General features: G+C 36.6%; 4 protein-coding genes across 6 annotated transcripts in view; 3 read left to right on the plus strand and 1 right to left on the minus strand.

Moving 5' to 3' along the window:
* Positions 1-10164: 10164 nt before the first annotated feature.
* Positions 10165-13581, minus strand: Spx (spliceosomal protein on the X). The gene is made up of 6 exons (XM_028321799.1): positions 13470-13581; positions 13153-13236; positions 12881-12978; positions 11699-11875; positions 11055-11239; positions 10165-10657 (listed from the first exon to the last, which is right to left on the minus strand). Exons 1-6 carry the CDS (start codon positions 13501-13503, stop codon positions 10207-10209), a joined length of 1029 nt encoding a protein of 342 aa, XP_028177600.1. The 5' UTR covers positions 13504-13581; the 3' UTR covers positions 10165-10206.
* A 1687-nt stretch (positions 13582-15268) lies between these two features.
* Positions 15269-34373, plus strand: Fbxl4 (F box and leucine-rich-repeat gene 4). 3 transcript variants are annotated; one of them, XM_028321805.1, is made up of 14 exons: positions 15269-15590; positions 15988-16081; positions 17915-18107; positions 22296-22456; positions 24248-24369; positions 27012-27164; positions 29010-29107; positions 30120-30229; positions 31416-31571; positions 31986-32151; positions 32521-32706; positions 33719-33788; positions 33900-34049; positions 34261-34373. In XM_028321805.1, the coding sequence occupies exons 1-13, from the start codon at positions 15369-15371 to the stop codon at positions 34008-34010; spliced, it is 1842 nt and encodes a 613-aa protein (XP_028177606.1). In that variant the 5' UTR covers positions 15269-15368; the 3' UTR covers positions 34011-34049; positions 34261-34373. The 3 variants fall into 3 exon arrangements, with proteins under 3 accessions (XP_028177606.1, XP_028177604.1, XP_028177607.1); XM_028321803.1 differs by lacking the exon at positions 34261-34373 and having other exon boundaries at positions 33900-34109; XM_028321806.1 differs by lacking the exon at positions 34261-34373 and having other exon boundaries at positions 17918-18107; positions 33900-34109.
* Positions 34374-43162: 8789 nt separating this feature from the next.
* On the plus strand, positions 43163-69696 carry LOC114365289 (alpha-amylase). Its single transcript, XM_028321802.1, has 10 exons — positions 43163-43354; positions 43967-44124; positions 47171-47342; positions 48418-48533; positions 49230-49419; positions 58445-58618; positions 58889-59020; positions 59397-59597; positions 67738-67899; positions 69608-69696. The coding sequence occupies exons 1-10, from the start codon at positions 43175-43177 to the stop codon at positions 69626-69628; spliced, it is 1506 nt and encodes a 501-aa protein (XP_028177603.1). The 5' UTR covers positions 43163-43174; the 3' UTR covers positions 69629-69696.
* Positions 69697-70143: 447 nt separating this feature from the next.
* The window catches only part of Amy (alpha-amylase), an 8740-nt gene continuing 6794 nt past the window's right edge, over positions 70144-72089 (plus strand). The window contains exons 1-3 of the mRNA XM_028321798.1: positions 70144-70249; positions 70754-70925; positions 71529-71680. Of these exons, the coding sequence (XP_028177599.1) occupies positions 70755-70925; positions 71529-71680 (323 nt within the window). The 5' untranslated portion in view covers positions 70144-70249; position 70754. The remainder of the gene's footprint in view (positions 70250-70753; positions 70926-71528; positions 71681-72089) is intronic.

The raw sequence follows: 72089 nt of genomic DNA on the forward strand, positions 1-72089 counted from the left end.
GTTGCAAAGTAAAGTTTGAGAGTGAACTATAATGTTTATTACAAAAAAGTACCAAATACCTAGGTAGGTACTTATCTCCTCAAGCCACTAACATAAAATAAAAGTGATCTATTTGTAGAACCACCCTTACTCCAAACGAAGACGTTATTTTCAATGCGACGACCCGAGAGGTAATTGACCCCTGAATGACCACCGTTATGGCGTGTACAACCTTCCTATATCTTTCTGGAGCGACCCCACTCGGAGGAAACGGGGAACTAATTTTACGAGAAACGGATATATTTGATACTTGGGGAGGTACTTAGATACTATGAATGGCTAAGAATAGTCTTGATATCAGAATATAGAAATACACGCCGAAGGTATATGCTGAAAAGGACCTCTAGGACAGATTTTTTAAACAGAAGTGTGTGTAAACTAAATTCTCAATTATTTTTATTCCTTCCATAATAGTTACAATATGTTACAGTTACAATACAGATCATTATGGACCCTGTTGGGCGCTGCAAATTAAAATATTTAAGAGAGGAGGCTTCTTTTCAGTCGGAAATATTTTTTAGTCCGAGATTGATCGAAAATTCTAAATATAAATTTATGCTTAGGTCTGAATCTAATTTTAAAGGTCGTTTCAGGTTGAAACACGCAAACAAAAAAGTGTTATTTCAGTAATAATAAAACGTTATTGGCAATAAATCATCCAAATTACTTTAGTTACTATCTTAAATTTCCAATAACCTGAATTTGATACAAATATTTATTTAGTTACGAGAATTCAGGTAACTTAACAAAGTTATTTTCATCGTCTCTAACTTAAACATGAAACTAAAGTCGTCTAGTCGCCGTAATAAATACCAGACTACGTCTTAAGACAGCCGTAACGGCCAGATTATACCATAACTTGTTAATTTAAAATCTACTTAAAATCTAAGTGGGGTATTAAACAAGATACGATCGTATCCGAGCGTCCCAAGAAGTAGTATTTCACTAAAATCTGATCCTTGGAGAAATTAGAAGTTACGATGACCTAACTCCCGCTCTGATGTCTCAATGAATAAAATAATAGTATGTCCTGGTTTAGCTAAATTCTTTGGCGATGGTTAACGTCTGAAGAACCACGGCTTACTTAGAATTGTACGAAGATTTTAGCCGACAGCAAAAAGGAGAGCAAATTTTTTTCGACTAAAACTGCCATTAATTTTTCAACTTGAGAATCGACTGATTTAGGTAAGATCGACCCCACAACTAACCTTTCACTGCCGGGTGACTGCTTCAACTACTGAGCTACATAAACTTACATAAGTAGGTACCTCATCCAAATGAAGTGATTTTTACGCTTTGCCGCAGCAGTGCAGCCTTTCAAACAAAAAAAAACATGTAGGTACCTACTTACTTTGTTTCTGAATCTACCAGTAGCAAGAGCTTTTTTCAATAAGTTACTCTATTAATCTGCCGAATTAACTTGTTCAATTGATTTTACACGGTTATCAGCGTGCTCAGGAACTGTAACAAGATTCTAATTACAACATCCGTCTTATCTCACACTGATCTAACAAAAAATACAGCACTATCCTTATCCCTTTTGACTTAAAGCTTACTTTTCCTTGTCTCATTACACATGTCAGAGGTTTTGTTAAGTTCCGGAAAATTTGGGTTCTATCCTATTGAATTAGCTCTAGGGGCGTAGACAATGGCACTATACTTACTTCTTTGTGGCTACTCCGTGTTGGCTTAATCTTGGAAAGAGACACAAGTAGGTTGGTAATATTAAGCCTCAGCTTATTACAACCAAATATAATATTTTGTAGTAATGTGGTCCTAATTTTTTCCTTTAGATATAATTTCGAAATGTGTTACGGAAGCATGGAAAATAATTATAATTACTGACGGGATTGCTACTGTTGCAAGCGCCATGGTCACGGAGTAAGCTCTAGATAATAATAATGTTAGTGACCATGAAAGTTTAAAACAATGTAAAGCATGGAAAATGTTTTTTTTTTATGTGACAGGAGGCAAACGAAACATGACAGTCATGGTAACGCTAGTTACATTTAAGTACTCGTAGGTATTTATGTATTTATTTACCGAAGTTCAGATTTGACACCTTGGGTTATCCTACAGATTTAACCCTGCCTTGGAGTCTCAAAAATTAATATTTGTCTCTTGCTTAAACTGGAAAGTTACTCTCTCGCTTCTCGAGCCATATTGTATACTCAAACTCACATCCAAAAGATTTAAGTGATAAAAATTAAACATACGAGTCTGTCCGGCTCCTTCAGCTATAAAAATAAAGAGGTCGAGTTGACCACAAGCGATATAAAGACCATATAACCCCAATAACTCAAATAAAAACTTTACGTGATATATTGTCTGTACTAGCTTGTCTGTACCTGGAATGTACCTGGAATGTACCTGGAATGTATATATTAGAAATCTTTAAGTTTGTAAGACAACATCCAGAACTGTTCCAAACCGCGGCTGAAGTTTACCCCAGAAACACAAGGTCTTCAGATAGGCTAGCTCTTTCCTTTTGCCCAAGAACTTCACATATTAAGAAAAATTGTTACTGCATGTGTGTTGAGGTGTATAACAAAATTCCTGATGTATATAAAAATGGCCCTACAAAATTGATGGTGAAAAAGCTTCGGGAATGGCTGACTACTGTTTGTCTCTACAGTGTTCGGGAATTCCTTACCCGTAAATTTGCATGTTAAAATATTTTAACAGAATAGAGTCCTTAATACATGTAACATCAACAATAACCTGTACTTACCTATTCTTGCAAATAAATATCTTTATCTTTATCTTTATCTTTTAGCTTTCAGGAACTAACCGCTATACAGCGATATCTCATTTCAGTGGCCAATGAAAAAGTTTTAACGTCCAAACATGATATAGCTTGGGTGTGCATTTTCTGATATCTTGTACGAACGATCGTAAAGTCACCAGAGAAGTTATGAGCGGTTCACTAAATCTTTATTGGAGCTCGAATTGGCGATTGATTTATGAATGCTTAGTCTAGTGAAGTGAGTATTGAAAGAACCGTAAAACGGTTGTTTGGAGAGGTCGTTGGGTTTGTTATTCAGCAAGTTGTCCACGTTAGTGCTTCCTGACTGTCTTAGTTTAGGCAGTCATGCTTAACATAATATTCAAGGCATTTTCATTTTTTTGTCAGCAACTGAAAAATCCAATTTTAACTGCGATAAGATTTAAATAAGTAATTAAAGATATGTTTAGCAAAGATTTACTTACGATAGTATTTCTGAAAACTATTTCATTATAAAAGTCGAGCTCCGAGTTCTATTAATCCAATTCCTCAAGATTACAATTAAATTGGCTTTTAAACAATAGAAAAAGAAAGAATATTATTAATGTAATTTATTATTTCGTAAAAAATAGAACCCAGATTAGAGCCAATAAGATGCTATTATTCCGCTGTTACAAATTGATTGATTTGATTATCGTAACCCAAATGAAATAAAGTATTTCTAATATCAATCTCCAATCATGCGTTACGAATTTGAGTGGTTAGGTACGTGAATTCGTATTTCTCTCAATGAAATAATATAATGTGTGCGGCAGGCGAAATGGAAATTGGGGCATTCTCTGAACGTCCCCAGAATTCGGAATGTCGAGTAGTTTTCCGAATGCTATGACGTGCACGCCCGATGTGCCAAGTCTGCAAAGTGGCATAAGCCCAAACAAATTGACCGGGCATGGTCCATTTGCGGTGACTTTCTGCACTTTTTCCTGTTTTTTCCCTGCTCGAAAATTGACGTTCGATGCAAGAAGCTTTTGCATAATGTCACCTACCTCTGTGAATTTAACATGCGTTTTCGATAAAGTCACACCAACTGATCCGCTCGTTTCTGGTTTCTAGAGGTTTTTCTTTAATAAACACGAGTTATGTAAATTGACCAAACGTCCTGAAGATCTGTATTATGTAGGCGGCTATCGTTACATTTGAAATTTGCTGAAAAAAGACTCCTTTTTGTTGTCTCGGTTATGAGTTAATGCACGTTTTAACATTTATTCGGGTGACAATACATTAGGTTAAACAGTTTGTCATCTTTTAAACAGTTGTAAAAGGTGCTATTTTGCTATACTTTCAGTCTAATCTGTTGTTCACCAAACTGCTTATCATTTAATTAGTTCACTCCAAATTGTATGACGAGTAACAATCAGATTTTATCCAAAATGGCCAAATACATAAATCATCCGTGCCATATCCATCACGTTCGGAGCACACCCATCGTCAAATTACGTGGAATGAAAAAATCATTCGTATGGTTATTGTATTTTATATTTCGGTATTTCCTTTCCGAGGGTCCGCTCTTCAAACCGGCTTATCTGCCCCGCTAATAAAAGCACTCGGTTTTGCTTGAGGAAAATGATTATGAATGTAGATTTTCCAAAATTAGTACCTAAACTACTGAAAACTTTTTCCAATTTTTTCAGCAATGATAGATAAGTATGATATTCCTATTCAGTACTACAGTCCTAAATAATCACTCTATCTAGTGTTAATTTTGACAGTAACTTAAAAACTTTTGATGAGAGCTACTTAATAACACTTTCAACTCTATCTTGCCTACTTGGAATTACCCCCATAATATAAGTAGTAAGGAGAGAGGATTCTTCATTCCTTTTATCATTTTCTTCTCAAAACAAATCAATAATTTCATTTAATTTATTGATCTAGAACAATAAAAGAAACCAATACGAAATAAACAGCCAAAAGGATAAATAAACATCCTTACGGTCGAATTGATTGATATTAGATAGCATTTTTATGAGAATCGCGGGTATATAAGTAATCCTCCATTTGAGATGAGATGAATCCGATATCATTGTGGGCCCTACAAAGGAAAATACGAATTCAATTACATACACTATGAGCACAAAATAGGGTCATGCGTTTAGGAGAGTCTACCTACTTATGAAATTAATTATTGAAGATTTTCCTTTGGAGTGGTTGGAGTTTTAGAGGTATAGAGATATGCTATTAGATTTATTTGTAACAAATTTTTCAGACACTGATAAAACAAAAGGTGAAACGGACTTTCTTAGATTTAACTAAAACTAAACAAAAGTATTTAAGCATGTTTATATATCCGTTGTCTAGTACCCACACTACGCTTCTAGTTCCAGCTTCGCTTAGTTTGGAGCTAGAAGCGTAGTGTAATGTCCAAGGATTTAATTAATGTTTTGACTATCGAGGAAAATAGCGATGCCGCGATGGTCTATTCCACTTTTATCACCTGGCTTTGATCACCCAGATCAAAGTGGACTCAAAGCGACAATTTGGTGTCCTTTGATCAACCATGGATAAGATGACCTGGGTGATCAAAATGGAAAAGACCGCCGCGATGGTGTGAAAAGTAGGAGATTCAAAGTATTACTGATGAACAGAATACATAATCTGTTATACAATTGATATTAAGTAAGTATAGCAAACAAATGAAAGTGAAAGATAAAAAACAAATCAGAGTGACTTATAAACAGCTAAGTAGGCTCAATCGGATATTTTATCGATTCTCAATCTCAATCCCCTTTGAAATGGCATTTGTCCCAAACTTGATGTATCCCCCTGACCTGTGGTTGCGCCTAGGGGGTTTAGGGGGTTTCTACGCTAATTACACGCTGTACCAGATTATCAACTCCATCGAACCTTTGATCTCTGCCCAACCCGTATCAAATCCAGCTTCAAACCGCTGAACTATAATCCTGCCCGGCGGACACTCGACGCAATATTTGTGTTTCATTTTGCGCGTTAACGATGTTTTTAATCCTCCGCGCTGGACGCCCATTATCGGAGCACAGGGCGGCAAATACAGACGGCTGACTGTATCACGGAAAGACATTGGGAGCAGTCGCTTTGTAATTGAAAGGCGATTTTGTTATAAGCAGAGTTAAAACACACCAGGTTTTAGTGGGTTCAAGCCCCAAATGTTTCTACCTGAGGTAGGTAATTGTGTTGTGATCCAGTCCTGTGCCCATTAGTGGCCATCGCCAGAAGTAACTTTTTATTATCTTATCGCTCTATCTCTCCTCTGTTTTCTAAAGCTGTATATTGGTTAAGTATACCTACATGGTAAGTTGCAGAATGTGTAACTTAGATTTACCTACTTTCATCGTCGCGGTACCATGAAGTCTAGGTACCTACTCTACTCCAATAAAAGCCATAGTAATAGCGACTAATGGCCATCAATAAGTAATAGTACCCCTATTTGATCTGTGCTCCACAGATCATGAACGGTATGAATATGCTGAATATATTGCTGGATGCTTTGTGCGTATTTGGAGATCCAACCTTTTTTCGGTGCGAGTGCTTTGGAATTAAGTTTTTATGTATACCAAGGGTGCTTGTTAAAATTCGATCGATGCAGAAAACAAGTTAACCTGTACAGTTTACTGGTGTAAGTACCTAAAGAGAGTAATAGGTGTGTACCTTCTTACCTACTTAATGTTGTTGGGGTCTAGTGGTAAGGTTACTTGTCTCAGACCTCAAGGACCCCTGGGTCTCAGGTTACGATTCCCAGAATTTTCTGCTCGTGGTTGATCTTAGTTAAGGCAAGGCAATTAGGCAAGCTAATTAAGTTATAATATCAATGTTAATGAATTGCAGGCGTAGAGCTTCTGCGTTGTGGCATAGAAAAACTCTGATTGGGGATTATAAAATCCATTTGGGCTGACAGACAGTGCACTACCTAGATGGCTAATTCTAGCTCATACATACCATGTTTTAAACATCAACAGTAGATACCTACTGATCACTGGTCTTTAGGTCTACCCACTTATCCACAATACCTACCATTCGCGAGAAGGTACACAGAGAAGACCAAAATAATGACTCGAATATCTATTTTCCTTAGTCCTTTGCCCGATATGGAAACATTATTTTATGCAGCTGAATGGCTTCATTTGCATGGGGAAATATCGTCGAGATGATACGGTTGCCAGCCTCAGAGTAAGATTACCCCAACTTTTGTTGGGGTAATCTTAAATCTATACCGTCTGAGCAGTCGCCAGTCCTCAAAAAAGTCATCAAGCTAGCTCATTATTAAATTCAGTATTAGCTCATTATTAGTGCCTGAATTTGTGAGTTATTTTTTTCAAATAATGGTTGCCTGGAGATCACTTCTTAGCAATAAGACCTAAATTGGACCCCAGGTAATTTTCTATTTCTTTTACTCGTATTTCACAGTTTTGTGTGGTACCTATAAGAGCCCACAAGTCTCTAAAGCTCCATATTTCGAGGAATATTTCTACACTGGCAACATTATCAAATATTGCATACGTTCCCATCGTATAACAGGTACCTACTTACACGTCGACGTTTTCTTATTGGGTGTATTCGTTTGTGCGACAAAACTGGACGTTGCCTTTCATAGCTACCGGTTTCAAATCGAAATTTTATTGGAAATGCACGAAACACAGTTTTAGTGCTTCCACTGAAGTGTGCTCGTACTTAAACGTATTCGAGTGAAAAGCTTTACTTTTCCTTTACTTAGCTAAGAAATCTTTCGTGAGATGTTGAATGTGATTTGTGAGTTTTTGGTGAAAGTAGCTCCGTCGAAATTCTTCGTTACCTATTTATTTCCTAGTCAAGCAGGGAAAATTCTAGAATACCTATCAATAAACCTAGTTCATCTGAGTTGGTTATCCTACCTAATGTACTTCCTGATTCAACTAACTAAAACGTAAATACAATTTGGAATGGGAAGGGGAAAGAGGCAGACCTGTTATAGGGCCCATTGGAGTAGGTATGGATAATGGCAACGTAGGGGGTACTGCCATTGACAGACGGCGTTATAATAACGCCGGTCTAACTCTAATAAAGGGGGTCCAAAGCCGGGGGGTCCAAATGGGGGAGGGGGAAAGTGGTGGAAAGGGGGAGAGGGCGGCGGTGGGCCTGGTGGAGGTATGGATGACGGTGGTGGAGGGGGTGCCGCCAAAGGGAGAGAGGCAGACCTGGTAGGGCCCATTAGGGTAGGTATGGATGAGGGATGTTATAGATATCCGTAACCGTAACCGAAACCGGTATATTATTCCTATATCCGTAACCGTATCCATACCGAAACTACATATCCATAACATCCCTAGTATGAATAATGGCAACGTAGGGGGCACTGCCATTGACAGAGGGGGCGTTATAATAAATTGTCGTTCGCTTTTGAATAAAATCTATATATATAAAAGAAACTAGTGTTAGTNAAGTACCTAAAGAGAGTAATAGGTGTGTACCTTCTTACCTACTTAATGTTGTTGGGGTCTAGTGGTAAGGTTACTTGTCTCAGACCTCAAGGACCTCTGGGTCTCAGGTTACGATTCCCAGAGTGCCAAAATTTTCTGCTCGTGGTTGATCTTAGTTCAAGGCAAGGCAATTAGGCAAGCTAAGTAATTAAGTTATAATATCAATGTTACTGAATTGCAAGCCTAGAATTTTTTGCGTAGAGCTTCTGCGTTGTGGCATAGAAAAACTCTGATTGGGGATTATAAAATCTATTTGGGCTGACAGACAGTGCACTACCTAGATGGCTAATTGTAGCTCATAAAATGTTTTAAACATCAACAGTAGGTACTGATCACTGTTCTTTAGGTCTACCTACTTATCCACAATACCTACCATTCACGAGTCCTACACAGAGAAGACCAAAATAATGACTCGAATATCTTTTTTCCTTAGTCCTTTGCCCGATATGGACACATTATTTATGCAGTTGAATGGCTTCATTTGCATGGGGAAATATCGTCGAGATGGAGTGGACTAGCGTAAGTAATACGGTTGCCAGCCTCAGAGTAAGATTACCCCAACTTTTGTTAAACTTACAAAAATGCATTTTGCTGATGTTCAACCATTATAGTAACATTATTGGCCAATGGTTGCCCTAACTATAGGTTAATGCCTTTAATTTTTAACAAAAGATACTTATCTAAGATATCGTCTGAGCAGTCGCCGTCCTCAAAAAAGACATCAAGGTAGCTCATTCCATGCCTGAATTTTTAAGTTGCTTTTTGCCTTAAATAATGGTTGCCTGGAGGAGATCGCTTCTTAGCAAAAATACCACCTAAATTGGACCAATACAATTTGGTAGGTAAATTCTTTTATTTGACAGTTAAAACAGTAAACAGTACACAAAAAGTGCAATAAAGAAAATATCTATCTATTTATTTAAACATAAAATACACGAACACAAACAAAACACTCTGTATAAGAGCCCACAAGTCTCTAAAGCTCCACATTTCGAGGAAAATTTCTACACTGGCAACATTAACAAATATTGCATACGTTCCCATCGTATAACAGGTACCTACTTACACGTCGACGTTTTCTTATTGGGTGTAGGTTTTCGTTTGTGCGACAAAACTGGACGTTGCCTTTCATAGCTACCGGTTTCAAATCGAAATTTTATTGGAAATGCACGAAACACATTTTTAGTGCTTCCACCGAAGTGTGCTCGTAAACGTATTCGAGTGAAAAGCTTTACTTTTCCTTTACTTAGCTAAGAGTTCATCTTTTGACTAGTTTGACTAGGAAATAAATCCTTCGTTATTTATTTCCTAGTCAAGCAGGGAAAATTCTAGAATACCTATCAATAAACCTAGTTCATCCGAGTTGATTATCCTACCTAATGTACTTGCATTATGCTGATTCAACTAACTGAAACGTGAATACAATTTGGAATGGGGAGGGGAGAGGCAGACCTGGGCCCATAGGAGTAGGTATGGATAATGGCAACGTAAGGGGCACTGCCATTGACAGAGGGGGCGTTATATTATAATAAACTAGCTTTTAGTAATTTAGTGCCACAGATTCACATAAATTATAGCTTAGATGTTAATCTGGGTTACAAATAATAATACTGTAAAGTTTCAACCAAATCCGTTCAGTAGTTTTTGCGTGAAAGAGTAACAAACATCCACAAAAACTTTCGCCTTTATAATATTAGTAGAATATAATTGCCCTAACTTAGGAAGCAAAGCTCAATGTTTTTAGAATCATAATATTTTGTAAGATACATTAATGTCTGTACTTAAACATTTGTTGCTTGTTTTTATATGCATGTACTTACTTTTGAATAAATAGATTTGTATTTGTATTTGTTTGTATTTGTAATTGTCGTTCGCTTATGAATAAAATTACTAGTAAAATAAAACGCAGAATTCATTAAAAATACTCTATTATAAAAATAAACCTAACTACACTCAATAAGAGTAGTTTTCGGGAGGGTGATGAGGGGGAAACGGCGGATGTCCGAACGGCGGCGGTCCTCGCGGCGGGAATTGGGGCCTGAAAGAGGGAGGAGGCGGTCTCCAGGGAGGGGGAGGTCTGGCCCCGGGCGGGGGAGGGGGTCCGAAGCCGGGGGGCCCGAAGGGGGGAGGGGGGAAGTGGTGGAAGGGGGGTGGGGGTGGCGGTGGACCAGGGGGAGGCGGTGGGCCTGGCGGAGGCATGGATGACGGCGGTGGAGGGGGTGCCGCCATTGGCAGAGGGGGCGGTGGTCGAGCCCCCATCGGTGGGCCTGGGGGAGGCATAGGGGTCGGTGTGGGCGGTGGAGGGGGCGCCATTAGGACTGGTCCCATCATCGTTGGAGGCGCGTCCGCGAAGAGCTGGTGAGGTCTGTCCGCGTGCGATAGAGGGTTCTGGGCGGCGAGCAATCTGGAAGGGATAAAGTTTTATAAGTATAACCCTATCTGAAAAATGCAATGAGATAAGGAAGAATATAGTGATCATAGTAATTTGGTCTTGGTTATTCAAAATGATAAGTAAGAGCTATAACAATTCAAGTTAATATCTTTGTGATGTCTTTTATTTTAATGGTACTATGGTTCTCAATGGAAGTTCCTCCTATACCTAGAATTAAATCACAGAAATAATACTATTATTTTACACATAGCTTTTACACTTATTTTAATATTTTTCTGAAAGATTTTAGGCTATTTACCATACCATGTGAGTAATATTTCATTCATTGTTTCTGTACAATTATACGGAATATTTATTTTAAATTGATCTACATTTAACAATAATATAAACAAGCAAAAAAACTCGTTACCTTTCTGCCGCAGAGCCGTGCCTCTCTCCTTTGACATCCTTCTTGAAGGCGTACGACACTGATATGGGCCTGTTGCATAGATACTGGTTGTTCATCGCTTCTATAGCAGCGTCTGATGCCTCAAATGATGCGAAGTTTATGAATGCGAAGGCCTTTGAATTGCCAGTTTCTGGGTCTCGCATTACCTGCAAAATAAAAGAAACAAAATTAGTATCGGTAAAGCAAATGTGGTAAGTTGATTATGACTTGTAAATTACACTATTAACTGTTAATGAACAGATAACATTTGCCATAAATTATGATTAAGAAGTGTATAGCAGAAATGTGAATTGAACACTTCAAATATTATAATATTATAAGTAATCCTATGGCTATTGATTCTAAATTCCATAGGCTGCTTACAGTAGTTTTATTAGGACTGGTAGCCAGCTGGCAAAATTGCAGTCTGGATGTCACAACTCAATTGCAGTTGGAATTGGAATGCAGTTTTAATGAATTCACACTAACCGGAAAGTAATTTAACTTACATTTTAGACAGATTACAGTTGGATCAATCACATCTGTCTGTAGCCTGCAGTTGTTAAAGCAGACCTGACAAAAATACTGTATTGAATTGAAGCTGTTCAACAATAATCAATAATTACCTTTGGTGTTTGTAATATGACTCCAAATGCAGAGAATGTGTCGTATAGTAGTTTTTCATCCACTTCCGGATCTAAGTTTCCTATGAACACATTGGCTCCTACATCTAAATTCTTCTGATGGGCAGATGCTTTGTTCACTCTTACTGGCTTGCCATAGAGTTTTATCATGTTCATCACCTGTGAAATAGATTTATTAAATGATTGGAAATGTGATTTAAAAGTAATGTCAAGAAAGTATATAAATTGGAGTCAGTTATAAAGGAGCAGCGAATTAGTGAATAAATTGAGTCACTTTTCAGTACAACAGTATAAAAACAGATAAACATCGACTGAATAAAAGTACATACTCATTTCGACAAAAATCAGTTTCATAAAATATTATAAATACTTTCCCCCTAACTAATAAAACTTACACGCTCGTTGAACAGTGTTTTAAAGTGACGTTTAGTATGGAAATGTCATTTTAAAACAGTGTTCAACAATTGTGTAACTACACTCGACAGCAAATAAATCGCACCACCCGCGACGCGAACTTTAAAGATTTTCTTTTGACACAATAATGGTGCCCCAACAATATTGGTGTTATTTGAAAGCCCAATAAATATCCTTAAAGAAAAACACATTTAATTTCTTTATAAATGATTAACATATACCATAAACGTGACTTGAAAAAAGACCTCACTTTGGGCTCACCTCTGGGATCAATTAGACCAAATTTTATGGTTATAAAACCAAATAATGATCTCACGTGTCCTCTTTAACAGATGGATAGCGATTAATCCCAACTTAACAGTTTTATAGCCATAAAAGTTGGCTTAAGCGTAACTATCTATTTTTTGAAGAAGTGACTCTGGATCCTTATAAAGAAACATTTTTGGGGTAAAAACCTTTCCTATAATGAAATGAAGTTTAGAACAAGGCTTTTGAATGGTACCAATATTGGTGTGAAGTAGGGGATGCATACGTTTGAAAGTGCTTGTCGCGGGTGGTGCGATTTATTTGCTGTCGAGTGTATTTATTAGTAAGGGGGTGTATTTTTAAACCCGTCAAAATCTTTGTGAGCCTAAGTTAGGTAGCAATAGGGTTAATTTTTATGTAAACTCATTTTTATAAAGATTCTCCCGCATCACTACTTTTACTCTTTTTCTTGCCAAGTTACAAAAAACTTTTGCTAGCAATTACCTTTATTGCATAATCAGCATCTTCCTCTCCCATGAATTCCACAAATCCATATCCTTGGTGAGTCTGTGTCACTCTATCCTTTGGCATATGCACATTCACTGGAAACAAAAATACCACACAATTAAAATACCACACAAATTAAATACCACTGCAAAGGCATAATACACAGCTATTCTATAACTATAGTCTATGTTTCAAAATTAAATCAAAATATCACCATAATAGTCATAGTAATTGCAAATTTATATCAAAATGTCTGATTGTAATCTTACCAACTGGTCCAGCTTGAACAAACAGTTCCCAGAGCAGGGTTTCCGAAACTCTGTCATCAAGGCCTCCCACATAGATGGTGGCATCTGGAAACAGATAATTGAATGGAAAAATAGTTAATTTATTAGAAATTTAAGGATATTAAGGTTGGCATCAACAAAATATTGAACCTAACCTCAAAAGCAAGAAACTCATCTGAAAAAGTCATCTTTAAGGATAGCGCAGGTGGAGATAATATTTTATAAAGACAGCCTTGGCATCGCTTATTATAATAAATAACATTTTGTAAGTTTAATTTATTAAATTCCATAGAAATTACCTTGATTTCGCTCAGCAATCGGTCCCGCTGCCATTTTATTGTGACAGCAGTTTTGACTTTGTTTTTTTTTATGGCGGCGTCATCATCATCGATAACGTTCGGAAATACGAAATACTCAACTTGAAACTAATTTATTCGACCATTGTGCGAGGGCGCTGTAATCGGCGGAGATAAAAATAAAAAAAGTTTTTTTCTTATACAGGCTGTCCCAAAAATAGGACGTAAATGTATAGCAGCAATTTAGTCTTGTTTGTGAAGACATCCTTATATTATGCACTAACTAATAATTAAGTAAGTTGTCTAAAAAACATATTTGACTAGACTAGTCATACTTATAAATGGTATGGTGAAGTCAGAAAATTGATATCTTCATTTTAATAAGTTTAATTTTCATACAAATCGGATTTTATAAAATTTATTTTGTATGAAAATTTAAAAAAAATAAATCATGATATCAAATTTCTGACATCACCATACCATTTATAGATGACCCACGCTGAACTGTCCCACCAAACTCAATGACAGGGGGGCGCTACCATCGTTCAACTATATGGTTTCCAACATGGCAAAAATCTGAACCAGCGATCCGGTATTGACGGTGGCGCCCCACTGTCAATGTCATCGACAGGACAGTCCAGTATTTTGGAACTATATATGCCTATCTATGTTAACATGGGCTAGTGTCGGCTCATACACCCATTTACCTAACACCCTGTATAAAAAAGGCCTTTCGACCACTTTTGACTGGTTGCGATTTTATTGTGCACATTCATAGCAAATTAATGTTGTGATAGTAGGAGTAGAGACATGAGATTTTTGGTTTTACAATTTACCAAAAAACACGAATTAAAATGTCGATTTTTTCATAATGTTACATTTTTTATTATTTGTCGTCATTTTCTGGATAGGCTTATTTTGTGTATTTTTTGTATCGCCTGTTATTTAGCAATATTGCTGTTTTTATATTATCGGGATGTACCTCTTAGTTTGAAAGTTATTATACGTTTTCTTTATAGCCTGACCAGGAACATAAAAACCCTCGCCATGTTGCGGAAAACTAATGGTACTAATTTCTTTTAATGGCAACAGTGGGTCTAGACAAAGTGCCATTATAATCGCAAACCAGTCGAAAAGTGGTCGAAAAGCCCCTTTTTTGTATGGAATTTGACGGATTCGATTTTCGATTCGATCAAAAAGTGCGTTTTGTCTAGGGGGGCNTATGTATGTATAGATTATTGTTAGACTTAAATAAAAATTGATGAATAATAAAATACTTCCTACTAGCTCGATTGATAGTTTCATTTAATTTATTTAAACCAGGTTACCTATAATAATATTTTTTCGTTAATTTATGAAAATATCAAATTAGCCCGTAATCCTGAATCCTGATACATAAAGTTAGCCTATTAATTTAACACAGGTACGACTGTACTTAGTGTTGCACTATCAAATGCAATTGACGCGCCTCTATGCCAGGGTTTTTATGTTCCTGGTCAGGCTATACAATAAGTAATTGAAAGGAAAAAAACTATAAAAAAATCTGATAATTTTGGTCATTTTTTCCGTCAATAAAAATAGGTCGTTTCATCTATTTTCGTTTGTGCACTTCATCAAGACTCACATTGTATAGCTGCTCTGCCCGCTTTTTGTCACGAGTCATAAATTAATTTAATCATTTGATAATTAATTGATTCCAATCGATAACTTAGTAAGTAAATACAAAATTCAAATTCAAACCCTGTTTCTAAACGAAGAGATGGATGTCATTGTCACTGTCAAAAAAGTTTTCATCAATCGAGTCGAGTGAAAAACGAGCGAAAGAACAGTCGTTTCTCGCAAATATTTTTGTTGTTCTTGGCTTTGTATTTTTCCATCGTTGTGAGTTTATTTTCTAAAACAATGCAAAGCGCTTCAGATGTGATATCATCTTTGTTTTGGTTTAAAGAAGATCCGGACGATGAAGATCGAGAACCGCAAATAATAGAGCAATTCGTGCAAAATGTTGAAGATTTTAGTTCGCAGTACGGAAGCGAAATCAGTGTTTCGTATACCGCTTTCAATCTTCGTGGGCCACCTTCGAACTTTCCAGATTATGGCGACTATCCACAAGCTTTTGTAATGGTAAGTTTTATTTGGGAAAAAGTGTAGCATTTTGTTTAAAAGTATTCAGAGGTCAGGGTTTTTTGTTTATTTATTTTGTTGTTTGTTTTGCTACCTTAATCGAGCGCAGTGCCTACACAAATACCTAGTTTCCTATCAATCTGAACAGTTTTTATGTACACCGCTGTTAAAAATTCTATTAACTATTGAAAATTACGATAATTCTAGGTTCATTTATCAAAAGCTGTGTTGTCCATAGCTTTAAACCAAATCTGTATTCTTATTAAAAAAAGTAGGCATAAATCTTTCCAAGCAATGCTTCATGTTTGCTGTGTCCTAAATTCCAATTTTCTAGTAATTAGTCAAGATGAAAAAAATTATATGAAAGTTTTAAATAATGTGTGTAACTATTTATCAGCGAACCTACGGCACATGGTGGGAAGAAGCCCCTTCCGCTCAGAAGGACTACATGCCCCAGAACAGCAGTGCCATAACCAGCCAGGATTTTGTAGGTGTGTATGCAATTTATTTTACTGGAAAACAAAATATTCCTGTGTCTGTATGTTGTATATAAAATAAGAAAATCACAGTCATTCATAGCCAGCCAGTGTTATAAAAACCATGTTACTGACTTACCAGAATCTCTAGCATCTGCAGTGTGAAAGCCATTATTGATTTGTGTGTACCTAATGTATTTGAGTAAGTATAACAATACATGTTTGTGTGAAAATTGTTCAGGTATTACTATTAAATGGTGATTTTTGAATGAAAATTACATTAAAATTAGGTTCATTTATACAATGTGTTGGTTCTAACATGTAATTATTCTTACTGAGATACCAAAATTACATCTACAAGCTTAGTACACAGTTTTGTCTCTGTATAGCTTATGTAGGCATAGACAAACATTAGGTCATTCTGTTACTTATCTAATCAATGATAAATGATTCACTTGATCTTGGAAAAATCCTGAAAACTATTAAAAAAAAAAAGGTGAGATACAGGCCAAGAGCTTCCTCGTTGTGTATAAAAAAAAAAAAAAAAAAAAAAAAAATGGTTAAAATACCTATATTTATGGCTATGAATGACATACACAAACTTACAACATATTTCTGCCTGCATTATGTGGGTGTTTCTGCTACGAATTTATGGATTTTTCCATTCATTATGTAAATATTTGGTTTGATTGTAGCCTATAACAATTGCTTTCTGATAGTTCACTGTAAAAATACTTTGGCATTAGAATGGACAATAGGGGTGAAAAGATAATGACTAATAATAGTTAAGACTTAGGCTGAGTTGCACCAACTTACTTTGACCGTAACTTTAACAATAACCGGTGCTTTTTGTATGGAGTTGTACAGATTTTTTACGTTTGTCAAAGTTAAAGTAAGATGGTGCAACCCAGCCTTTGTATTTTTTTGCTTGAACAGTTTTTGGTGGTAATTTATTGTTGGTTGAAGTCACGAGACTACAAACACGAAGTTACAATCCTTTTGAGAACTTAAACAGTCCCCCAAGTGGTTGTATTAAGGCAGCCCAAAATGTTTCCCTATTTTCATTAAGTTTTTTCGAAACAAAGAAACAGTTTCCCATTAAAGGAGTGTTTTCAGAGGTGTTGAGGAAAAAAACTCAAAGTTCAAAGTTTTTGAAGCTTTTGTCCGGCTTCAGCAATTACTGTTATGGTAACCATATACCGTGAGTGAGAGGGGTGGAAGCTTCCTTTCTCGTTCTCTCTGCTCAGTACCGGATTTACCGCAAATTATGCAATTGCTTAGTTATGGCATCATGTCTTGGGGGTCATCGTGCGGGTCATCTATAAAAACTACAAATATTCCACGAATTTAAGACATGTACAAGTCGCTATTCGCATTTCAATTTGCAATCATTATACGTTATTTTTTCTAAACAACGATAGTAGGATAAGTTAAGAGGGTTATGCCCGTTTTCACCATCAATCCCTAATTTTTAAGTGACCCCTATGGGTACAAATTAATTTTGTTTTTATAGAGGGGCCACTTAAAAATTTGTCACATAGGTATGGATTGCTTAGGGCTAGGGCATTAAGTTCGTCTAAGGCCCAGAACAGACGTGAAATGCAATTGCAACGAAACTGCTACTGCTAGTTACTTTTGAGTTGCATCTAAGTTTCTGCCATAGCGTCCGTTGAGAGACCACACATGACGCGACCAGTTTGAAACCGATTTGAACTGGTCAAACTCAAAAGTAACTAGTAGTTGCAGTTTCGTTGCAGTTGCGTTTCACCGTGTGATCTGGTCTGGGCCTTAATCCAGCACTGACTAAGTTCTGTCGTTCCACCTTGCAAACAACGTTGCTTTCGGCAGAAGTGTCGTTTGAGCGAGCAGTCTACCCGATGGAGGTGTCAGTCTTCGAGACATACAACCCTGGTGCCCTGGTCCGCATTTGGGCACGGGGACCGACATCCTGGACCCTGCTGTGGGAAGGAGAACCGGAGTATGTTGGTGACACGCCCAGGATCTTCAGCCCGCCCATCAGACAGATGAATGCTCCGACCAGGTAAAGAAACAGATTCTAAGTAGACATCAGGGATGTTATGGATATCCGTAAGCATAACCGAAACTATCGGATATTCGAAATAAAAAAAATATCCGTAATCGTAACCGAAACCGATTCAAAAGTTTCGGATAAAGACGGAGTCTAAATCTTAATATTTTTTACTTGTCTGGCATCCCCTGGCACCATTCTGATATACCCTGCCTGTTTTGCCTTTATCATAGGTACCGTCATAGAACATAAAGTGGTTGTGTGTCGCGCAGCATCTTGCTTATTAAAAATATGCGAAACTGAAATTATCCGAAACTTTCGGATAATCCGAAATGATTAACTATTCGCAACCGAAACCGGTATAATATTATTCTAATATACGTAACCGTATCCATATCCGAAACTTCATATCCATAACATCCCTGGTAGACATCACTTATTATCGGTTATTTCCGCTATGCACCACTCTTAAATTAAAATACCCACGAAATAGTGCAGCTATGTGCCACATTCTTTGTATTATATGAGTAGTTCATATCGGAATCGCTTTGGCCACAATGGTGTCACGACCTTGGTTGATAACAAACTTTATGAGGCTTCTGACATGGTTCTATTATATCGACCGACTGCTTAACGCCTTCCGAAACAGGGAAAGTGTTTTTGGAAAGGCAGGTGGATTGATTTGAATTCCGCAAAAAAATAATAATCTATACTTATAATAAATCTGTAGAGAGGTCAATTCTGTACATGAAATATATTTTCAAAATAACTATCAGGGGGTGATTAGTGATTGATACTGATGTCAAAAATGCAATCAGTAAAATTTTTGTCTGTCTGTCTGTCTGTCTGTATGTTCCTTATAGAAACAAAAACTACTAGACGGATTTTAACGAAACTTGGTACAATTATTCTTCATACTCCTGGACAGGTTATAGTATACTTAGGAATTCCCACGGGAACGGGAATTAGCGGGAAAATCCTTTTGTATGAAAAATCTAAACCGCTTAAGTTAGACGCTTGAAATTTGGCATGCAGGTAGAATAGTAAACTTAAAGCTTAGTTACAACAGGATATTGCAAAATTCCCACGGGAACGGGAGTTAGCGGGAAAAAACATTTGTATGAAAAAATCTAAACCGCGTAAGATAGATGAAGGGGGTAAAACGGGATCCACGCGTACGAAGTCGCGGGCGGCCGCTAGTTACATAATATTTTCCAATTATCATGTTCTTTATTTTAGAATCAAGTGTTTTAGCGTAACAAACACGAAAATATAATTTTCCTTTGATCAAAATTAATTGAATGAACTTCAACTGTTTCAGACTCGTAACTGTTTTCAACCGACTTCAAAAAAAGGAGGAGGTTCTCAATTCGACCCGTATGTTTTTTTTTTCTATGTTTGTTACGCGATAACTCCGCCAATTATGAACCGATTTGCACAAATCTTTTTTCGGCATATAGGTAATACCTCAAGGGTGGTCCCATTTAAATTTCATAATAAAAAAAACAACCCCCAAGGGCGGAAAATTGGGGATGAACTTTTTTATACGCAATATTTCCGCCGATTATAAACCAATTTGAACGATTATTTTTTTATTGAATAGGTATTATCAAAAGAGTGGTTTCATGCGAATTTGAAGAAAATATTTCATCCCCAAGGGTGGAAAATTGGGGATGAACTTTTTTATACGTAATATCTCCGCCGATTATGAACCAATTTGAACGATTACTTTTTTGTTGAATAGGTATTATCAAAAGGGTGGTTTCATGCGAATTTGAAGAAAAACTGGTCATGGTAGGTACAACTCCTTAATGCTTAGGAGTTGTAGGATAATTTTTTAAATATTATAAGTACAAATAGACCAACAGTTGTATTTTTTCATGTTTTTAAGGTGGGCTGACGGTTTAAGGTCTTTTTAGGTTTCCTATATGGTAGCCTGTATTTTGTAGGGAATATTATTTTACACTAGACATGAAGAATATGGTCTCTACTGCCTACCTTCAGTGGTAACATCAAGGTAATAATTAGTTGACTAAAAAGCAAGAAATAAGTAAAATTTTATTTAAAAAAAAATACCGACTCCAAAAAACCTACACTAAAAAGTAGAAAAATAATTACTAAGTACCTACTTATTTATTAGGACGAATTATTAATATTTATGTAGGTATACCATACCCCCAAGGGTGGAAAATTGGGGATGAACTTTTTTATACGCAATATCTCCGCCGATTATGAACCAATTTGAACGATTATTTTTTTGTTGAATAGGTATTATCAAAAGGGTGGTTTCATGCGAATTTGAAGAAAAACTGGTCATGGTAGGTACAACTCCTTAATGCTAGGAGTTGTAGGATAATTCTTTAAATATTATAAGTACAAATAGACCAATAGTTGTATTTTTTCATGTTTTTAAGGTGGGCTGACGGTTTAAGGTCTTTTTAGGTTTCCTATATGGTAACCTGTATTTTGTAGGGAATATTATTTTACACTAGACATGAAGAATATGGTCTCTACTGCCTACCTTCAGTGGTAACATCAAGGTAATAATTAGTTAACTAAAAAGCAAGAAATAAGTAAAATTTTATTTAAAAAAAAAGTGTGGTGCAGGCAAACTTTACATGTTTCATAATCTTGGCACCGACTCCAGAAGTATCAAACATGGTATACCTACATAAATATTAATAATTCGTCCTAATAAATAAGTAGGTAATTAGTAATTATTTTTCTACTTTTTAGTGTAGGTTTTTTAAATTTAGTCACGACGATAAAAATATGCAACTAAATGTCCCCTAACCAATTACGTTACCCCTTTTCACAACATGACTCAGTCGGGGCAATGAAAACAAATAATTTAGGCACAGATGATGGTACAGTCAATGTCAAAAAAAGGTGACAACACAATCCTATTGTAACAAAGACGTGTTGCGAACTTTTTGGCTACTTTGGGTGTCACGAACTACATATTTGAAGCTGACTGTATTTACCTACATCTTACACTGTATTTGTGATAGGTTCTGTTTTACAATAAAATGTAATCCTCTAGTCTGGTGTTGTGGCGACAGTAAAAGTTTTTATACTTACAGAAAACATGAGAATAAAATCAGACAATGAGATGAGAATATCATGAAGAATATCAAGAATGCATGGTAAATTCAGTGAACTGCTCCTGAATCGAATGTACCTACTACTACTATTTCTATTTATTTATATTAACCGGCAGACAGTGGTGACTGAGTTTGTTGCGGCGCTTCTTCTCAGCACTTGCCAAATGTTGGTCTCGAAGCGCTGGTAGGGTAAAAAGATTATGAGACATTTAGAGGCTCCTTAAGAGCAAAATGACGATTTGTAAGAACTATTTATTAGTCCAAACAAATAAAGAAATTTTGACTTTGACTTTGACATGAAAAAAACATTATTTTAATAACTAAGGTCAAATGCCAACAGACGGTCGCATTCGTCAAAACATTATTCTGTTTTATTATAATAACAATTCCAATAATATCTCATTTTGAATTACTGAATATTATCAATTGCTTTTGTTTACGAATTCTAGTCTTGCGTAATTATATGAAATAAACTAGCTGTGCCCGCGACTTCGTACGCGTGAAAACTCATTTTCGCAACATTTTTCATTGTTGCTCTGCTCCTATTGATCGTAGCGTGATGTTGTATAGCCTATAGCCTTCCTAGATAAATGGGCTATCTAACACTGAAAGAATTTTTCAAATCGGACCAGTAGTTCCGGAGATTAGCGCGTCCAAGTATACAAACAAACAAACAAGCTCTTCAGCTTTATAATAGTAGTACAGAAGTACAGATTCTTAAGAAACATTTCTTAATAAAAACTCATAAAACTCATTTATTTCTGTAAGTAGGCTTTAAAAAAGCACTTTTACACGTCCCAGTATTAACCCTACCACTGCTTCAGGACAATAAATGGGCCAGTGCTGAGAAGAAGCAGCGCAAGAAACTCGGACACTATTGTCAGCCTCTTTTTCAAAGGTTTACAGGTTTTCAAAATACATAGTTATAAATATTTATGCGAACTAGGCTAACTAGTTACGCATCCCAAACATTTTTATCTTTTAATAATCATCGACTTTATAGTAGCCCTTTTTCATTAAGGTACTTTTAATATGTGCTTTGAATTTATGAATGGGTAGTTCTACAACAGTTTATTTTAATTTATTATTATTACAGGATACTAAGGCTGGAGTTCAACCACAAACTATTGCCGTACTACACTGAGTTAGACGCTGTGTTACTAAAAGGCAGGGAGCCTCCGAATCTAGTCCGAATGAAGAACAACTTCTCTTACTCGTCGCTATTCTTCAAGAAGACTCAGCCAGTTGTCGAAAAAGGTATGAATGAGTATTTGGAACCGTTTTTAAATGTTATTTTATCACCATGGTGCAAGGCATTACTAAACATAAAAGCTGTCTTTAGACGTATTTTCTATTTTTTTTAATTCAAATCCGTACATGAATCACTTCTTTCGACAGTCGGTTAATAAGCTTACAATTCCCTAATAAACTAATATTAAAAAAACCTAAAGGTTATTTCCTTACGTAATTTCCGTATTATCGGATTTAGCATACGAGATGCGTGCATGAGCTCCAGTAAATGGCGATGATAGATAGACCAAAAACACAGAAACGGCATCAGGGAATATTATTATCTGCATAAGACTGTATAGGGCCTCATAGGCGCTTATGATTGGTGAGATTTCATAAAATATGTGATTGTATTCAAATGCTTCAAGAATGTCTTCTATTCGTCAACTTATCGAATATTTATGATTATTTCGACATTTTTGCAGCTGCTGAATTGATTTCAACTGTCTTAAAATGGGACAGAGTAGAATTGATTTGAAGCCGTGATATTTGAAGGATTTTTTGTAAAATTGTTTTTATTTAAACATTTTAAAACATTAGTTATCATTAAAACCTAGATATGAGTAAAATGACGCGAATCTATAGTTAATGCTAAGCAATAAATAGACAATCGCCCATTAGGCCAAGGTTGAGTTTTTTACCTAACTACCATTAATATTCAGTAACTTATGGAACGTACGGATATACGGAACGAAAATGTAAGTCTGGGTGTAAAATTTACTAAGACTTAATATTTTCCCCGCCTAGTTGTCGTAACAGTTATGTCAAAAGGCTTGGATTATTGTATCACTTAAGAAAAGAAGAAGGGACTCAGTTAGAACTCAAAATTGATGGTGTTGGAACTCCTTGGTAGAGCCGATAGTCGTTAAGTTGCTATCGGTCAATACAAAATTACATACTCTATTTGTGAGACAGCTAGACTCCTCTATAAAATATTTAACAGCTGGACTTATCTTTTTTTTTATGATTTCTGATCTTTTCATCCTCATTAAAGCAAAATTACTTCCCTTTCTATCAAATAGGTTTATCTTAAGTTCTTTTTTTTGACGTTATAGCGGAAATTAAGGCAAAAGATTAGCATTCTATTTTTAAGTGTTTGTAATTTTTTAAACATAGAATTTTAAAAATAAATTATCGCTTCTCGATTGCTGTAGCGTTAACGATAGCGATCACGAGATCACGTTCAAGGCCGCGTTTACATAACAACACGGGCCGGTCTTCGATTGCATTTTTAATTGCATCGTTGTTTACTGCCGTGTTTTGTTTTTTTTTCACTAAAAAGGTCGTTGTAGAAAAAGATAACAGAAAATATTTTAATGTTTGCGCTGTGTTCTTTTGTTATTGTTCTCCGGTGAACAATTTTATTTCGCTCTTTTTATCTTTTACATTTAATTTTTAAATAAACACGTCAGTTTATAAGTGCGTTTGTAAATTTATTTTAATTTATTATTTACATTAATGCATTAAAAGTGCTTTAGAAAATATAGTACCTAAAGTGGATCTAGGTACTATATGAAATATCATGAAAAGATTGCATTGTTTCCACTAGTAAAGTATTCGCCCCATTACGTCTCACGCTTTCAGTATCTGGCAAATACATTTTAAATAACATACTTAAAACAATGTGAATAGATATTAAAAAAAACTACTTTCTAATTCCACGTCATTGCTTACGCTATCTTGTTACACACGTCACTAATTAGCCGACGATTCTTCCTCACATCACAATCAACATTACACAAGCGCCTTTGTTCGCAGGCCAGTTGCTCAATCGGATCATGGCGTCGAATCTGCACGAGGCTGTGGTCCCGCCGACTTTAGCCGCGAACTTGAACCGTATTGACACAGGCCCGCCGCTAGGGGATTTCCATCGGCTGCCGGTAAGTTTTAAGAGTTATATTATAATGTAGATCACTTATTTAAATAAATGTAAACTTCTTAAGGCCCGGTTTCTACCAAAGTGGACAGGAGATGAGAGGAGATGTTTTTGAATACTTCCGAACTGAAGCTGAGCGGAGAGGAGATGTGGGAATACCGAAATCTGATTGCTTATACAAAACACATCTCCTCTTGTGTCTTTTCTTCTTCGCTTTAGTGGAAACCGGGCCTTACGCCCGTATTCACAAACGATGCTTGCTTGATTGAAGCAGAAAATCGAACACACAGCGTTGAATAGAGCTCTTGAGATTGGTTCGTGTGTCACCCTGTGCGTCCACGCGCACTGTGAGACCTCATAGAAATGTTTGTGAATACGGGCGTTACTCTCACCTGGTTTTGAGATTCAGGTTGGGTAGAATAGGACTACCCACTTTCTTCTCGTGAATGTCGTAATAGTCGACTAAAGGAGAATTATGCGAATATAAGGCTTCGCCAACCCATCTGGTCAGTGTGGGGAAGAAAGGCCAAATTCTTATTTGGTCTCTGGCTTAGAGAGGGCCGTGTTCTCGTGTTCCTACATAGGAAACTAAATGACCGGATAGTGAAAAAACCAAGTTACCCACCTCTAACACCCTGTATGACCCATTATGTCGTTTAGGATCGCCCCTCCCACTAACAATCTGTTTATATCTAGACATACGCCGGACATCTCTATTTATATCTAGACAGCAGTAATCATAAACTATTTGACGTCTATGATGCACGGTAATAAATCCTCTGGTGGAAGCGCGCCAACCCTGACCTACGGTAACTCAGTCGTGTCACCATAGGTCTTAGCATAAAACATTCTTCACGTTTCTACGAATGTAGAAGTAGGAATTTTATTATTATTATTTTTTATGAGGTTTTGCGTGTTTTACATTGCATTTTGCTATAATTTGCAGAACAAGCGTGTATTGCGATAAGATTGTTTTACGGCTATTTTATGTAAAAATCTATAATTTTATACGACTAAGTAGCCTGATATAGGGAAAAAATGTGTCTAGTACGAATTATTACTAATGATGATGATGGAGATATCCCCTTCTGTAAGTAGGGCTTAAGAATAAACTAATTAATAGTTTAAGTGCATTTAATTTCTATCCAAGGTCAGCTTGAATAAGCCTAAGCTTGTTAGAAATTAGTAATTACGCATTAAGTATACATTAGTCAACTGCTTAATTGATGCTGCTGGTATAATTATATCGAAGCAATGATTTATGTTTGTTCTTATCTGTATGAACTGTCACTATTCGCCTATCCCAATACGATGTTATTGCGACTATATTTCTTTATCTAGCTAGTGGTCATAATGATTTTATTTACATATTTTTATCATGAAGAGATTTTCTTTGTTATATTTCTCAACCCGTCTGGCCAGAGTGGGAAGTGGAGACCAAATTAAAACCAAAGAATGTGCAGACTTTATAATGACACTGTCACTGAACACTCTTCTTTGGACATATTCTGTTCTAAGCTGTCCAAATTCAGGAGAGATATCCTGAATATAAAGTCAAGTTGTCCTTTGTAAACTTTAATAACACTTATTAACATTAAATACTAAGCATAAAATAAGTTAAACTAACACTACTTACCCTCTTTATTTCATCATTTTCAATTCATTCTGTGCACACATGTTTAGAGTTGCGGTTTGGATTAATCTATGGAATATTATCTGTGCCTGAATATGACTGTAACTTGTTTTGTGAGCCTTAAATAAATAAATAAATTCTCCACTTGTCGCTGGTAAACTGGAGAGTGGTGTTCCTGCAGTGAATACTAATGACCTGATTATGATGAAAATAATCGATACACAGAACATCATAGTAATAGAAAGATTTGAGCCTTTGTATCTTCACTATAATCTTATAAAAACGCATAAAAATATAAACACAGGGAAAATTACTTGTTACATAATAGAAAACTCTTTGTTACACAGGGGGCCTACTCCAAACGCTGTTTACGTAGTTTCGGGTTTATATGTCATCGTCGCCCATGCTGGCATCTCACTTTGTGTGAGATCTTCGAGAGGGATGGCAACATTACAAACTTCGGATAATGTTTTTCGGAGTAGCCCCACGAATTCCATAAGATCACGTGACTCACGTGTCGCAGTCGCTCGATAATATTTATTGTTTTATTTTTATTTTGCCATAGACGAAAGGGCAAACGGGCGTTTGGGTCGCCTGACCTTTGAGTAATGTAGGTACAGAAATAATTGGATAATAAAGAATTAATTGATGTTGACCTTAATGTTTTTATTGTTATTGAAGAGCTGCCTAGTTGAAAATTTCACGGGTCACCGGGCTGATCTCATAAACCGTGATTCACAGATGATGTTACAGATATGAACAACAAAAATGCTAAAAATAGAATAAAATAAATATTTAACCGTACTTTTTGCCGATGGTACAGTTCGCCGAAAAATCACTCCTACAGTGATTTCCTTACGAACTGGGACAACATACAATGATCATAATTATGGTGTCCTCACTTTAAATGTAAGCGATGCTATGCTATGCTGTTATGGGATGGGTTTACTCCGAAGAGTGCTAAATAAAACGGCATAGTTTGGGTGCTACTCATACATTGATTTCTTTTCCAGGATGAAACAATACTATGCGTGATGAAGTACCTGGACATACAGTCGTTGTGCCGATGCGCTCAAGTGAACAGGCACTTCAACAGGCTCGCATCGGATTCCATTCTGTATCGCAGCATCGATCTTCGGCCATATTGGCATTGTGTGCAGTCACAGGTGAGAATAGAATCAAAGGTTGACTAGGAGAGAATCGACTAAGTTCGCCTTTCGTACTCTAACGTAAGTGTAATAATTATGAATTTAGGTATTTCAATTTTTGGATAGCTTTTTAGTTTTAACTTATGAATAAATTATTCCGAAATCCTGCAACAAAATAAGTTTTGCTTCTTTTGTTTTAAAAAAAAAAAAACAAAATAACACCCAATTTGTATTGGTTGGAAGTTAATAGGACGAACGTGTGGTGGGAGAATCACTGAACTAGCCGAAGCCAGAAGCATGCATTGATGACTAACAGTGGATTGAAGTATGATAATATTCATTCATTATGTACCGTCAAAAGCTTGTAAAATTATAAATATTATTTGCAAAACAGGTCCTAATACAACTACATAAGATGCAGCCGTTTTAGCGTCGTCTGTATTTATTTATTTGTATTAGATGGAAACTTCTGTCACGTGGCTCTGCCTTATTTGGGAATTCGTATTACTTTGTTACTGTGTCCTTGACATTCAACTACACGTGTGTATTGTGATTTATAATGAATATTACAAGATTCGGTATTATGGAGAAATAAGGTGATTTCATAGCGTTACAAGGTTGATCGGATTGTGAAGTTCATATTTTTACGGATTGGGTCTTTTCCCGGTCTTATGCCTTCATATTGCTGTAACTTTAGATTATTATTACTAGCGGCCGCCCGCGACTTTGTACGCGTGGACCCCGTTTTACCCCCTCAGGGGTGGAGTTTCGTAAAATTAGTCTGTAGTAGATGTCTACTACACCCTATAAGGAACCTACCTGCCAAATTTCAAGTTTGTAGGTTTTATTGTTTCTGAGATTTCGTTATTAATCAGTATATTCCGCGATTATAAAGTCTTGACATGTTCCATTGTTATGATAATATCTCCGTCATTGATTAGTTGCCAACTTTTTTTGACCTTATGACTATGTCTGATAATGCTCATTATCTCATAGCCTCACGTGAATGCCTCAAGGTCTCGAACATTGAATCTTTTGTTCTTCAAAACGACTATTTTTGGCAAAACAATCTATCTTAAATAAGTTATAGGAGACTGTTTTACAAAGGTTTATGCAAATAAATACTATAAGCGTCTTTAAATAATACTCTTATTTAAAAGTTTACTAGTTTTGACGAAAATAAGTTGCACTATAAAGACTAAAAAAAGCAGAAACATTAAAAGTTTTTTTTTACAATCGATTCCTATTTCGAACGTCTCGATGACTCTTTTTTTTCTTAAACCAGTTTAGAGAATAAAGGTTAAATTAAACCCGTTTAATTTCCAGATAACGTGGTTTGTTTGGAATCATAGAAAAGCATGTAAATAATTATAATTGCTCAATTCATTATACAACATGATAAAAATGTCTGATCCGTTCTGGGTGCTTAAATGCAACAACTTTTTGTATGACATCATATAAAACATAAAAATAAAATAAATTATGACAATGGTGGGTCGTTACATTTACCGAGACATGGCCTCCATTTGAGTTTTTATTTACTCACTCGTATTTTTATAGATTCTGCGACAGTTATAACATAGTATAATAGCCCGCTGGAAAGTCAAATAATATGTGCTTGGGAAGTGTATTCATCATCATAATTTCAGCCATAGGACGTCCACTGCTGAACATAGGCCTCCCCCAATGCTTTCCATGTTGATCGAAGATGTTGATGGAAGTGTATTAATGTCCTGAAAAGGGTGTGATAAAGAATTTTAATAGTCAATATCTATATTGCATTCCATTCATTCAATTTATCACTTCGATGAACAATAAAGTGTTAAACAATGAAAGATGATGACATATTTACTATGTTTGCAGGTTCTAGTCACATTGTCGATGCGATGCAAGTTCCTACAGAAGTTGGATCTTTCCTGGTGCGGCAGCCATCGCATGATCCAACCCAATTACGTGGTCAAGTAAGTACGTTGATGACAAAGAATTAACGATTTACCTTTTAATTGAGGCTACTATAAACAGTGGACAACAAAGTCGGGTTGACTAGTTTTAAAAGTCTGTTGGTGTGAGTGCGTCTAAACTTTTGACAATGACTGATTTTGATAAAGTAATTGTTTGGCCAATTAGTATTTTAAACGATATGGAAGGCGCTAGAAACTGGAAATATCGATCTCATTTCTAATAAATAATGTCTATTAGAGTCGTATTTCGCCCTTCTTAGCTAGGTTCACACGTGTCTACGTATGTATAACGAATCCTGCACGTGTACGGGATTAAAAGAACGCTCTCACTAATCCATCAACTGTCCGTTTTTGAAACTTACACAAAGGCTGGAAGAATTAAAACATACATAGAAAATTCAATACGTAGATACTGAATAGGAATACTCAACGTCATTTCATAGTCAGAAAAAATCAGTTGGGCTGCTAATCATTGATACACGTTTGTTTACAACTGATGTAAACAATGCCTTTGCAAATTGCGTTTCTATGATTGCTAGTTTAATTGTCGACACATTATGTAGCTTATATTGATGAGTTCATGGTGTTTTACATTGTTATTTTCAAAGTTAAAACGCAATATGCTTAGGGGTCAGTGGATCTAAAATATTGATTTTTTATGTTTCATCTGCTTCATAATAAGTCCAGACAAACATAGTATGAACCAAATATTAGGGATGTTTGCTTTCCTACGTCTGTAATACTGTCTGTAACGCTTTCAAGCCTAATCCACTGAACCCATTTTGGTGAAATTCGGTACGGAGTTTCAGTCCTGGCAAAACACATTTAAGATAGTTTGTATCCCGGTTTTTGACATAGGGCCTATAGCACGATAAAGTCTCTCTGTGACAGACAAAATTTTACGCGGGCGAAGCCGCGTGCTAAACCTAGTGATAATAAAAGGTACATTTTAGACCCATTGCAATTTTTGTTTTGATTATTATATTTAAATCAAGGTAATATTGTTTCACAGTTTGCTACGAGACAGTGGGGCGGAATTAACACATCTCCGGATGAATTGCTGCAAATTCGTTGACAACTCGGTGCTAAGAGCTATTATTGACACTTCTACTTGTTTACAAGGTTAGTTAAATATTTGTTGGCGTTGTTGCTATTTGCTTTTTGTCAATATTAGATTCGTTCGTTCGTTTCAGCCGAAAGACGTCCACTGTTGGACAAAGGCCTCCCCAATTATTTCCACAAAGACCTCAAGAAAAAAGTCTTTGACCAGTGTGTGTTGCCAGTGATGGTATACGGATCTGAGACGTGGTCGCTTACTATGGGCCTCATATGAAGGCTCAAGGTCACCCAGAGGGCGATGGAGCGTGCTATGCTCGGAGTTTACCTGCGTGATCGAATCAGAAATGAGGAGATCCGTAGGAGAACCAAAGTGACTGACATAGCTCGCAGAATCGCTAAAATCAAGTGGCAGTGGGCTGGGCACAAGCTCGTAGAGCTGATAGCCGCTGGGGCAGGAAAGTTTTTGAGTGGCGACCACGAACCGGAAGACGTGGCGTGGGCAGGCCTCCCACTAGGTGGACCGACGATCTGGTGAAGGTCGCGGGAGGTACCTGGATGCGAGCGGCGCAGAATCGTTTTTGTGTAAATACAATATTAGATTACTCTGTGGATATTGTAGTAGGTACAGAATGAAAACATTTTCTAAAAAATATCAATGATATTATTCAGAATTATTCATTTTACTGATTCAAAGATGTTGAATATGAAATGCTTCGTATTATATTGAATATTTAACTTCTTGATTTATAGGTACAGAATAAAAAATAAATAATATTGATTTATTCGTCTGTAAAGGATCTGTCACATTGGATGCGGTCTGCGGTCAAAGTAAACGCAGTCCGCATTATGTATGAACTTTAGAACTTATAGAATGTGCCAAATCCTTAAGACTCAGATATTCAATTTAAAGAACTTTATTTTTTTGCAATTAAATAAAAATGTAAAGGGTTTTACCACATTAAACATACTTGATATTGTTTCTATTCTCATTTACCATAATGACGTTGATATATTATTTTTGATTATTCTATTCGCAAGTACTTACTTTAGTCCCAAGCTAATATTTTTAAAGTTTATATCAATATGTAATATTCGAACTCTACTTGTCATTGGGTCATGAAGCGTACATGCAAATTTAGATATTATGATACAAAAACAATACTGTTTTTGTCTGGCGGTCGCAAGACATGAATACTGGCCATTTTGAATTATTTCATATTTTATTCTAATCTTTAACTTTGAATTACAGAACTCTGTCTGCGGTCTGTCGTTGGCTGTACAGACTGGATGTGCCTCTCTGCCTTGAAGAAGCTGAAACGCCTGGATCTCTACAGAACTAATATAACAACTTCTGCAGCGGTGGCTATTATCAGATCTAATCCGGGGCTGCAGCATCTTAATGTTGGTACGCATTGGATTTTGTTTCTTATCTCTATAGGTTTAAGGGTAACATTTATGTTGCATGTCTTATGCATAAAACAAGGGAGATATGCTTGCGCATAAAGAAAACGCAGCCTATATAATTAAGCATCCCCCATTGACTTAATCAAGTTTAATACCTAAATAATTTACGCAATCAAAATACGCCATGATCACTACAAAATCCAAGGTATTTTATCAGGCTCTTTCATGGAGGTGTAGTACTCATAAACCCCTTAAAACTTCCAAGTCGATCTATTTTATCTCACTCACAGAGAAAAGAAAATTAACCGCCTTAAGAACGAAGTCCTTTTTACACCAAGATTGTGACCTCAGTAGTTTCATTCAACGCACACAATAGAAAAGCTAACCTTACTAATATTTAATATCAAAATTCCAGGTTCATGCAAAATGATATCCGCAATGGACGAAGTGGCGATGGAGTTAGGTGCAAATTGCCCTGACCTGATTTCAGTAGACTTCTGGAAGTCTTACTCGCTAACTCCAAACGGAATCAGAGCGCTTGGGAACTGCAGGAATTTGCAGGAACTGGATGTTGGATGGTGGTATGTTACATTACGTCTTATCTTAATCTTAGTAAAGGGAAAGGAAATGCTGACAAAGACTTGGCCGAGTAGACTAGACTAATATAGACACTTTATGTTGATGCCCAGTTTCATGAAAGAAGGAAGAAAATGAACAACATTGGTTGTTGACAATAGTAATCAGTAATACCGGAAAAACTATTATTTGAATACATATACTCTTTCTTTTTACTATTATGTGGAAAACACCATGCTGTTTATAATAGTCACAACATGTTGCTCGCTGGGTATCCGGCTCGAAGGACCATTTTTAAGTAAAGTAGAGCTTATCCTCTTTATATCCAGTAGTTCAAGTATAGTCAAATAATCAAGAATTCATTTCCTTTCCAGCCTCCAAGCGGGTGGTTCAGGCGAGTGGTTGGCATGGCTATCCGGCGGGGAACTTCGCAAGCTGTTCCTTGGAGCACTACGGGGCGTCTGCGATAGGGACTTGCGAGCGTTGCTGCCGAAAGCACCCAGGCTGGCCCAGTTAGACTTGCTCGGCGTTCGAGCGGTCACTCCGGACATCTGTGACGCGTAAGTAATTATTAGAAATATCACACAGCGCCATCTAGTCCCTAACTAAGCAATGCTTGTAGTATATGGGTACGGCGCGAGCGTTGCTGCCGAAAGCACCCAGGCTGGCCCAGTTAGACTTGCTCGGCGTTCGGGCGGTCACTCCGGACATCTGTGGCGCGTAAGTATAATAATTAGAAATTTCACACAGCGCCATCTAGTACCAAACTAAACAAAGCTTGTACTATTATGGGTACGACGCGAGCGTTACTGCCGAAAGCACCCAGGCTGGCCCAGTTAGACTTGCTCGGCGTTCGGGCGGTCACTCCGGACATCTGTGATGCGTAAGTAAATAACAATAGCTTTAGATATACTTCCTTGGAGCACTACGGGGCGTGTGTAATAAAGATCGTAAGTAAATAATAAATAAATAATTAGAAATTTCACATAGCGCCATCTAGTCCCAAACTAAGCAAAACTTGTACTATATGGCTACGACGCGAGCGTTGCTGCCGAAAGCACCCAGGCTGGCCCAGTTAGACTTGCTCGGCGTTCGGGCGGTCACTCCGGACATCTGTGACGCGTAAGTAAATAATAATAACTTTATATATACTTCGCAAGTTGTTCCTTGGATAGTGTGCGATAGGGACTTGCAAGCGTTGCTGCCGGTCGTCCTTTGGGTGACCAACCTTCTTATAATGTCTGTAGTAAAAAATCACGGCTCCGTAACATAGTATGTCATCACTTCAAACAAACTCTGGTCAAAGACCTCAAATAAATGTTTACGTACTTCCTTCTGGACTTAAATCTATACTAATATTATAAAGAGGAAAGATTTGTACCTATTTTTGTATGTTTGTAATGAATAGGCTCAAAAACCACTGAACGGATTTTGATGAAACTTTACAGTATTATTGTTCATAATCCAGAATAACATATAGGCTATAATTTATGACGATCTGTGACAAACGAAATTTCACGCGTGCGAAGCCGCGGGCGGAAAGCTAGTATAATATATTTCTTTAATTTACAGGATCTTAGCTGAATGTCGAGAACTGCGGCTATTGGATGTCAGCTTCTGCGATCAAATACACGAATCTCAGGTGAATAAACATTATTTTATTTTTAATTTATGCAATTTTTCATTAATCAAGACAATCCAATCCAATGCTAAAGAGAAAACGACCATAAAGACGTGATTTTCTCTTTTCCAGGTCCTGGAATGGCGTGAGCAATATCCCCACGTGAGCATCAAGCGGTCTTTCCAATCTGCTAATTTGAACACAGCGCCCAATCCGCTATTCCTGGCCCCTAGCTTAGAGTGAACGTAAGTGGTGGATATTTATATTAAGTGAGAACTGTAGGTTACAAGGAAATTATATTTCACCAATACCTTGATATGAAACTCTTGTTAGTATAAATGTTACGGTCAAAGTGATAAATGTGAAAATTATGAATAATCGCCGGTTATTATGAATAATTACCGCATGATTTGGTAAATGAGATTAATATGAGGGGTCATTTATGTGTGTATAAAACTAGATAGGCGGCTTAGGGGTGGCCCAAGGGCNGTAGGTTACAAGGAAATTATATTTCACCAATACCTTGATATGAAACTCTTGTTAGTATAAATGTTACGGTCAAAGTGATAAATGTGAAAATTATGAATAATCGCCGGTTATTATGAATAATTACCGCATGATTTGGTAAATGAGATTAATATGAGGGGTCATTTATGTGTGTATAAAACTAGATAGGCGGCTTAGGGGTGGCCCAAGGGCCACCCCCGCCGCACCTTAACCTATTTTTCACTTTAAATAAAAAAATTATGTTATAGGCATCATGGAAAAGTAATATTATGCAAGAAACATTCCAAACTCATTATGCCAAATTATATTAATATATGATATCAAAACGTTCAAAAGTTTGGCTGTACACGAGCACGTACACAAGATGTTGTTCTCTTTTATGAAATTTGTTGGTACTAAGCTTGAATTATTAAATAATAACTGTTAAATGTGATTAATTTATCACTTTTACCGCGACTGTCGGTAATTATTCATAATAACCGGTTATTATTAATAATTTTCAATTTATCACATTAACCGTAACATAAATAACATTGAGCTAAAGACACTAAGGCTGGGTTGCACCATCTTACTTTAACTTTGACAAACGTCAAAAATCTGTCAAACTCCATACAAAAAACACCGGCTATTGTTATAGTTACGGTCACTAATATAGTTAGTTGGTGCAACTCAGACTAACAAGCTATCAAATGCGTCTACAGACCACCACACCTGCATAAAATTAAGAGCAACTATTAGCTAAAAAACAAGGCAAACTGTTAACTTTTAATTGTTAACCGGTCTCCTTTATTGCTTAAAAAAACGCTTATTAATAAGCTATGTTTGTAGATGATAGAATAGTCACCAATAATCTAGAAAACAATTTAATTCACCGTCTTTGTGATGTGTTCGCATTTACTTTTATATTGTTGATCTTTAATTCAAGCTAATAAATTTCCAAATAGTGTGGTAGCTATTCCCATTGCCTTTTATAAGCTGGTACCGGTTTAGTTATGAAGTAGCGTAGTAAGTATTAAAACCTAACTAAGGTGACATAGGATAGTGTTTTGTTCAGTTATGTTAAATAAGAAAATAAATCTGTTTAATCTTACGGTTAAACTTCAACAATAATCGACAATAAGCTTCATTTAGTAAGCGATATAAGCAAGCATATCCATGATTTATAAGCATTTTTATCTATCGCATCGTTTATAGTCATAAGAATCGCTTTCTGGACCATAATTTTAATACATTCATCCTTAGATATTAAATTCGTAAATGTAGGTTACTTGTGAAAAGTCACAGCCGTACGCAAAACATTTTCTTTTCTTTTTTAATAGAAGACCGGACTGAATTTTATCATAAAAAGGACGTTAATAAATCGTGTATGAAATTGATTTAGTTTTCATGAGAACCGGGTCATTACCATCACTCTCATGAAAACTGATCACAAGTGATGTCAAACTTCGATATTTCTCAAACAATCTCTAAAGCTTGAGCCACACCAACGCGTGCAGATCGCCATCGCCGGCGCGATCAAGGGCCAATGACAGGTCGCGCGACCTATGACAGTTCACGCGACCTGTCATTGGCCTTTGATCGCGCCTAGGGTTGCCAGGTCCAAAATCACAAAAGCCGGACTTTGTGCTTCATATGGCCGGACATTTTACCCTAAATGCAATTAGTGTCAGCTCATGAGTGCTAACCAACATCCTGATGCGTGCGCTTCATATGATTATGTGGCTCAACTTAAATAAAAAGCCTAACAAAAGCCGGACAGGCCGGACAAGGCAATATTTGGCCGGACAAGTCCCTAAAAAGCCAAACATGTCCTGCCAAGACGCCTGGCAACCCTAATCGAGCCGGCGAAGGCGATCTCCACGCGTTGGTGTAGTTGAAGCCTAACGTGATGCAGAATTTTGACAGCTCCTATGATTGATCGTATCTAGTCTCTTTCAATGTCTGAGATCTTCGTAATTATTTATTCAAGAGTTTAATTTATGTATTGTGATTTAAAAGCAAAATTTGTCCAAGAAAATTTACCTTGGATGAATTTATGAATGGAAAATATGTGTAGATATTTTTGAAAATGTTCATTGTAAATATATTTTTGATGTCTACTATACATAATATTCTAGCAACGTACAACGATTTAACGTCAATTAAATAAATAATCATATCAAGGGATGTTCGGGATAAAGGGTAATACAGATACTTTCCCATGAAACGGATACTGGAGAAATTGAAAAAAGACATATCTAATGCTATGACGTAGATATTTTTTTCTTGCATTAATAAATAAGATGGATTCATCTCTTTATATCTTCGTAGGATGTTGCTAATAGTAGAAAAGACACAAATAATGACTGTTTTTTTCGGTGGTATAATCTCAATTTGTATTTAAATAGTCCAGTGGACAAAAAAGTTGTCACACAACTTGTCGCCTACGCTGCAAAGGGGCGAACATCATACAAATCGGTCAAAAATTTTGTTGTATACAGAAATGCTCCAATATTCAGGCACTATGTCGGTTTTTGCTCTCCTGTATAATTTTATGTGGTCCACACAGCTTATGACCGCAGTCTGTGGAGGAACACTATAATATGTAGGGAATGCCTCCGCTGCCGGCGCCGGTCGCTGATTCGGCAGCCGGCACCGGTCACTGATTCGGCAGCCGGCGTCGGTCGCTCATTTGGTACCCGGTGCCGGACGCTGGTCCATAATTCACTACTGTTACATTTGTAGGTATTTTTCGACAAATACATGTGGTCGAGATCTTCATCAGTGTGGGACCGAGGAAGATTAAGTATAATTTTATAGAAAATGTTTGCCCCTTTGCGGCGTCTGATTATTTAGCACTAAGTCGGTATAATGACTGTATAATAATGGTTTAATTTCATTAGAGGGGACTCTTTACTGATCTATATTTCATATTTTCATCGTGTCACACAATACACTTGGCTTTAAGAAAACTAAATTGACGAACTGATATTTGATAATAATATTTTTGATAGTCAATATACGAGTATAATATTAATAACTTAAAAAGTTGTTTAAAGCATAATACATTCTAAAGTCATTTATAATTTTTGATCAACGCATTTATTTTTGTTGAACTCAAAACTATTATTGGCATGAGATCTAAAAATTCTGAGAAAAATTGGCTTTAATAGTGCAATATTATTATTTTTAAATTAAAACGTTTTAGGTTACATTCATATTTCATAAGATCCACTATATTGAAAGACTGACTAAAAATTAATTTTATCTTAAAAGTAACTCAAAAACTTAAAAAAAAATCGGTGCAATGATCTATTTGCATTTATAACCATGTCAATTCTAATGACACTTATTTGAAGTGACAATATAATGGCACTAACATTAGTCGCCCAGCACATAAACTGTCCATTTTTAGCCCGCCATACATGGACAGTTTGAGCAGGTAGCCAGTGATCAACATACACGGACCGCTCTTGCAGTCGTAGGCCCGACTGCTGCTGTATTTCCCGAACTCTTTAAACCTAAATACCTGCTTTTTTCCGCATAAAAAACCTAACCTGCCAGCTTGAAGCAACTAGTGTCGACAGCTTTTCTTGTATGGCGGGCCTTACTCGCAAAAAAGCATATTGCAACAACAGGAGATAGTGTTTAAATTGATGTGCCGTTGCTCGCATTCTGAATATGAAATACTATTTTTATTATATCTGAGAGTATTCGAGTAAATTAAAATAATATTATTATTTTCCATGTAATATTAATAGTATGTTTTAAAGTCAATTGGATCGTCAATTGGTCAGTGTATGAAATTACAATATCTATCTATGTATATAAATAAAAATGAATTGATGTTCGTTAGTCTGATTAAAACTCGAGAACGGCTGGGGCGATTGAGCTGATTTTGGTTTTAAAATGTTTGTCGTAGTCCAGGGTAGGTCTAAACGGTGAGCAAATACGCGCGCGATATTGTTTTTCTGTGACAGACCAAATTCCACGCGGGCGAAGCCGCGGGCGGAAAGCTAGTAATAAATAAATGTAAATGGTTTTATTAAAGCAATTTAAAGGCACCACAGTTAATTAAGAATACTGAAGCGATACAATAAATAAAATAATACCCATTTTCATTTGATAATTCAATTTTTAATTGAATAATATCTTACATTGGTTTCATGTGATGTAAGAACGATTAATTGTTCTAATAAAATCATTTAAATGTTAGGCATTTTTTTATGCTAGACAAGGCAGGTATTTGATCGCAATCGCATCTGGTGTTAAGTGAGATGCAGTCTATGATGGTACATATCTGTAATATAATAATATAAGTATTAGAGGTAAGATCGTGAACTGTATCCAGATGTAAACAGTTTTTCGATATTAATAAAAAAAACATAAAAAACGAGTGCGATATTATACATACACTCAAATGAATGTTAATATTTACGAAGTTGTGTTAAAACCCAGTAATACATTAATTTTAAGTACCTATTTTCATTTATCTGTTTTTATGAATCCTATGTATGCAAGTTATGTTATGTAAGTCTTGTAAGTACATAAAATGTTGTTTATTTTTCTGTTAAAATACAATAATATTATAGTTTCTATTTTTCAATTCTATTTCAAGCTAGCTGCTTTCAGTCATTATAACAGTTTTTGATAAATATTGTAATTACTTTTCATAATAAAAGCATATGACAGTGTAATATTTGTGTATTATTTCCATTATAATTTCATTAATATGTAATAGATCAGACTATACATTTTGTATAAAAAAAATTACAACTGTAAGATGCTACTGTCTGTATTTTGAGGACAATACATTTTCGCCTTTTGTATTTGCATAAGTATTAGCTGATGAAGGCTGCACCAAGACAAGCCAAAAGTATTTTAAAAAACGGGACCTACCACTAACACTGAATAAACATGTTTTCTTTCTTTACTAACGAAACTACGTTCCGTACTACACAACGCCAACGATGTTTGTTTGTTCGAATCCCGGATATACATTTTTGTTGTTGTCATAGACTTATTTTAATCGCTTTATGAATGATTATTATACGTTATCTAGTCGACCATAGTACAATCTCAGATCAGTCTGTTTGGTTACCAGGGTAATTCATGCGATTAGAAGAATCAAAATGTATCTAATACAGGCAGAGTACATCAAGATAAGCATTGTACCTACTTACTAGTTGTCTATTTTGCAACAAAGAATGTATAGTGTGATGTGACAGTGGATAGGTACAGTAAATTGACAGCACATTAGACTACATTAGTTGCATTGATCATGTTCTTCTTGTCGTGTCGACAACACAGCGTCAGCCCAAAACTCCGCCACAAGAGTGGCGTTGTCAGTAGACTTCATTAAATCTTCCTGCGTGCAGTTGTTTGGGCACGCAGGGCACGACATCATGTGCTTCGTCGATTGGGGAACAAAACCACACTTGCACTTCAAGTTTGAGTCATCCAAGAATCCCCACCTGAACAGATTGTCCTAACTATGGCCGACCTGCGTCCGAAGTCTTTAAAGATTTCTATGTAGGCCAGGGGAGCTCGTGTCCAGGCGGAGGACTCTCAGACATAGGGACAAAAGGGCAGGGAAGATATGAGGTGGAATTGTGTAAAGCAATCGTAATCATTTGACAGTTCATAACGTACGATAAAGTCAGTTAAACAAAGCGTTTCACAGAATAATCGTACGTTATGAACTGTCAAATGATAACGATTGCTTTACACAATTCCACCTCAGCTCTCTCACGCCATAACCTGCATCTCTCTTTTGACCGATCGTCATGAAGGAGAGTGGGCACTTTTTTTCATTTGGCAGGTATTTTGTGCCAGCATTACTAAAAGTATTTTCACCCTTAACTCAACGTGACATATGCGCATAAACTTCTCGGGTCAACCCACCACACCTAGCCACAACCTAGCGATCTTACATCAACGGAGGTATTGCGTACGCTATTAAGGCCGTCCCGTTAAATTTATAACGTTACCGCACTTATTTTATCGCCACTACGTCTTGCTTAGTTGCTTTGCTGAGCTTTACCGTGACCCCGTGCTGTGATTTATTTGAGGCATGCATGTGTACGGCCATGTTTATAGGACGTACACGAAGTGTGTTGATTTATAAGGAAAAACCAGATTTATTGTAAAAAAAAATATTGTTATTAATTTATTTATTACCATGCTTTTCATCATTAAGTAATCATCATCATTTCAGCATTATGGAAAACCAATGATTTCCATAATGGATTTTTTTCGTGGCCCAAAATGTGACCAACGTTACTTACAGTACAGATGATAGACACGTGTTCATATGCAACTATCTTATAAGGGCCCTCTTCCAGTCACAAAAAAATAACGAAACAAAAAAACGCAAAAATATTTTCCTTATCACCCGTATCGTGCATTCTTTTGTCCATCGCTTATAACTTCCGTATATTTTCCAATACGGAAGTAAATATTTCGAAGCGTCTATCGCACTTCTAGGTATGTATGCATTACACCAAAGACTACCTACTATAGAATACTGCATTACACATACCTACTTCATGCATACGCATTGTAAAACAGATCAAAGATCTATTCATGTGAATACCTAAGTACACGCGTGATCGAGTTGTAGGGCATTGTCTACCATGCAAATGAGTTCCAGAGCCAGCCTATTTTGACTCTGTTTGACTTGCGTTCAAACAGCCCAGCGGTGTAGGCCTTTTTGCATAAAACTCTTTGATCCGTCCTGTTGTTTTAGGACAGAAAGGCACTGTTTACCTATAATTACAGTGCGTTTAAATTGGCCTGAAATAAGAAATTTCACCCTTTGGATGACACGTAAGTAAGCACCATCCTACGTAATTTTACTTTTGAGGCCCGTAGTATAAAACGTCACCACAGTTTTATTCTGTTCTTGAATGTAGATTAATAATTGAGCATGTCCTTTTAGAATAAGGGCATAAAAATGGTTTTAGGTGTTTACGATATTAGTTAAATTGAGATAATTTTTGAGAATATCAAATATTGTTTTATTATTAGGTATAACTATAATTATTTAGTGGTCAGATAATTAGACATTAATATTAATCTCTATAATATGACAATAATCTGCATTAGTTTATCATTTTTATTGTTACTACCTATTTAATCAATCAATCAATCAAACCTAAGAAGGGGTAGTTAGGAAAAGGGGAAGAAGCGCTATAGGTATAATGTCGTCACTACCAAATAGGTTCTTTTACTCTGGTCATCCTGCTCACCCTCCTCTTGAGGTGTCTTAAGTGAGCAGAATGTCGAGTTTGCCGCGTGAGCCCATTCGCCTAATGTGGACGCACCATAAAGGTTCCTTGTCAGGACTACGGAACCCTAAAAACTAAGATTAGAAGTATAGAATTACCTAGCAGTATAGAAACGCTCCACAAGCTTGAGTCTATTATTTAGAACCTAGTTTCAAGTTGTGCTTCTTAATACGGGCCTCTCGACTCTCGAGTGAATTTTAGTAAGTAAGTAATTTACCTAAGCGCGCTTCACCTTTGATCTCTATTACTCAATAAAAATAAGAATGAACGCACCTTGCCAGAGTTATTGTATGATGTTGTAACAGGCAAAAAAGTCATTCAGCCTAGTATGTAGTAGGTATCCACCTACACAATAGGTACATGACAATCCAACCACATCTTGTAGCGTTATATTATGTAAGTCGAAAGGTTATCGAGAATATTGTCTTTATTGTTCAGTAGCTATTCATATTTTGCCCATATTGTGTGAAGAATTAATAGTTACTGTATATTATGTATTAATATTGAATAGTTATGTTGTTTATGTAGATTGTGAACTGATCTATTGTCAGTTTGTGTGTTGAGGTGACTCACTACTACGACTTGTAGGAACTTTACGTTAAAAGTAATTGAATCAGTGAACTGTGTGTCAAGAAGATAGAAGTGTCGTTTGAATTACTTAGTGGATATTTTTAAAGGTAAGTACCTACTAACGTGGTTTTTTTAGTTACCTACTAGGTAAGGTACCTATGCATCGATTTATTTCTTGATAAAACCTTATCCTACATCAGTTCATTGCGTGATAACATTCGATTGGATTTGAGCGTCTAGGGTTGTTGCACCATCTTACTTTAATAACAAACGTCAAAAGTCTGTCAAACTCCATACAAAAAAATACCAGTTGTAGTTAAAGTTACGGTACTTACGGTTAAGTTAAGGTGTTGCAATTCAGCCTAAATTAACGAAGAATGAATTAAACTATAATAATATAAATGCCCATTGACGAAAAATAAATAAATAATATAGTATTTAATAAATGATAGCAAAAATTCTATGATTTCAAATGTAAAAGCCGTTTGGTCTTTTACGTAGATTATGTTGTTTAGTTTAGTAGGTACCTAGGTACCTACCTGCCTAGTTCCTGTATGTGTTTGTAATGGAAAATGTTTTAATTTTGTAGGTATTTCGGATTAATCCATGTCATGTAATTCTGGCCATGCGAACCGCGCTGCGGGATTACGCTAATCCCACTGATTAAAATTGACAAATATTGGACATTGTTATTCCATGACCAATGACCATACAAAGCTGAGGGCATTCGTTTATTTGATAACGGTTACATAGCCGAGAATTTTATATGAAACCTTGGATAAAACCTAGACCCTGATTAAAATACGATGCAAAACCTAAAAAAAAAGAAATGCGATGCGAGTCAGACTCGCGTATTGAGAATCCCGTTAGTAAGTAACTTGGAACCTTAAAATCAGAAGTAGGTAAGTATTAGAGGGCTATAAGAACCCTCATTGGACCTATCATTGGAAATCTACCCACCAATTGGTAAAATAAGAATTGTAACATTAAAGATGTTCATCTTCATTTTCAATACTCTAGGATTATCCCCATTATTTTGATTTGTATGTTTACAGAACCACAATGTTCTTCCTCACGCTAGCAATATCTTTGCTAGTCGGGTCGGTGTACTCCGACCACCACGATAGAACCAACCAGTTGCCTGACAGGTCCACCATCGTCCACCTCTTCGAATGGAAGTGGAAGGACATCGCTGATGAATGCGAGAGGTTCCTAGCGCCCAAAGGATTTGGAGGGGTTCAGGTTTGTATATTTAGTTGACCTTAACAATTTTAAAAACCAGTAACTCCGGCTGGAATTAACATTTTCCTTATAAACTTGAAATATTGACAATACTGAAATAGGTAAATGCAGTCTCTGTATTATCTATACAAATTGCTTACAGTAGTAAGTACCCCTCGTGGTAAGTTAAGTATACAGGGTGTTTGGCGGAAGGTTAGACAAACTTCGTGGGTGTATAGGTAAGGACATTGAGCACATATAGGTAAGGACATTGACACCCTAAGTGAGCTACTTTTTTTTAAATTAATATTTTGGTTTGTATTAACTTTTTTCCAAAATTTCACCTAAAACTGCTTAATTTTTTTTCTCGCTTATTTAAACCGCTTTTTTCATCATTATCATCATTTTAGCCATAGGACGTCCACTGCTGAACATAGGCCTCCCCCAATGACTTCCACATCGCACGTTTTATTTTATATTAATATTGAATATGTCTTTAATTATTGAGTGAGTTCACCACAATAGTCCAGTGGCGGCGCGGGGTTTGAACCTCGGATCTTGGGTCGGCCAGTCAGACACTTTCACCATTGGGCTATAGTCGCCTAAAATTAAACATCAATGACTTGTTCACAGATTTCCCCACCATCAGAAAATCTGATTATCCACCTGTCAGATGGATCAAGGACATGGTATGAACGTTACCAAGTGATGTCTTACAAACTGAAGACGCGGTCTGGGGACCGAGAAGACTTCTTGAATATGACCCGAAGGTGCAACCAAGTGGGAGTCAGGTAGGATATGTTTGTTTATGTATTGGTACTTAAACATTCATCTTGAATCCAATTCTGAAATACCCTACGTGATACGCTGCTTACTGGTAGATTTCTAATGAAGTCCACCAAAAACATGTTCATGTAAAATGTTGGCAACCGACCGGTATTTCTATCACCACAATCACTGTAAAAAATTGTCTGCAAGTTTGCATCTAGTAGTATAGTACGCAGAACTGACGGCCGATGGGGCAGCAAGGTTCTGGAATGGAGGCCGCGTACCGGAAAACGCAGCGTGTGACGTCCACCTACAAGGTGGACGGACGACATCGTAAAGGTAGCAGGGAAGCGCTGGACGCAGGCCGCTACCAATCGATCAACATGGAAAGCATTGGGGGAGACCTATGTTCAGCAGTGGACGTCCTATGACTGAAATGATGATGATGATGATGATTGCATCTAGGCTTTTAGTTGGCAGACCACCGACTTTTAGTTCGCAGATAGTTGGGTTTGGGTCGGGCTGTTAATTAGTATTGAAAGTGCGCACATTACACCCATTTGGTATCGGCCGATTCTTAATACAAATTAAAATCGGGCCCAACTATCGGCTAACTAAAAGTTGGTGGTATGCGCCTAGGCTTAACGTCGTCGCTAGCGAGTACGTCAAAAAATCTACAAACAGCTCTCGTGAGAGTCAAGCTTCTAACTCTACACACTCAAACTCTACTCCTTATCAAAATATGTGGCACGGCTGTTTCACTGTCGTCAAATGGACGTAAGATGAAAAGTTTACTCACTGCTTTACGTAATTACTTTTCTGTTATAAGTATTAAGTAGTCCTTGTAGTAACAATACGGCCAAGCCGACTTCTTTTTTTTATGCTAGACAAGGCAGGTATTCGACCGCAATCGCACCTGGTGTTAAGTGAGATGCAGTCTAGGATGATGGTACCTACATATCTGCCCTGTAAGTGCCTATTCACTCTCGCCTTGAAAACGCCCAGATTATAGTGTTCAGGAAATACAGCAGCAGGCAGCGAATTCCAGTCCCTAGCTGTTCGCATTATAAACGAGTCGTCGAAACGCTTATTCCTACTTTAAGTAAATTTCCTGAAAACATAACCCTTCCCTTGCTATTATCTCTAGCATTACCGTTGCAGATGATGCATTTTTCAATAAAGATTGATTGCACTAGGATATTGGCTCAGAAGCAATTCCGAATGGATTCAGAATAATACCTAGCAGTTTGATCGAAAGTTCGAATTAGTTTCCGATGTGATCGGACGTTGCGGTCCCTCAATACTCCGTGTTTGTTTCTAAAGTAATTTCATTTCTGCATAGCTGCATGGTTATTGCGTTATACTTATACAATCTATGTCTAATTAACATTAATAGGAAATATTGTTTGAACTGAACTGAGTCCTAGAGTTTATTTATTATACATATAATTAGGTAAGCAACAATTTTTTAAAAGATAGTTCTAAGAAGTAGAGTCATTTTAAACACCATAATACTTAGTCTAAAGTCCTGAAGTGTTCTTCAAGTTCCAAACTCGGCGAGGTTAGGCACTACGTCATCATGGTAAATGTCAAGTATTTTCAGTTGTCTATACTTTAAGTACTAATTTGTGAAATATAAGACCTAATTTTAGTTATAGTCATTGCCACATTGTCTAATTTTGAGGCGTTACGTCATTTTTGTTTTTGTCAAGTGTGAGGTTAAACTACTAAAGTGTTTTGTTGTTAGTGCATCATCATCCTGTCACGTAGGACCACCTAACAAACTCACATGGTGGTGTACCTAGCTAGGTAATCGTTTAATTAAGCTTAAAATATGTAAAGATTATGACAGATATGGCCACATGGTATGAATGATTACCATTATCAAACAATAGTTAATCGCATTTAAGTATGTAGGTAGGTACCTACTTACTGGAGACAACAAAATGCAATATTAGGTACATGAACCAAAATAGCTTTGTACCTATAATTAATTAATGTAACTTAGCGATACATAATTTTATTGCCGTGACATTAATTTACTTTAAACCTAAACTTGGGTTTTGGCTATGATGAAGTCGTTAAAATGATACAATTTACAGTAAAATTAGAAATGACGATTGGGCTGAATTTTTTTCTGCAAAATCTCAGTTATTTACTAATAACATAATGTGGGTTGACCGACCACTTCATAAAGGTAGCAGGAAGGCGCTGGATGCAGGCCGCTACCAACCGGGCGATGTGGAAATCATTGGAATTGGAAATCAATAAATTACCCATGTTCATCAGTGGCCGTCCTGTGGCTGAAATTATGATGATGAAACTAAAGATAGGCAGTCGTATTTTGATTATATTGGAGAGAGTTTAAGAGTTGATTTGGAGGTTTTTAATCATGTCCTCTTGGGGAACCATTGGGAAAGACTGTCCTTCCTTTAAAGTTTTATAAATCAAATCTTACTGCTTACCTACTTACTAACATAATTATTATATGTTTTTGTCTGTCTCCTGTCTATAGTATAGGTATTGTAAAAACCTATCGTAATTTCATTTGAATTCGATAACACGTCACATAGATTTATCATCATAATATTGATCAAAATAATAACTACGTCAATTAATTGACGAAGGAACTGGAAAAAAAATATTAATTTATCGCTGCAAGTGGTAGACTTATACCTAATTTATCAAATAATCTTAAGGTAATTTCCTTATCAATTACAGATCAGATGCACTTATGTTTAAATTCGGCCTTATCTTAACATCTTACGATTTTAATTACGCCTTAGCCTAAGCGGTCGGGCTGTTGGTCAGTATGGAGATGAATGAAAGTGCGCACATTACACCGATTTGATATTGATTTACCATTGATTTCGAATACTGGTTTTAGTTTCATCATGTACCTAGATGAAACCGAAATCCGTCAATTGTTACAACTGAGCTATTTAGTATAGGAACTGGAGGAGCTGGCCATAGGAGTTTGTTCATATTTGTTCAGTAAAATTAGTTGATTGTTTCAAGGAACATCTCTGATGCGAGGGACCTATGCACAATTTACTTTTCTTATTCTAGGATTTACGCAGACGTGGTCGTCAATCACATGACAGGTGATCATCCAACCAACATAGGCACTGGAGGCAGTACAGCGGACTTCAAAAAGTACAGCTACCCCGCTGTACCATACACCCAGGATCATTTTCACCATCCGTATTGCATTATCAACAATTATCAGAACGCCGAAGAGGTCTGTTATGGGTATATTTTAATTTCTTTATCACGTTTCAAAAGGTTGACCTACAATATAAATTTTAATGCTCGATGCATGATCGATTCATACACTTGATCGTAAGACGATCGAGGATGTGAAAGAACTTGAGGAAAGCTGACGACCATACGTCTTTTAATATCATATTATAACTTGAATGTCTGTCTCTCTCTCTTAAAGCAAGGCTGATTCATTAGTATTCAAGTTTGAATCTAGCTTTTAGTACCATTTCATAGTTCCTTTCTTTCGATGTGTCTGTGAAATAGACAAAGGCAGAAAGGCATTTGAAAGTCGCAAAAGTTACAATATACCTACTTACTCAATATTGTCAACTACAGGTACGGAACTGCCAACTTTTAGGTTTGAAAGATTTGAATCAAACAATCCCGTATGTCCGTCAAAAGATATTCAGATATTTCAACAAATTAATAAGACTCGGAGTCGCCGGGATAAGGTATTTAATAAGGAAAATTTTTCAAAATGTGTTGTGATTAAAATTGATGTCATTGTTTAAGAAAGTGACTAATATTAAGCCCCTACTTCTTATCTTATATACTTCTGAACGTAAATAATGTAGTGGTTCTAACTTTTTTAATAAAGGTTGTGGATAACAACACATTCTGTGGTAAATGCGTGTTTCAGAAATCGTAGAGCGAAAATTGCTTTGAAAACTTCGTAAATGTTTCTTTTCATCATTACCTTTTGATCACTATTCATAATATGTATAAATATTAAACAGTGAGTATTATTTTAATGAATTCACCAACAAGCTTATTTTTTTCTTGTTAAAAATCATGTTTATACATTTTTTATCACAACTGCTAACTTCACTTATCTGTGTCTGGTGCGCACTATGAACTTTGTATACTCGTTATGGGTTATTCCACTTATGCCCATCGAATTGCCCCATCAATGGGGGATTCTGAAGTTTTCTTTCACAAATCCCCATTCAGTGCTATGAACTAAAAGCCCCATCAAAGTGAGCTTTTCTCAGCAAGATAGTAGATAAGTGGAATAACCCGTCGTTATTTTATGTTGTCAATAACCATTACAGGTGAGGGGGTGTGACCTTGTCGGTTTAAAGGATTTGAATCATGGAAATTCGTTTGTTCAGAAAAAAGTCGCAGATTTCTTGAATGATCTTATTTCTCTCGGGGTTGCTGGGTTTAGGTGAGTGTGCTTTCGTAATTAATGAAAACGATCCCTTACGCCCTTTTCACACGTCCCGGTTGCCGGCTAACCGGCGCCGGGTACCCGGTGGTGAAGTGTATGGACATGCCGATTGACAATAATCTGTCATACTCCATACAAAAAACACCGGTTATCGTTATAGTTACGGTCAAAGTTGGTGGTGCAACTCAGCCTTTAATCTAATGTGAGTTAAGTTTTTAACGAGGGTTGGATTTTAATAAGCTCTTCTTTTCAGGTAGGTAGGTATGTCTTGCTTTTAAAGTGCACAAACTAAAGGGTAGACTATTGGTGACCAATAGTAACCAACCATAACCACATAACCAACTTTTTCTATGTGATCGATATTAAAATCTAAGGAAACTTTTATCAACGGATTTTTCAGTGTTCTGTTGTTAAACATTTTATACACAGATAGAGTTTTCTCTCGTCTGTGTGCTTTATTATGACATACTTACGCTTGATTTACGGTTTAAACTTTATTCTCATTATGATTACAAATCGCTTACATGAGAAAAACAATTGTTTTACATTAAAATTAACGGAAATGACGAGCGTGAGTCACTACACTGTAGGCACTGTGTTGGTTTAAGTCTTATTATTATTATTATTTTTTACTTATTTTATTTTATATATTTAATATTATAATGTTTTATTTTAATCATCTTTTTAATGTAGAGTTGACGCCGCTAAGCACATGTGGCCTGCAGACCTGGGAGCCATCTACGCAAAGCTTCACAATCTGAATACGGATTTTGGATTCCAGCCCAATACAAAACCGTACATTTACCAAGAAGTTATTTACTATGGAAACGAACCGATCACTCCTAAAGAGTACACTATCTATGGAGATGTTACTGAGTTTAAGGTAAGTTAAGACTAAAGAAGGTAGATTACTAAGGAAGGTAGAAGAGAAGACAGCGGGAAGGCGCTGGATGCAGGCCGCTACCAACCGTGCGATGTGGAAGTCATTGGGGGAGGCCTATGTTCAGCAGTGGACGTCCTGTGGCTGAAATGATGAAGACTAAAGAACTATCCAATTTTTCTATGATATAATGAATATTAGCGACCCGCCCCAGCTTCACACGGATGGGTCCTATACATAGTACACATGATAAACCTTCCCCTTGAATCATTCTATTGCTGAAAATGCATTAAATTGCGTAGTACCTACAAAAGATCTAAGCGTACAAAAAATGGAAGCGATTTTCTTTACACTATGTAAAGAAGATCCCTGCAATCTATTCTCATCAAATCCACCTCTAGTATCTTGTATTCATACAAATAGCATAATAAAATGTTATTTTTTTTACACGAAAATCCCTTTTAATGTTTGGAGCGTATGTATACTTTTTCGGTGCACAAATTGCTCCTGTAGTCCGTTGTTCGCTTATCAAATTATTTGGGGCTTTGCACCAATGCAATTATGCAAAATTATAGATAACACTGGTATTTAAATGTTTTAAACTTTAAAAACATGCTATTAAAAAGATAAAGCCAGCACTGGCTGTTTTTAAAAAAATTTGCGCCCCAAAATAATGTACTGCTACACATAGGCCTCCCCCAATGAGTTCCACAATGACTGGCTACCTTTATGAGGTCGTCGGTCCATCTTGTGGGTGGACGTCCTACGCTGCGGTATACGGTACGTGGCCTCCGCTCCAGAACCTTGCTGCCATATCGGCTATCAGTTCTGCGTAACGTGCCCTACCCACTCATTGACACTTGCTTGGTAATCCGTCGAGCTATGTTAGCGACTTTAGTTCGTTTACGGATGTGCTCACATCTGATTAGATCTCGTAAAGAACCACCGAGCATGGGGAAAGCCTATGTTCAGCAGAGGACCTCTATAGCTGAAATGATGATGATGAAATTATGTACTAAAATACTTGCTGATCAAAACTTTCTCAAAAGGCTTTCCCTACCGCTGATATAATAATTAATTTCAAAGTTATAGGACAATAGATCAAACAATCGGCTCTTAGCGGATCGTTTGCCGCACAACTTAATTGCCCATCGTCGTTGTTAGAAATAAGGGTTTAATAGAAATAGATGCAGTTGGACCAATTCTAACTTTTACAGGTTAGGTACATGCTTTTGGGAAAAGTTACGATATACGAGTACATCATTAATACAGTGAACGATCAATGTCAATTTATGAAAAACAGAGTTGATTGTAAAACGCGTTTTTAGAAAATTCTTGATTTTATCCCTAAATACTTCCTAAATCCTTTTAGTACCTACTAAATATTTTTTTTCTTTCTTTCTTTTTATTGAAGAAATATAATAGGGCAAGGATGAATCGAAATAGGGAGAAACCTCTTCGAAAACATTTGCACTGTATTACGAAAGTACTGACTGATGATTTTTAGTAGCAGCTTCGTCAATGTAGATTTCGGAAGAAATTAACCATGATATAAACAGTGAATAAATATTGTGTAGTAGTTTTTTTGAAGAACTAACAAACATTCATCCTCACAAACTTTTGCGTTGGTAATATTAATGCGACAATAATAATTAAGATTCTGTATTACGCATCTTTTTGCCGACGTCACTCAAAGTAGGTACTAAATGACGGATAATCTGCTCAATTATTATAGATGAATGTCATAATCAATTGATATGAAATATTTGGGTGCAGTGGGATCTTCTGATAAATCAGTAATTAGCATAATTAATTTCTAGAAAATTGATGTAAGTACGGACTACGTAGGTACAATAAATTGCTGTCAAGATTAGGTTCAAATCAGGTAAACAAAATGTGCACGTAATTAAGTAATCAGTACTTTTTATCAGTAAACAATTCAAGCATTCGTAGTTACTGAACAACTGCCAATCTGGAAATATTTGGGCCTATGTTCAGCAGTGGACGTCTGTGGCTGAAATGATGATGATTATTAACTGCCACGGGTTTTGTGCCACATCTACTTCTCTCAAATGCTCGAAATCTACTACATAAATGAGTTTGTGATAGCAATCATTATTTTGGTAGATAATACTCTGTAATTTTTTGTTGGTAGCAGGAAGGCGCTGGACACAGGCCGCTACCAACCGGGCAACATGGAGGGCATTGGGGGAGGCCTATGTTCAGCAGTGGACGTCCTATGGCTGAGATGATGATGATGATGATTTTTTTTTTGTTAACAATTCCACTGAATATATCTCTATAAATGACCAATGAGTTGACTTCATCGGTCACCCAAATGCAATCTACACACAGTTGGTCAAATGCGTAATAAGTATCGATATAAATCGAAACGATAACGGATTTACGAGTCGGCACTACATTGATTGATATCTACATGCAGTGATTATACATCTACGTGAGGTCATTGCGTAAACTGATATGAAGTACCTACTTACTTACATAGAGGCAACTGTTAAAGCGTGGTTAAAGAATACCAAAAAAACAAAGGAAGTCTAATTGCCTTTTTATTAGGCATAACTAGGTGACGGTGAATGTCATACGGGGTCAAAGGCTGCCTACATTCGTGCATGTTATATTGACGCACGTTCATAGAGCTCACGCCATAAGCTCCCCTGAGGATGTCTTTCGGGACGGACGATGGCGTTGCGACGCGATATATGGTGTCACTGTTTTGACCCATCGCACGGCCTGTATCCACTGGGGAGTTTGTATCTATGCTCGTTTTATGAGCATAAATGATGGTGGCGTATTCCCAAGTTCAATAAATGGACATACATTATAGATAAAGGATTAATATTGTATCATTTTAAAATGCTTACAATAGGCCAAATGAACTTACTGTCGAAGTTATAACTAAAATTAATCTCTACCATTTTAATAAAGAAGACGTTTTTCATAATGCTCACAGTTTTGTTTTAAAATAATGATAGATCGTAATGGACAGATGATTTGCAGTTGCAGGAAAGAAAGGCGCTGGATGCAGGCCGTTACCACAGTAGATAAATCAAACAGTACGGAAGCTTCATACAAACGCTCGAAATCAGACTCACGCACACAGACGCACGCTTTACACGAGCTCTAAGCGAACCTCGCAGTCCATACGTCGCGAGTGTCGCGCGCGTTGTGTTTTTAATAATAATTTTATTGCATGCAAGTTCCGCTGTATTTTTAAAAAACATGCCACGAGTGTATTGCGTAGTATACGGCTGCTTGAACTCGGCATCTTCAAAACCAGAACTTTCATTTTTTTAACTTCGTAATAATTCTAAATTGTAAAAATGATTAAATATTACTTTTTAAATAAACTGCTTACATCTGATTTTGTAATAGTTCTTTTTAAATTACGTAATTACGCTTTTTAACAATTTATGTGTTCTATTTGATAAAGTAATTTGCTCCGCGCGCTTTTGTACTAAGTGATGAAATGTATTTAAAATGAGGCAATNAATCCTTTGATCTTGCATTAGTACATACTTCTAATTTACACTCGACATCAAATAAATCGCACCTCCCGCGACAAGCATTTTCAAACGTATGCATCCCCACTTCCCAACAATATTGGCATCATTTAAAAGCCTAGTTCTAAACTTCATTTCATTAAAGGAAAGGTTTTTAGCCCAAAAATGTGTCTGTAGAAGGATCCAGAGACACTTCTTCAAAAAATAGGTAGTTACGCTTGAGCCAACTTTTATGGCTATAAAACTGTTAAGTTGGGATTAATCGTTATCCATCTGTTAAAGAGGACACGTGAAATCATTATTTGGTTTTATAACCATAAAAATGGGTCTAATTTATCCCAGAGGTGAGCCCAAAGTGAGGTCTGTTTTCAAGTCACATTTATGGTATGTGTTAATCATTTTTTAGAATTAAATGCGTTTATCTTTAAGGATATTTATTGGGCTTTCAATATTGTTGGGGCGGCATGATTGTGTCAGAAGAAAATCTTTAAAGTTCGCGTCGCGGAAGGTGCGATTTATTTGATGTTGAGTGAGTGTACATATTACTCTTATGTTACTGTAAATGCCTTCCATTCGGTGGGCGGACGATTTCGTGAATATCGCGTGAAATACCTGCACCTGAAGAATCAGTTGTGTAAATCCTTGGGGGAGGCCTTTGTCCAGCAGTGATAGCCTTTGGCTGAAATGGTGACGAAGATTTATCTTTTTAGGTTGGTGCAGAACTGAAGAACATCTTTCGTGGGGATAATGCACTGAAGTGGCTAGTGTCTTGGGGTGAAGCCTGGGCTCTGTCTCCAAGTGAAACTGCTCTGGTCTTCATTGACAACCATGATACTCAACGAAGCAACGATGTGCTCACTTACAAGGAGTCTAGAGCTTATAAGGTGAGGATATTGTCATACCTTCGAAAAGATGTTCACTGGTTGGGAATTGAATTCTCGACATGAAGCTATTGGAATTGAAGCTAAGAATTATCAAGCCCGCCCGAACGGACGACGCCGCGAGCCGCCAGTCTGCTTGTGACCACGGCTGCAGCATCGCAGCCGAAACGTCAAGCTGCGAGTACATAATGTAACTCATAAATAAACGTCGCGTTAAGACCCGTGTCTTACTATTTTACATGAAACTATTGGTACAAAATGCTTAATACCAAATACTGTATGTGGTAGACCTCAGATTATAAAGATAACGTCAACTCTATTATCTAGTAAGAAAGCTACCTTTTAAAACAGAATATGGCTGCGGACACAATCCTCCATTTCCGACGATGACGATATTAACAACAAACGATGTTCTATCGCAAACAATAATGAAAAATTTAATCTTGTGTTGCAGGCAGCTATAGCCTTTATGCTAGCTCATCCATATGGCGAACCACGTATTATGAGCAGTTACTTCTTCGAAAATAATGAGCAAGGACCACCTAGTGATAAAGAGGAGAATATTATATCTCCTAGCATTAATAAGGCAAGTATCAAGATCAGCAGACCGCGTATCCATCTGGCCTCTGCTTCGGCTTCCTCTAGTATCTGCTGTGCTATTGACTCTAGTTAGGGAATTGAAATCTTGCTTCAAGTGTGCTGTGCAGCAATTTGATTTACATTGAAAACAAAGAAGAAGAAATATTTATAGGGGAGCGTGGCCCACAGCGAACGATAAAACACAATACTTATAACAAAAATAAATAAAAGAAGCAAGAGCAAATAGGGTAGGTACCTACACAATCTTTTAATGATAAATCCCAGTTTGATTAAGACCTACATATTATTTCATCCAGGATGACACATGCGGCAACGGTTGGGTATGCGAACACCGATGGCGTCAGATATACCAAATGGTGGCGTTCAGGAACGCAGTAAGAGGCACGTCCATCCAGAACTGGTGGGATAACGGCAACAATCAGATCGCGTTCAGTAGAGGGGAGAAAGGATTTATTGTGTTTAATGCTGAGGGACGGGACTTAGATCAAAATTTGCAGGTGAACATATTTTTATACTATTGAAAATTTAATGGTAGAGTCAGGAACAGGTAGCGTAGTGGCACCAATGATCGACACTTTAAGGAGATATTGGGCTTCTTATTAAGATTAAAGGTCATTTAGTCATCTTTAAACCAAAAGTAACGATTGAGCATGATAAGGTATATTCTTGAGATAAGAATAGGATGTATTATTTTTATTAACTATACACGGACTAGAAAAAAATCCCAAAAAATGAAAAAGCATATAAATCTCCAATCATCGACACCGAATCTCCAGTAGTCAACACCCAGTCATCGACAGCTGCCACTTACCGACACCCAGTTATCGACGATCTCCTTTTTTGGCAAGTACTCGACCAGGTTTAGGACGGAAGCTCTGCCAGTCCTGGCTGGTGTACTGCCGGTCGACTTAGAGGTAGGTACAGAAGCGTGCGGCTATGTACTTCGCATCAAGGGAAAATATACCTAACCTCCGATTTCTTAAATAGCCGCGATCGTTCTAAAATAAGCCGATTATTTGATTCCCGAGAAGTCGTTGAAGAGGAATNTATGGAACCTAATTAACGTTTTATTTTTTTGTTAACTACTTAGTCAATTAATTTATTCCATTAGGTATTTGATAATTAAAAAACCTAAATAAACGTTTTAATAAATAAGTAAGTCAGAACCTTATTAATTTTATAAAGATTAAGAGTGCCAACCCTAACACTCAGTTGAAGTGTAGGTATTTAATTCGCCGAAAGGGCTAAGTTTCCGTACTGCTTTAGCTCATATATCTACTGTGCCGTTACCAACCGGTAAATCTGCAAATCATTGCGGGAGGTCTATGTTCAGCAGTGGAGTTCCTGTAACTGAAATGATAATGATGATGAAGTAATTATACGTGCATTATTAATCTAATTTATTTATTTATTTATTTATTTTATTGGGCTATCAACATGAGATACAGTATTATACACAATTAAAAAAATTAAGCCAAAGGTCTCTAGCTAACTGCTCCCACACAAACGATAACCACAGCATGCATAATATTATAATGTAAGCAATTTAAATTATTTTTGAATTATTTTTGATTGAAAATTTGATTGCGCTGAAATTAGCAAATGAGTTTAAATGTGAAATCATTAATTATTTAATTTGAAAACGTGATTGTACGGTAATTGCCGAATCATTGTCTTAGTGTGAAATTATTAATATTTAATCATGGTCAAGGATCTGGTGAAAATTTTAATTATCTATTGACACCTGTATTTACAAACGATGCATGTTGAATAGAGCTCTGTGATTGGTTCGTGATTCACCCTGTGCGTCCACGCTTACTGTGAGATCTCATAGTGATGTTTGTGAATACGGGCGTGAATCTACTGCTCTATTTCTATTGTGATACGGGCGTTATCGTAAACGTGGGATTCCGGTCTCGTGACTTTGCAAGTTAAAGTTCGCCTATCGTCAAATCATGTACAATGTTCAAACTAATTTACAATACCCCTTAACAATGAAGACTTAAAGTTTATTATTGAGATAGCCACTTGATGGTAGATTGTATGTATCATCATCCCAACTTCGGTTACGTCGTGACAAGGCATTGTCAGTTCACTTTGTGGAAATTTGCTTTGTAAATCTTTATCGATGGAACATAAAAGGCTCAAGTCTCTAATGGGCAGTTATTTAGGGCAGTTTGACCTAAGCAACTGTAACGAGTTAAAACCAAAAGTTGTTTATATCAAAGGGCTACTGAAAGATCCAACGTTTTATCATAATAACTACAATCCAGATGATGATGCAGATTATTGCAAATAGATATTGAATGTTACCGGGTCGTAAATTAAGTATATTGTCCACCTTAAGGACTTACCTGGATGCAGGCAGTCCAGAGCCCCGATTACGGTAACTTTTAACGTCTCCTACAATCCAGACGCGTTTCTGATTCTGCAATACGATTGGTCAAAACAGCTGACGTACGCTGTTGAACGACCAATCGTATCGCAGAATCGAGAAGCGTGTCTGGATTGTTGACGTTAAAAATTACCGTAATCGGGGCTCGGGACCGGTCGTTATGGAAATCCTTGGGGGAGGCCTTTGTCCAGCAGTGGACGTCATCTGGCTGAAAAGAACGAACTAGTCTAGACTAGTGTATTAAGTGTACCTAGGTACACTTTAGAAAATAGCTTATTGACATTGAACCATGTGAATATAGCGAGTTCAAGTTTAAATTAATGTGCCATGAACTCCTCAAGGACGCGTATTGTTAATTAATACATACCTATTTAATTAAACATAACACATATTTACACGCTTACATCAATAATATACTTATTTGTTAGGTACCCACAGCGATGGCAAATTGAATATTGTGCTAGCAAATAAACAATCCGTTAGTATTTACATTATGACAATGGTTTGGAAACATCTCGGGAAATTATGGCTTGAATAAATAATAACGTAACTTGATGGCATTAATATGTGTATTTGCAATAATTAACATGTGAAGCGAGCGATATTTATCCTCACATTGTAACGGGAATATTTTATTGTGTGTATGTAAATATAATATAGGTAACTACTTAACAATATCACAGGTATTACTACAGGTACCTATTTTATAGGTAGCTTAGTAAAAGAAAAACAACTTTAATAATATCTATTTAACAAAGCTTCTCTTCCTTTTGTAAAAGAAATAATTCAGTAACTAGCTACAAAACTGATTATTATTTTCCTTGGGTCTCTCCCCAGGGATAGATAAAGAATTCCTGTGATAGACATTACCTATAATTATGTACTTCATCTTAATCATTGTTTAATCATGAATCAACGTTAGTCTTCTGTTTTACATTATGCTATTGCTAATGCAAGCCACCAAGTTCGATCTTCAGCTATTTTCGAACTGCCTTTACAAATTGCTTATACTGCAATTTTGCTTAATATCATGGTCCCGTAATAGCACTCCACGCTGCATTTTATAAGATTGGTCCCTTCTTAAGAATACATCGACCCCAAAGGTTATTACGTTTATACTTTGGTTTTCTGCTGGATAAGATTATTATTATCCTAATCCTTTGATCTTGCATTAGTACATACTTCTAATATATTCGTTCGTTTCAGCCAAATGACGTCCACTGCTGGACAAAGGCCTCCCCCAAGGTTTTCCACAATGAACGGTCCTGCGCTGCCCGCATCCAGGCTCTTCCCGCGACCTTTACCAGATCGTCGGTCCACCTAGTAGGAGGCCTGCCCACGCTACGTCTTCCAGCCCGTGGTCGCCACTCGAGAACTTTCCTGCCCCAACGGCCATCGTCTCTACGAGCTATGCGCCCCGCCCACTGCCACTTGATTTTAGAAATTCTTCCACTTCTAATATATTACTCTTATATTACTGTAAATGTCTTCCATTCGGTGGGCCGACGATTTCGTGAATATCGCGTGAAATACCTGCACCTCAAGAATCAGTCGTGGAAATCCTTGGGGGAGACCTTTGTCCAGCAGTGATAGCCTTTGACTGAAATGGTGACGAAGATTTATCTTTTTAGGTTGGTGCAGAACTCAAGAACGTCTTTCGTGGCGATAATGCAATGAAGTGGCTAGTGTCCTGGGGTGAAGCCTGGGCTCTGTCTCCAAGTGAGACTGCCCTGGTCTTCATTGACAACCATGATACGCAAAGAAGCAACGATGTGCTCACTTACAAGGAGTCTAGAGCTTATAAGGTGAGGATATTGTCATACCTTCGAAAAGATGTTCACTGGTTGGTAATTGAATTAACGACATGAAGCTATTGGTACAAAATGCTTGATACCAAATACTCTATGTGGTAGGCCTCAGATTATAAAGAAAATTACGTCAACTTTATTATCTCTCTAGACTAGTCATTGTGGAAATCCGTGGGACTCGCCCGTCTCCTACGATGACGATATTATTATAACAATGAACGATGTTCTATCGCAAACAATAATGAAAAATTTTATCTTGTATTGCAGGCAGCTATAGCCTTTATGCTAGCTCATCCATATGGCGAACCGCGTATTATGAGCAGTTACTTCTTCGAAAATAATGAGCAAGGACCACCTAGTGATAACGAGGAGAATATTGCATCTCCTAGCATTAATAAGGTTGGTATCAAGATCAGATTTAGCAGCCCTTTGAAAATGTCATTCCAATAATCCTTTGATCCTTCAGTATTCGGTTCAGACCACATAAAGAATTGGAATGTTAGTTCAAGTAGACTTCACATCGATTTGATTTTATTCATTAATTTATTTATTTTAAATCGGCGTTGCCCGGTTGGTAGCGGCCTGCCTCCAGCCTTCCTTTGACATGCTACCTTTACGACGTCGTGGGTCCACATGGAAAGCATTGGGGGAGGCCTATGTTCAGTAGTGGACGTCCTATGGCTGAGATGATGATGAAATAGGCATTACACAATATCATGTTTTAAAGTAATTCCCAGTTTGATTAAAACCTTAGCTATACATAATTCTTGTCCAGGATGACACATGCGGCAACGGTTGGGTATGCGAACACCGATGGCGTCAGATATACCAAATGGTGGCGTTCAGGAACGCAGTAAGAGGCACGTCCATCCAGAATTGGTGGGACAACGGCAACAATCAGATCGCGTTCAGTAGAGGCAAGAAAGGATTTATTGTGTTTAATGCTGAGGGCCGGGACTTGGATCAGAATTTGCAGGTAATTTAGTATACTTACTAGCTATTGAAAACTTGCGCCAAGTCGGTAGTATAGTTCGCTTCATCTACGAAGACCCGTCCCGCCAATTTTTGATCGAAGGAAGCGCGGGGTGCGGGGAGTTTGATCCGAGCAATCCGAGCGTTATTATTGTAGGTACCGATAACACTCAAACATTCGCGGAACAATGGTGGGACGCGTTTTCGTGGATGAAACGATCTAGACTTCTAGAGTTTCAATTGGCATATTCTTTATTTGATAGTACAATATTAGTTTGGGTAAGTTTCATTATGTACAGTAGTACAGTATTCCCAAATTCATCAAGGTATGTTACGAGTGGATAGGCATTGTGCATAGGTATATCTGAGAAAGCTAGCTTCATTTTAGGTCGCACTACACTTTTCGGTGTTTTTGTTGAACAGAATTGTTGTACTTATCCTAAAAACTTAATGTAACAAAAACAGTGTTCTCAAAGAGTGTTTTCGTAATATAATATTATCATAAAATAGTTTAGTTTGTCGAGCTATTTACGAGACATCCCATGTATTGATCGCATCAAACGCAGGCATCCAGTTCTGAAGTCGATGGCATGGAAATAGTGTATTGCAATCCGACAATGCATTCAGATGAGACGGCACATTCTCGTGAGATTTCCAGTATCATTCGATTATTGCGAGGTATCTACAAACAAGGGCGTGAAATTCACACATACCTACTGATGTCGGGATTGGATACGTTCTCAGAAATAGAGATATCGATGAAATTATTCGAAGTTTTGATAGCATTTGAAGTCACTGGATGATACTAATTTATTTAAAAAAATTGGAGTAAAATTTTATATCCTGATGTGCTGGCGACTGTACTCACAATGCACAGGACTTAGGATAAAATTTTATCATTCAACAATAATCTTTTCATCTCCAGTAGCGTTTAATTAATACCAAAACAATAGCAGCAAATTCAACAACGAAACTGAACTATACAAATTAATAGTATCAACGTACGCGTAAACTGTTTATCTTTGATACACGTAAATGAACTAAGCTTTATTTTTAAACGGTTTTATTTTGCTTGCCCCATTTATATTATTATTAAGGGTTATTTTAAGCAACCCTTATCCAATTTTTAGACTGGACTTCCACCTGGAGAATACTGCGACGTGATCACTGGCAAGAAAGAGAAGAACTCTTGTACCGGTACCAAAGTGATAGTCAACAATGCCGGCAGGGCCGATATTCACATGTCAAGCCGCGCTGAAGATGTGCACCTAGCCATTCATGTGGGGAAAGAGGTATGTTTACACCATAGAGATTTAGAGAGATGCCAAGTAATGCGCTAAGTTCAAAACCCATTGTCGTGTTAGAAATTCACACACACACAAAGTAATTGAATTTGATATTTGAAAATAAATACCTACTTGGGGTCTTACGCCCGTATTCGCAAAAATTACTATGAGGTTTTTTTAACCGCCTCTGTGGTCTAGTGGTAAGGCCTTCAGACGCAGAGGTCCCATGATCGATTCCCATTGGGGGCAGATTTTTCTGTTCGGTTTGGTTGGTGGTAGGACTTGTTCTAAGTCCGCCTGGCTAGCTACCACCATCTTACCTAAGTCTGTCGCCATAACAACAATGTTAACAGCATCGTTGTGTTCCGGCAGTTAGAGGTAAGATAGCCAGTTCCTCCGTGGTTGAGGATTCCGGGTGAAGCTCGCTTCCACCTCCGGCCTGATCATCACTTACCATCAGGTGAGATACAGGCCAAGAGCTCCCTCGTTGTGGATTAAAAAAAAAGATCTAGAGAGATGCCAACTAATGCGCTAAGTTCAAAACCCATTGTCGCATTAGAAATTCACACACAAAGTAATTGAATTTGATATTTATAACTAAATACTTGGGGTCTTACGCCCCTATTCACAAACATTACTATGAGGTCCCACAGTGCGCGTGGACGCACAGGGTGACACATGAACCAATCACAGAGCTGTATTCGACGCTGTGCGTTCGATTTGCTGCTTCATTTAAGCAAGCATCGTTTGTGAATACGGGCGTTAGGGAGCTACTGGGTTTTTGAGAATGTCTCCCTTACCTTACTTTAAATTTTTGAAATGAGCGTTGAGGTTTTTCTAAAACTATTGGTTAATTGAGGTCTACCTCATACTCGACTGTTCGCGGTAGAAATGATTGATGCACTAAGTAATCGTGCATACGCAATGTTGTTGACTTACGTCACTAAGATTGAAATTGCTTTTCCAAATTATGTTATCAGTAAAAATATTTCCATCAGCGGTTTACTGCGTGAGTCTGTGTGGTAAACTAGGGGGTCAATTCTGAAATATGAGTTAGAAATATTTCAACATCTTTCTCATACTTATTCTGGAGTTAATTTTCGCAGAGTTTAACTAGAAAAGGGTCACGCACGAGGTATTTGACGATATCAGTGATTTGAACCAATTTCAGAATTAAACTGCCTAATTTTGTATCTAACAGTGAAAAATAAGATTTTTATTAATATAATTTTCCTGATATCCATTCATTGCTTAAAGGAAAGATTTGATCGAATTTATTAACCGACTTCATTTGTTTCAGTCTTCTTTACAAACTCGATGAATGGCGAAGAAAGAAGAAAGTTTGACGGCGTGATAAAATAATTAAGTTTTAGACAGTAAAAACTAAGTTTTAAATAATAACAATAATAAATTAAAATGTTCTATTGTCAAAAGCAATAAAATGTATAAAGAGTATTTTCCTTCTTTAAACCATTTTTTATAAACTTGTAGAATCAATACAAGTTTCACACAAGTATAACAGTTTCATAGTAAAGAAAATACTTAATTTTTCACCATCCTGAAATCCAAAAGGCTTCTCACGAACGTTCTTGAAGTCAAAACCATCATTACTTTTACATATCTCTATTTTTTATATCTTTCGACTTAAAAAAACATTAGATTCAGTGATGTTTCAAGCTCATCTTTATTTTTACAGTGAGATGAGTAATATCCATGTCCTACCTTCGAAAGTCAAATATTACGACATCGTAGAAAAGTCGGCGACCTACCATTATGTTATTTAATTGACGTTAATCAATAATCTCATCTTTTATCTGTCTTATCGCGCTAATTACAGAGATAATTACCGAAAAACACAATTAAATCAGGCGTTTTTTATCTATATCTTTAGTATATGTATAAACGGTCGGACACCAGGTGGTAGTGATCAGATAATTCCTTAATCGGAGAAACTGAAAACGTATTGTGGACAGGTGAGTGAAAATAAAAATTTCGTTTTTAAAAATCATTCATCCTTTGTAAGCTGGATTTTTGTAAATCTCAGAGTAAGTTGTAAATAAACAAATTGGCAGGTGCTTACTACGTTTTTAANGGTAGGTACAGAAGCGTGCGGCTATGTACTTCGCATCAAGGGAAAATATACCTAACCTCCGATTTCTTAAATAGCCGCGATCGTTCTAAAATAAGCCGATTATTTAATTCCCGAGAAGTCGTTGAAGAGGAATTACTTAATGAATAGCAAAAAAGATGGAATACGTCAGTCAAAGGGCGTCACTTATATAATTTCTTCCCGAATGTACGCGAACGTCTAACTAGGCGATGGTTAGAAATCGACCATTGCTCGTCGCAGTTCCTCACGGGGCATGGCAACTTTAAACATAAACTTCACTAATTCAAACTAGTTCCGTCTCCTTTTTGCGAGTGTTCCACTAATGATGTCAGTCATGAGCAGTCTGCCCATCATAATATTATCTTGTGGGAGTGTGATCTTTGGAAACATGTAGGTATGCACAGTTTTGACAATAAATGACTATCTATCTATCTATTATGAACGTAATTTAATGCTTAATTCAATACAACATACCTACATCTGTTTCCGCAATTTATTACACCGATCTTGTCGCGACAAGGAAAAATTTCCGTGCTTTTAAGCGATTTTGTGAAAAATATTATTGGCAGGTAGTTGCTAATTGCTCATAAGATAAGCCCCCTTAATTGATATTTATTGTCCGTGGTGCATAATCTTTTCTTAAAGGGTTTAAACCTTTGTTTGTCACCTGTCATCCGCTTTGCAATGGAGGGAAGTCGAACCTTAATTTCGAACTCCTCCTATGTTCTTCTGAATAATTTCGTTGCGGGTCCAATGACAGTTTAACTTTCCCCGGGACAAACTTGACCTTCATTGGTTGGAGTTGCAGTGGTGGGAACGAGAGGTGGGAATAGTCCCGATTTTAGTTAAAACTGTGCTCGGCCCCATTATACAGGGTGGAAACTTCTTTACACCATATTAAATACCTAAGTATTTTTAGTTTTTAATCCCTAATTGCTGTTGCTTTAGTCTCTAACGCATGATGTTTTCACCTATAATTAAGTTTGCATTTAACAAGTGTCATTTTTTATAGTTACTTTTGTGAAGCCTCAATGTAACCTTGTTGGTGTTCAAATAAATAAATAAATAAATAAACGAAAAGTGATCTCACTCGATTATTTCTAAAGTGCTTCACGAGCTCTTTCAAACGGTATCAGTAATAGGTTACAGAATTAACTGGATCTATCCGAAAATTCAATGTTTTCAGGCTTCATACTAAATGTATGCAAGCCACACAATATTAGAAGTGTTATTTTTTTTTTATTCAATAATAAACACTTAAATTGAACTCCAAATTGCATTCTTAATTAGAAAACATTGGTTTTAGGCTTTACTTACTATAATATTATCAAGATATGAGTGCCATGACTGTGGCAGTACTAAATGTATGGAAGCTGGTAACATTGAATTTTCGGATAGATCAAGTTTATTTTGTAACCTATTATTGGTACCGTTGGATAGAGCTCGTGAAGCACTTTCAGGATCAGTAACCAGTTTTTGGATATTTTGAATAGTTTTTAATATTATGTGGTTTTACTAAATGTATGGAAGCCGGAAACATTGAATTTTCGGCAGTGGCGGATTTACCAATAGGCCAAGTAGGCCAGTGCCTAGGGCGGCAGATTTAGAGGGGCGGCAAATTTAGCTAATTTTTTTTACAGGAAAAAAAAATTATAATTATACGTATACACAATCCATATAAATAAATAAACGATTAATAAACGCACTGTAATATATACTCAGGTACATACTTATGTGATCATGAATTTTAAAATATTCCAATAGCGTTTCAATAAAAATAAAATAAAAAACTCGTAACACAGGATCTTCGGAGCCTAGCACGAGTACCATCTCTCCACAACTTCGTGTATATTGTTTTACAGGGTGGCCCAGAAGAAAATTCACTTTTGAAAATTCAAGGAAACGAAAACTGTACATTTTTGTAGAACTTTAGCTATTGCAATTTAAAGAAAATTTAATGCAATTTATTTTTAAATTTACCTTTATTAAATTACATCGCCCATTCGCCCAGGAGATTTCCTTGACGCTTACAACATTCGATCAACATACATCAAAATCTTGAAATGCGTTCGTTAGAATTACCTCTTAAAATTAAAAACTATCTAAGATCTACTTTAAGTCAAGAAAAGCTTAATGCTTTATCTCTTTTGTGCATAGAGTCAGAACTTATGAAAAAGATTTCATACGACGATATAATTAATGATTTTGCAAATTTAAAATCTCGCAAGAAAATGTAAAACTTATTTGATCTCATTGTCTGTCACCAATAACTGGATGTTAACATGTTATATTTCAATAGAAATTGTCTGTATTTGTTTTAAACTGCTATGTGCAATAAAAAATATTTAACAAAAACAATGTTTACTGACCCCACATTATTTTGTCTGTGTTCATTTAGTGTAGGTATTTTTAAGTCATGTCTTTCCCCACCTTATGATTAGTACCTACATGCTGCTGTTTTTAGGTCAACATTAAACTCTTCAGTACATAGCGGGTTGCAATAATAATCTAGTAACTGACAGAAATATCATTAAGTTCACAATCATACTAATAACGGGATTAAACTAACGTATTGAATTTCAAAAGTCAGTAGGGGCGGCAAAAATTGAATGGCCTACTAGCGGCAAATTTGTAAATCCGCCACTGATTTTCGGATAGATCCAGTTTATTTGGTAACCTATTATTGGTACCGTTGGATAGAGCTCGTAAAGCACTTTCAGGATCAGTAATCAGTTTTTGGATATCTTGTATAGTTAAGAAATAATGGAGTGAGATCACTTATCGTTTCCACCCTGTATAATATAGTGTAACCCATTGTTGTTTTTCCCGAAATTTTATCATGGAGCGTAATCCTACCTAGGTACTCAGAAATGTTTAGCAGCAACTGCAATCTTTTCGCAATTTTCACAGCTTCTACAGCTTTTTCTAACTGCTCGGGAGAATATTTTTTTCTCGAACCAATCATCGACATATATTAGTCCCCAATAATCGACACTTGTCGATTACTGGTAGCTCGACTATGAATAGTTTACTTCAATTATCTACTAAATGCGCAAAGTCATAAGAACTATATTCGGTTGTCAAATGAAAAATGTTCCAAAAAATTACTATCGACACGTGTCGATTATTGGAAAAGTCAGTTTGTGAAAACCAGTGATCGACACCAACATTTTACTAATATCAAAATAACATTTTAAATTCGTTATAACAAAAATGGATTCTATAGTTCTTAAAGTAACCCGTGAAAAAGATAAAATTCAAATAAGTTACAATACAGTAGTGTAATTAACAAAAAATGTACTCACTTCCTTAAGGATTTTACTAAGAAATGTTGTTATTTTCACCGGTACTCCAGCCGCAATCAGTTGTTATACTGCCATTTTCAAAATAAATTGGCGGATTTTGCTTAAATGTCAATGGGAGGCAGTCAAAAGTGTGCTTTCTATGGTACAGTGTTGACATATTAAGAAATCGATTTTATACTCTTATTTTATTGAATCAAAAAATAAAGTGTCGGTCATTGGTTCTTGTCGGTCATTGGTGCCACTACGTTATACAGGAACTCTTTTTGAATTGGTATTTCTTATCAAATTCATATATTTTATTAATCAGACTACATTTGGCCCATGGATATGAACGAAATAATAACTTACGACTAGTGTTAGTAGGTATCGTACTTAGGTAAGTATTCGATATTCTAATCGTGATACAATACCAAGTTACACAATATTGTAATTTAAGTGTCACCTTAGGTAGGTTTTTCACAAAAGTCTTGTATTCCGAAATTCATCAAAGTATTTTACGAGTGAATAGGTATTTCTAGGATTTGTTAATTTTAGGTTGTACTAAGGTACACTTTTCGGTGTTCGTGAAGGTTTGTGTAAAACAGAATTGATGTACTTATCCTAAAAACTTAATGTAACAAAAACAGTGTTCCCAAAGAGTGTTTTCGTAATATAATATTATCATAAAATAGTTTAGTTTGTCGAGCTATTTACGAGACATCCCATGTATTGATCGCATCAAACGCAGGCATCCAGTTCTGAAGTCGATGGCATGGAAATAGTGTATTGCAATATTTGCAATCCGACAATGCATTCAGATGAGACGGCAAATTCTCGTGAGATTTCCAGTATCATTCGATTATTGCGAGGTATCTACAAACAAGGGCGTGAAATTCACACATACTGATGTCGGGATTGGATACGTTCTCAGAAATAGAGATATCGATGAAATTATTGGAAGTGTTGATAGCATTTGAAGTCACTGGATGACACTAATTTATTATGTGCGGATCAATTGAAGTGATTAATTTTGGGTGACGTCTCAATATCTCATAGTGCAAATGACACCACAACCAGATGTACCTACTTATACGGTAGCATTTTAAGACATTTTAATAGGTGTAATTTTGGAATAAAATTTTATATCCTGATGTGCTGGCGACTGTAGGTACTCACAATGTACAGGCGACTGTACTCACAATGTACAGGACTTAGGATAAAATTTTCACATTCAACAACAATCTTTTCATATCCAGTAGCGTTTAATTAATACCAAAACAATAGCAGCAAATTCAACAACGAAGCTGAACTACCCAACTTAATAGTATCAACGTGCGCGTAAACTCTTTATCTTTAATACTTACACGTAAATGAACTAAGCTTTATTTTAAACGGTTTTATTTTGCTTGCCCTGTTTATATTATAATTAAGGGTTATTTTAAGCAACCGTTATCCAATTTTTAGACTGGACTTCCACCTGGAGAATACTGCGACGTGATCACTGGCAAGAAAGAGAAGAACTCTTGTACCGGTATCAAAGTGATAGTCAATAATGACGGCAGGGCCGATATTCATATGTCAAGCCGCGCCGAAGATGTGCACCTAGCCATTCATGTGGGGAAAGAGGTATGTTTACACCATAGAGATTTAGAGAGATGCCAAGTAATGCGCTAAGTTCAAAACCCATTGTCGTATTAGAAATTCACACACACAAAGTAATTGAATTTGATATTTGAAAATAAATACCTACTTGGGGTCTTACGCCCGTATTTGCAAAAATTACTATGAGGTTTTTTTAACCGCCTCTGTGGTCTAGTGGTAAGGCCTTCAGACGCAGAGGTCCCATGATCGATTCCCAGTGGGGGCAGATTTTTCTGTTCAGGTTGGTGGTAGGGCTTGTTCTAAGTCTGCCTGGCTAGCTTCCACCATCTTATCTAAGTCTGTTGTCATAACAACAATGTTAACAGCATTGTTGTGTTCCGGCAGTTAGAGGTAAGTGGTTGAGGATTCCGTGAGAAGCTCGCTTCCACCTCCGGCCTGATCATCACTTACCATCAGGTGAGATACAGGCCAAGAGCTCCCTCGTTGTGGATAAAAAAAAGATCTAGAGAGATGCCAACTAATGCGCTAAGTTCAAAACACATTGTCGCATTAGAAATTGACACACACAAAGTAATTGAATTTGATATTTATAACTAAATACTTGGGGTCTTACGCCCGTATTCACAATTACTATGAGGTCTCACAGTGCGCGTGGACGCACAGGGTGACACATGAACCAATCACAGAGCTGTGTTCGACGCTGTGCGTTCGATTTGCTGCTTCATTTAAGCAAGCATCGTTTGTGAATACGGGCGTTAGGGAGCTACTGGGTTTTTGAGAATGTCTCCCTTACCTTACTTTCAATTTTGAAATGAGCGTTGAGGTATTTTTTAAAAAGATAGACTAGACCCCGTTCTCGACTGTTCGCGGTAGAAATGATGGATGCACTAATCTGTGCATACGCAAAATTGTTGACTTACGTCACTAAGATTGAAATTGCGTATCCAAATTATGTTATCAGTAAAAATATTTCCATCAGCGGTTTACTGCGTGAGTCTGTGTGGTAAACTAGGCCCTAGTTTACCACACAGACTCACGATTATAGATTCTGAAATATGAATTCGAAATATTTCAACATCTTTCTCATACTTATTCTGGAGTTAATTTTCGCAGAGTTTAACTAGAAAAGGGTCACGCACGAGGTATTTGACGATATCAGTGATTTGAACCAATTTCAGAATTAAACTGCCTAATTTTGTATCTAACAGTGAAAAATAAGATTTTTATAAATATAATTTTCCTGATATCCATTCATTGCTTAAAGGAAATAGACTTTAGGGCACGATCTCGGACTGCATTTTCATTCACGTTGAGAATATCGAGTGGTGGATATCCCATACTGATTCCCAAGCCGTGGATCACATTCGGAAACCTGTTTACTCCACCTTTCCATATCTGCAGATACTATTCTATCCATCCATTAAAATCTCAAAACAAGCCCTAGTTTACCACACAGACTCACGATTATAGATTCTGAAATATGAATTCGAAATATTTCAACATCTTTCTCATACTTATTCTGGAGTTAATTTTCGCAGAGTTTAACTAGAAAAGGGTCACGCACGAGGTATTTGACGATATCAGTGATTTGAACCAATTTCAGAATTAAACTGCCTAATTTTGTATCTAACAGTGAAAAATAAGATTTTTATAAATATAATTTTCCTGATATCCATTCATTGCTTAAAGGAAAGATTTGATCGAATTTATTAACCGACTTCATTTGTTTCAGTCTTCTTTACAAACTCGATGAATGGCGAAGAAAGAAGAAAGTTTGACGGCGTAATGAAATAATTAAGTTTTAGACAGTAAAAACTAAGTTTTAAATAATAACTGTAATAAAATAAAATGTTCTATTGTCAAAAGTAATAAAATGTATCATAATGAGTATTTAACTTCTTTAAACCATTTTTCATTAACTTGTAGTATAAATACAATTTTCACACAAGTACAACAGTTTGAATTTTCTATGTTCTAATTTTCTTTATTACGTTCTTAAAGTCAAAAACATCATTACTTTTACATTACATTAATCTTCTTTCGACTTAACATAAGATTCAGTGATGTTTTTAAGCTCATCTTCATTTGACAGTGAGATGAGTGAATTCCAGGGTCCTAGGTACTTTCGAAAGTCAAATATTACGACATCGTAGAAAAGTCGGCGACCTACCATTATGTTATTTAATTGACGTTAATCAATAATCTCATCTTTTATCTGTCTTATCGCGCTAATTACAGAGATAATTACTGAAAAACACAATTAAATCAGGCGTTTTTTATCTTTATCTTTAGTATATGTATAAGCGGTCGGTCACCAGGTGGTAGTGATCAGATAATTCCTTAATCGGAGAAACTGAAAACGTATTGTGGACAGGTGAGTGAAAATAAAAATTTCGTTTTTAAAAATCATTCATCCTTTGTAAGCTGGATTTTTGTAAATCTCAGAGTAAGTTGTAAATAAACAAATTGGCAGGTGCTTTTAAAGTTTTTAAAGTTGTGGAGTTTCCCTTTAAGAAAACTTCTAGAAGCGTAATTTAATTTAAGCTCTTACTTTGCAATTTCACCAAACTCTCTTTCATTCAAGTTAATTCAGAAACGAGCGTAAACAATCTTACTTACCTTTGAAGGTTCAGCCAAACCAACGCGATCAGTCGGCATGGAGCGATGGCGATCAGACTTAAATGCATTGATCGCCATCGCTGCACGTCGGCTGATCAGGTTGAAAAATCTTAACGAACTTATTTTTGAAGATTCACTAATAATAATAATAACCTTCCTCGTAGTGACTACATCACACTACTCTGTGGTCATATGCAATGAAAATATTATAGTCTGATGGGCTGATGTATACTTACTTATAGTTATTCTGTTTTTCTAGGATGTTGCGTTTCGTCGTACTCCTGGCGGGCTTAGCCCTGACCTTGGCCTTCAAGAACCCGCACTATTCCGGGGACAGGACCACCATGGTCCATCTCTTCGAGTGGAAGTGGGACGACATTGCTGACGAGTGCGAAAGGTTCTTGGGACCTAACGGATTTGGTGGTATTCAGGTAAGATAGAGTTTTCTATTGTGTTTTCTACAGCCTCTAAATATTCAGCTCAGCCTTTAAGATTAAGTTATTAGGTCTGAACGAATTATGTACCTATATATACATGTACTCATAATATCTGGTTGTAAAGACCAGTTTTTTGCCTGGAAATACCATTTCAAACTGTAGCTTAACTCAACCTATCCTCTTAAAATTATTGACTAAGTTAAGACTGTACCTAACTCATTATCTTTGAAAGAACCCTAAGGCTCCGACTCCAATTGACATCATCGGATATTATTATAATCTATGATGGTGCTAAATAGCGACTGAAAAAACTAAACATCTTGATTATTACAGCCCAAACATAACTAAACTTATCAATAGTTTAATAGGTGAAAGCAACATTTATTTCTTTGAAACACCTTTTTGTAAACCCTATTTATTGCAATTAAATTGAATTTTTTAATTTGAATCGATCATCAGATACGGGCCAAGAGCTACCTCGTTGTGGATAAAAAAAGCCCATAGTTTCTGCTACTGCAACTAGGAATATCTATAAAAGCCTAAATGGGTACATCATCATAACTAGACATTATCACTTATCCAGCATCTCTCTTCCAGATCTCTCCTCCCAACGAGAACCTGATCATCCGAGCCCACAACCGTCCCTGGTGGGAGCGCTACCAGCCCATGTCCTACCGCCTGATAACCCGCTCTGGCAATGAGCAGCAGTTCACCAACATGGTCAGACGGTGCAACAACGTCGGTGTCAGGTTTGTTTTGAGATTTTAATGGATGGATAATCTGCAGATATGAGGAAAGGTGGAGAAAATAGGTTTCCGAATGTAATCCACGGCTTGGGAATCAGTATGGGATATCCACCACTCGATATTCTCAACGTGAATGCAAATGCAGTCCGAGATCGTCCCCTAAAGTTTTGGGGAAGATTTTAAGGTCAGCAGTGAACTGCCATTGACTCAAATAATGACGATGAAACTGACAAAATACTTTTAGTTTTACGGAGAAGACTGTCGGAAGATTTCATATAAGGCAAACGAAATAACGATAATATAATTTACGAAATAGATAAGCTTCTATATAAAGATAAAGAGTCTCACCTCAACCCATAAAATTTCAGACATCAAATAAGGATTCCCTTAATTTAGTCAAAAGAGCACATAA

The sequence above is a fragment of the Ostrinia furnacalis genome, unplaced genomic scaffold, assembly GCF_004193835.3.
Source record: "Ostrinia furnacalis isolate ACB-3 unplaced genomic scaffold, ASM419383v2 OfSCF7580, whole genome shotgun sequence".
Lineage (NCBI taxonomy): Eukaryota > Metazoa > Arthropoda > Insecta > Lepidoptera > Crambidae > Ostrinia > Ostrinia furnacalis.

Coding starts and splice junctions, on each gene's coding strand:
- Spx (XM_028321799.1), bottom strand. CDS start 13,503: ATGGCAGCGGGACCGATTGCTGAGCGAAATCAAG. Junction 12,979..13,152: donor TGTTCAAGCTGGACCAGTTG/GTAAGATTACAA, acceptor TTTTGTTTCCAG/TGAATGTGCATATGCCAAAG. Junction 10,658..11,054: donor CACGGCTCTGCGGCAGAAAG/GTAACGAGTTTT, acceptor TATCCCTTCCAG/ATTGCTCGCCGCCCAGAACC.
- Fbxl4 (XM_028321805.1), top strand. CDS start 15,369: ATGCAAAGCGCTTCAGATGTGATATCATCTTTGTTTTGGTTTAAAGAA. Junction 22,457..24,247: donor TCAGCCAGTTGTCGAAAAAG/GTATGAATGAGT, acceptor CTTTGTTCGCAG/GCCAGTTGCTCAATCGGATC. Junction 33,789..33,899: donor ATCAAATACACGAATCTCAG/GTGAATAAACAT, acceptor TCTCTTTTCCAG/GTCCTGGAATGGCGTGAGCA.
- LOC114365289 (XM_028321802.1), top strand. CDS start 43,175: ATGTTCTTCCTCACGCTAGCAATATCTTTGCTAGTCGGGTCGGTGTAC. Junction 47,343..48,417: donor ATTATCAGAACGCCGAAGAG/GTCTGTTATGGG, acceptor TAACCATTACAG/GTGAGGGGGTGTGACCTTGT. Junction 48,534..49,229: donor CTCGGGGTTGCTGGGTTTAG/GTGAGTGTGCTT, acceptor TTTTTAATGTAG/AGTTGACGCCGCTAAGCACA.